The sequence below is a fragment of the Calliphora vicina genome, chromosome 5 (assembly GCF_958450345.1).
Source record: "Calliphora vicina chromosome 5, idCalVici1.1, whole genome shotgun sequence".
In the NCBI taxonomy this organism is placed as follows: domain Eukaryota; kingdom Metazoa; phylum Arthropoda; class Insecta; order Diptera; family Calliphoridae; genus Calliphora; species Calliphora vicina.
In genome coordinates this window covers 45,213,964-45,286,052 of record NC_088784.1, presented here as the reverse complement: position 1 = coordinate 45,286,052, position 72,089 = coordinate 45,213,964, and the positions used below count along the sequence as shown (strand labels likewise).

General features: G+C 31.8%; 1 protein-coding gene and 1 long non-coding RNA gene across 3 annotated transcripts; one reads left to right on the top strand and one right to left on the bottom strand.

The window, feature by feature from the left end:
* Window positions 1-15,420: 15,420 nt before the first annotated feature.
* CNBP (CCHC-type zinc finger nucleic acid binding protein) lies at window positions 15,421-16,659 on the bottom strand. The gene has a single exon (XM_065510651.1). The coding sequence runs from the start codon at window positions 16,472-16,474 to the stop codon at window positions 15,989-15,991; it is 486 nt and encodes a 161-aa protein (XP_065366723.1). The 5' UTR covers window positions 16,475-16,659; the 3' UTR covers window positions 15,421-15,988.
* Window positions 16,660-37,870: 21,211 nt separating this feature from the next.
* LOC135961100 (uncharacterized) lies at window positions 37,871-44,005 on the top strand. 2 transcript variants are annotated; one of them, XR_010576601.1, is made up of 5 exons: window positions 37,871-37,905; window positions 37,965-38,817; window positions 43,235-43,339; window positions 43,402-43,733; window positions 43,817-44,005. It is a non-coding gene; the product is annotated as an uncharacterized LOC135961100 (long non-coding RNA). The 2 variants fall into 2 exon arrangements; XR_010576600.1 differs by having other exon boundaries at window positions 43,402-44,005.
* Window positions 44,006-72,089: the final 28,084 nt, after the last annotated feature.

Sequence of the window (72,089 nt, the reverse complement as noted above, 5' to 3'; positions counted from 1 at the left end):
CGATTAAGCCATGTCCGTCTGTCTGTTGAAATCAATTTTCTGAAGACCCCATATATCTTCGGGATCCAAATCTTCAATAATTCTGTCAGACAGGATATCTAATGATAGATATTTCAAAGTCCATTGCAACGATGTAGATATAGTAAGTTGGACCTACAAAGGGTCAAAATCGGGAAAAATATTTTTTAACCCGAATTTTTTTTTCATCAAAAAATTTTTTTTGTCATATATTTTTTTTCAAAATTTAAAAACAAAAAAAAAAATTTAAAAAAAAAATTGGAAAAACTTTTAAAACAAATTTTAAAAAAAAAATTTTGAAAAACAATTTAAAAAAAAATTTAATTTTGTTTACCTAAAAATATTTAAACAAATTTATTTTAAAGTATAATTTGGTGAAGGGTATATAAGATTCGGCACAGTCGAATATAGCTCTCTTACTTGTTTTTTTATAAAATGCTTTCATATTTTTTTATTTTACTACGATAGGGTAGCTAATATGTCGATTATGGATGGCAACCGAACTTCAGTTGCGTTGCCAGAGGGCAACCACTAATTTCTGGTTGCCATTTAGCAATAGAAAATGATGCTGCCAGTTGCCATCTGTAATACCATTAAGGCAACTGACAACGCAACTGAAGTTCGGATGCCATCCATAATCGACCCATAAGCTCAATGGGTAAAGCTAGTTATCTATATTATTTATTGCGATCTTTCAACTGGGAGTTTTTCCCGAAAAATTATAAAACTTCTCAGATAATAATGATACCAAAGCCTGGTAAAGATCTGGCCGTCCCAATCTCCTATAGACTTCTTTGTCTGTTGAAGAAATGCGATAAATTATTCCAACAAAAAATCGAACCATTTTCAAATTAGAAACTTTGGTTTCCGCGAACGCCACGGTACAATTGAATAAGTTAATTGTAAGATAAGATAATCATAATCATAAGATAATCAATTGAATTAAAAAAAATATTGTTCGGCATTTTTAGATGTCTCCTGATATATAAAATGAAATTTTTGCTACCAACATGTACCCATAAATCAGTGATGTTCAAAAATAAAAATGAAGATGTATTGGTGAGAGAGCTACCCAGCAAACATAATGTCAAACATTTAAAATAAGAACAAAATAATGAAAGTTTACATTTAGAATTTTTGTCACATATAACCAATTTATTTAATGAATGTAATTTAAATTTTAAGGAAAAGAAAAAATATGCATTATACGGCCTAAATTCTATTTAATTTTGTATTTATTTTTGACTTTGTTATTATGTGTTCAATTGCAATTGAAACGCTTGTGTTTGCTATGCTTCGTCCAAAAACAACCAACAACAATGCTTAGTAAATGTCTGAAAAAAATGACGATAGTCCGTCGCATGTGTTTTCATCGAGAGCTAAACGATGAATGAACAAAAGTTTTTAAAAGAGCGTAACAAATGTGTGTATATTTTTCAAACAATTGTTGTATGGCGTGAACATTACTGCCATAAATACTGGAGTCATGTCTATGAGTTAAAAAGTAAACATGTTACTCAGTCTGATTATGTTACATACATTGGTATTCACTTAGATCAGTAATGTTCACGCCATACAACAATTGTTTGAAAAATATACACACATTTGTTACGCTCTTTTAAAAACTTTTGTTCATTCATCGTTTAGCTCTCGCAAGCTTTGCGTATTTTGTTTCTTTTGGCGTTGTTGTTGTTTTTTATACAACTAAACGTTTGTTTGGTTGTGTGTTGGTTTTTTTGACAAAAAAACAACAAAACGTATGTTTGGATGTGCAAGCTTTGCGTATTTTGTTTTTTTGTGTTTTGTTTCTTTTGGCGTTGTTGTTGTTTTTTATACAACTAAACTTTTGTTTGGTTGTGTGTTGGTTTTTTTGACAAAAAATCAACAAATCGTATGTTTGAATGTGCATGCTTTGCGTATTTTGTTTTTCTTTTGTGTTTTGTTTTGTTTCTTTTGGCGTTGTTGTTGTTTTTTATACAATTAAACGTATGTTTGGATGTGTGTTGGTTTCATTGCCTTGCGTATTTTGTTTTTTCTTTTGGTGTTCTGTTTCGTTTGGCGTTGTTGTTGTTTTTTGTGTTCTTGATAAATTTAGGATGCTGTAAGCTGAAAGTGGGCAATGTACATACATACCTATATACTAATTATAAAAAATAATAATGCATCCACAACAAAGGTGAAGGGTATATAAGATTCGGCATAGCCGAATATAGCACTCTTACTTGTTTTTGTAAACAATTTGCTGCGAAATTTGATATAAATTGCTTAAATCTTTAATTCTTTCATTTATGTAGTAAAATTAGATATTTGATTTAAAAAAACCATAAAAATTACAAATTTTTAAAGGTAGTCTTCTGCTGTATATATACACAAAAAATTCTATAGGTTACATTGCCTAAAAATATAGTATAAATTCAACTAAGCGCAAGGGTAGAATGGCATTTACAAAGTTATTTAGTAAATATGCCTAAAATTTTAGTTGATTTCCTTGTTCGAAAAATCGACAACAAATTTTGTTAAACTTGCTTATAAACTCTTCAAAATTACAAATGATAGTAAAGCTAATTTATACTTTTTGTTTTGGTAATTATCTTTGTAATAAAATATCTGTTTAGTTAAATTAACTATTTTATATAGTACTTATAACAATAAAATTTATTTTTTGTTTATCTTTATTCAATGATAAAACGGATACATTAACATTTATATCTTACTAGCTGAACCCGGTCCGCGTTGCTGGCCCTTAGAAAACATCTGTTTGATATAGCAAAGATTTTAATATACAGTGTCGGACAAAGTCGGTGATCCAACCTTCAATGTTAATACATGTAGTGGCATTTCGTCTGGTTCCAATGAATTCAAAAATTTAGTATGGAAATTTCTTATTCATGCACCTAATATGCAAGAGTAAACAAAATTGTTTATCACAGACCGAAAATCAAAAATCTGACTTTACACTGTTACCCAAAAGGCTTTTTTGAAGATTCCGTGAAAATTTCATCAAAATCGGTCCAGTAATTTTTGAGTCCATACGGAACATTTTTATCCATTTTAATGAAATACTAGCTGAACCCTGTCCGCGTTGCTGGCCCTTAAGCCTAGTACTCTGTTCATATTTGCGAAAAATCATGGTTTTTTCATGCGAAAAATTGTATATGCAGTTTGACAGCTCGCTGTTGCTTTTAATTTCGTGCGAAAGAAGTGCTGCGTATGTTATTTCGTGTGGAAAAATAAGGTTGCCAGATGTATTTCACATGTTTTCCACAATAAAAATAGAGTACAACTTTTGCGAAATTATTTCGCATATATTTCATTCCAAATATTTTATATGTAGTTTGACAGCATTTCGCACGAAATTTTGAACAGAGTACCTAGCTTTAGAAAACCTTCAATGTTAATACATGTAGTGGCATTTCGGCTGGTTCCAATGAATTCAAAAATTTAGTATGGAAATTTCTTATTCATGCACCTAGGCTTGCCAGATTTGAAATTGTCAAGAAACGTACATCGAATTTAAAAAAGAAGTACAATTGAGTAAAAAGAAGTACAATTGTTTATTTTCAAAATTTATTTAATTCAATAAAAAAAACTAACAAAAAATAGTTCACAACAGTAACAATGAAGAACATAAAAAAAGAGATCATAACTACATATTTCTATTTAATATAAAAAAATTAACTTTAAATTTAATTTAAATCAGTTTTTCTGATTTTAAATCTATTGAATTTATATGTATATTTCAGACTAGACTAAAAACAATTTATATTACGATAGTATTATTGGTTTCTTAATTTAACTGAATAACAACTCAAAAACTAATTTTCATTGTTTAATACTTCAAAATTTAAAAAGTAAAATTTTAATGGTATACTTTGATATAAGTACATACATATATACATTTTTAATTTTTGAAAATTACTGACTTTAAAATTTACTGATTTAAATAAATTATAAATATTTTTCACTTTTTTGTATTTGTTGTACAAATTCATTTTTACCTTTTTCGGTTTTTAAAAAATTGAAAAACTCAGTACAACTGTATTCAAAGATTGTTTTTATTATTAACTCGCTTTCCAAATTTTCTATTAAAAGTTTATTTAGTTCCTTCCTCCAAAAATTATACATTAAACTAAAAATTCGTTCACTGGCTGCATTAGAATGGGGAATTGAAAAAACGATGCAACAAATCTTTTCAAAATTAGGAAATGATCCACTATTTAAGAATTCTTTTCATTTTTCTTCTGCAGATTTTTCTTTTTCAATGTTTTCAGCAAATGTTTTTAATGATATATGTAATTTCGTCAAAAAGTTGATCTAAATCAATATTTTTGATTGAAAATAATGTAATTTTTTATATTGAAACGACCTTTTATATAAGTACTTATATTCGATAAAAACTCTGCTGAACGATTTTTAAAAAGACAAATCTCTTGCTGATTATTGCAACTAAAAACCCATTTTCATCCTGCTGTTGTTCACATTTGTCGTTTAATTGACATGTTTACCTCTATAAAATGATGGTGAAAGTACAAAAAAGGTAGAAAAAAAGTACAAAAAGAAGTACAGATACTAAAAAGAAGTACATTTGCGTACTTCTTTAGGGGTTATGCAGTTAAAAGTACAAAAATTAAAAAAAAGTACGCGTACTGCTGAAAACAGTACGTCTGGCAAGCCTACATGCACCTAATATGCAAGAGTAAACAAAATTGTTTATCACAGACCGAAAATCAAAAATCTGACTTTACAGTGTTACCCGCCAGGCTATTCTGAAGATTCCCTGAAAATTTCATCAAAATCGGTGGAGCCGTTTTTGAGTTCATTCGGAACATACATACATACATACATACATACATACATACATACATACATACATACATACATACATACATACATACATACATACATACATACATACATACATACATACATACATACATACATACATACATACATACATACATACATACATACATACATACATACATACATACATACATACATACATACATACATACATACATACATACATACATACATACATACATACATACATACATACATACATACATACATACATACATACATACATACATACATACATACATACATACATACATACATACATACATACATACATACATACATACATACATACATACATACATACATACATACATACATACATACATACATACATACATACATACATACATACATACATACATACATACATACATACATACATACATACATACATACATACATACATACATACATACATACATACATACATACATACATACATACATACATACATACATACATACATACATACATACATACATACATACATACATACATACATACATACATACATACATACATACATACATACATACATACATACATACATACATACATACATACATACATACATACATACATACATACATACATACATACATACATACATACATACATACATACATACATACATACATACATACATACATACATACATACATACATACATACATACATACATACATACATACATACATACATACATACATACATACATACATACATACATACATACATACATACATACATACATACATACATACATACATACATACATACATACATACATACATACATACATACATACATACATACATACATACATACATACATACATACATACATACATACATACATACATACATACATACATACATACATACATACATACATACATACATACATACATACATACATACATACATACATACATACATACATACATACATACATACATACATACATACATACATACATACATACATACATACATACATACATACATACATACATACATACATACATACATACACACATACATACAAACATCCATTTTTATATATATAGATAGATAGTGCATTAGAAGTGTAATGTAAAAATTTGATTTTTACATGCCCCTCCGCCCATAGACCGAATATCAAAAATCTTACTATGCACTGGGCTATTCTGAAGATTCCCTGAAAATTTCATCAAAATCGGTAGAGCCGTTTTTTATATATATAGATGGCATTAGCGGTATAATGTAAAAAATTGATAATGCCACGCCCCTCCGCCCACAGACCGAAAATCAAAAATCTGACCTTACAGTGTTACCAGCTAGACTATTCTGAAGATTCCCTGAAAATTTCATCAAAATCGGTCCAGCCGTTTTTGAGTTCATTCAAACATCCATTTTTATATATATGGGGCATTTCACGTCAAGTGAACCAACTTTTGAAATCGATGTCTTCCGATCGCGATGAAATTTGCATCAATGTTAGTTCTATTGGATAGTAATTCGGACACCATTTTTCAACAAGATCGGTCAAGAACTCTCTGAGTTATAGGAGGTCAAAATTTGACATTTTGGCCAAACAGGTGTTTTTTTTATCCATATAACTTATTATCTATTGTTCTTAGCAAAATGTGTCCCAAATAGTTTAGATAGCTATTTATGCAATTTTCGAAAAAAAAATTAAAAAAATTTAATAAAATATTTTTGATTTTTTTTTTTAAATCAAAAATATTTTTGACTTTTATTTTCTAAATGGGCCCTTTTTATTTTTTTTAAGAAAGCTTAGGTCTTTTCCTAAGCGACCTATATGGTCGCTTAGTGGGATGCGAGTGGGATATCTATCAAAAAAAATATTTTGTAACTCAAGATTTAAAATTTTTGAATTTTTTTGCAAAATCAAAAACTTTGTTGACTTTTTTTAAAAAAATGGACCCATTTTTTAATTTTTTTTTGCTCAGAAGAAAGCTTATGTGTTTTCCTTTAACACCCTTTTTGTCGCTTAGTGGGATGCGAGTGGGATATCTATAAAAAAAATGTTTTGTAACTCAAGACATACAATTTTTTACTTTTTTTTGAAAAATCAAAAACCTTTTTGACTTTTTTTTCCAAAATGGACTCTTTTTTTATTAATTTTTTTCTCAAAAGAAAGCTAGGTCTTTTCCTTTAAAACCTTTTTGGTCGCTTAGTGGGATGCGAGTGGGATATCTATCAAAATAAATGTTTTGTAACTCAAGACAAAGGTTTTTAAATTTGCACTATTTTAATTTTTTTCATATTTGTGTGTAAACCTTAAAAATTAAACTTACGCAGAGAAACTAGACACATTAGCCTTTCCGATGGTATGTAACATACCCAACTAAAATTTCATAGCCTAAAATTTCATAGTAGTACCCATAATATGTTAACCTCAGGAATAAAAATCACTTTTTTTCTATGGAAATGTTGAATAATTTAATTTTGTTATTTATTTGTAATAATAATTAATTTAATATATAATAATAATAATAAAAAGATGAATAATTTAGTAAAATTTAATCTTAATCACAATAGATCAATTTATATAATAACTATTTTTACACTTAATTTATGAAGTTTTTAAATTTTCAAATATCCATACTTTTATCCTTCTTATTTGTCACCTTTATTAGCTGCTTTTTTTTGTCAATCCTTTCTTGGCGTTATTAGATTCAGCTACTGATTTCGCTGCTGGCTTCTTTTTTGGCTTTGGAAAGAAATCGCATTGAGTAGATGCAGAAAACTTTTTTAATTTGAGTCTTCCATCGACAAGCGGTATGAAAGCATGGTATTGAGCAGTGCCATCGATTGTTACCGCAGCATCGAATCTGCTCTTTAGTGTTTTCAATGTTTCCTCATGATCCTCTTTGCTACTAAAAACTATTTTAGTTTCTTTACAATAATTCTTTGCCCAATGGAATAAAGCAGCTCTCATCAAGAGAGCACTGGAGGCTATACTTCGCTGCATTTCTTTTGAGGTTTGCTCCAATACCATCACATGCTCCTTTACCATGAGCAGTAGTATGAAAATGCCACTCAGCTGGCATTCCAAAATCTTTTTCATGAGCTGTAAGATTTGCTCCGTCCGAAACGTAGTATACCTTTTCTACTGTAAATTTTGATTTTAGATAATTTAGTATTATCTTCTGGTACTCATAAACTGCAACGGTGTCATGTTTTAAATCGTCGGATATGATTGCCATACTTTTGTGTTCCAGGTTTTCTTCTTTCATGTAGTAAATAACTACTGTGAATATAGTTGCTTGGTCGTTATTGAAGTGGAATGCTTGTATGGAATCCTGAAGAACATATTTTTTCCCTTCTTTTTGTTTGGGAGTGTGAGAATCCCATGCTCAGCAACCAATTGTTTAGCAATTCTTGCTTTTCGTTGAGACGTTCCAAACTCAGTCATTGTTTTTGCAGAACTCCATGTTCTTGGAGCAAGCGTGAGAAGTTCAGCTTCACTCTGTGACGTTTTGTATTTCTCTTTTATTTGTTCAAGAACTTCTACTGCATCCTTATGGTATTGGTTTCGACACTCATTCGTTGAATTTGAAAAGTTAGAATAACCATCATCATCAACAGTTCTGTCTTCATTCTCGGAATTACTTTTGTCTTCATCTGGAATAACTTCAACGCAAGGCTCATTACTATTCAAATTCGGTAATTCGTTCAACTTTCCGAGCTCTTTCCTGCATGATCCACAAATTTTCAATCGTTTTGACAGCGTAGGGAATTTTTTTAATAAGCCGTCGGAAATATTTCGCATATCTGATGATCTGTGCTTCATTTTGTTAAAGGGATTAAAACAAAAAGACGAATAAATTTCATTTTCAACCTTAGCCTTTTTAGAAGTCGTAGACATTTTGAATTTTGTAAGTATTTATGTAAATAACACACGTCTTAACTTTAACGCTGTTTCTAAAAAACTGATTTCCGTATGTCTTCAGAATGACAATAAATAGTTTTTTAAGATCATATAGGTAGTACGTTTTAATGAATGAGTCTAAAATCTTTTATTAGGGTCAAGAAGGGCTTACATACTAAAGTACCTAGTTTAACCAAATGTTACAAATAATAATAAAAATAAACCACCATATAAATAACCTACCTGTCAACTTCTACCTCTCCACCCACTTCTTAAAGTCAAATGTCATAAAATAATAAATAAACTGGTACTTCGGAGAAGGACCATAAAATAATTTCCACTTGATTCCAAAAATTTGTTTCTGGGGCACCTGATATTTTAACAATGAAAATCACGTGCGCTGAAAACTACCTCTAGGATTGACTAAAAAAGCCGCAAGATACAAAACTCAGACAAATTTTGGGGGTGGAAAATTAATAGCGGTCGGCCTCATATTGCACCCCTCCAGTGGCTATTATCGGTCAGTTGTTGTGGTTTTTATTTTTAAGGTTTTAGAAACACTTACACACAAATATGAAAAAAATCAATTTAAAAACATTTGTCTTGAGTTACAAAACATTTATTTTGATAGATATCCCACTCGCATCCCACTAAGCGACCAAAAAGGTTTTAAAGGAAAAGACCTAAGCTTTCTTTTGAGCAAAAAAAAAAAATTAAAAAATGGGTCCATTTTTTTAAAAAAATTCAAATTCAAAATTAATAAAAAAAGAGTCCATTTTGGAAAAAAAAAGTCAAAAAGGTTTTTGATTTTTCAAAAAAAAGTAAAAAATTGTATGTCTTGAGTTACAAAACATTTTTTTTATAGATATCCCACTCGCATCCCACTAAGCGACAAAAAGGGTGTTAAAGGAAAACACATAAGCTTTCTTCTGAGCAAAAAAAAAAATTAAAAAATTTTTTAAAAAAATTCAACAAAGTTTTTGATTTTGCAAAAAAATTCAAAAATTTTAAATCTTGAGTTACAAAATATTTTTTTGATAGATATCCCACTCGCATCCCACTAAGCGACCATATAGGTCGCTTAGGAAAAGACCTAAGCTTTCTTAAAAAAAATAAAAAAATAATAAAAAGGGCCCATTTTGAAAAAAAAAAGTCAAAAATATTTTTGATTTAAAAAAAAAAAATCAAAAATATTTTATTAAATTTTTTTAATTTTTTTTTCGAAAGATTGCATAAATAGCTATCTAAACTATTTGGGACACATTTTGCTAAGAACAATAGGTAATAAGTTATATGTATAAAAAAAAACACCTATTTGGCCAAAATGTCAAATTTTGACCTCCTATAACTCAGAGAGTTCTTGACCGATCTTGTTGAAAAATGGTGTCCGAATTACTATCCAATAGAACTAACATTGGTGCATTTCAATTTCATCGCGATCGGAAGACATCGATTTCAAAAGTTGGTTCACTTGACGTGAAATGCCCCATATAGATAAATCTGTGGTCATAAGCAATAACCACCTAAGTCGACTTAAGAAAGATTTGAGTTATATATGCTACATTATTCTCTTCATAGAACTGTATATATACGTGAAATCCCTACCTTCCTAACTTTCTTATTTAAAAAGTTATTAATTAGAAACATATTGGCTTAAGTCCAAAGGAAGACTATCGCATTTACAATAAGCGCCAAAATATACTTAAGAAAACATTCAATTATATTTTATTTTGTTTAAATAGCTTATAAAGACTTTAGTTGTTATTGTTATTTTTCACAAAATAAATTTTTATAAATAAGAGTGCTGTTATAAGAGCCAAACTAAGGATAAGCGATTATTGCAAATTGGCTTAATTACTTGACATGTCAATATTTAAATATGTAATAACAGCTTAACTCAACATATGCCAAGCAACAATCAAAACACTTATTTTCAACAAACGCCTAATCAGACATTAGCACTTTCAATTTAGTATTTCTGAGTTGCATTAAGCGATGATATTTGTTTTTATTAAATATTTCTCTAATAAATAAAGTTTTTGTTATAATTTTCCATTTTAGCATTGTGGGGGTAAGAATCTTTGATTCTGCATTCTACTTTTTCTAATGCAATCTTTTATTTTTTTCAGAATCGCTTTTATAACTATAAATAGCTTTTTCTCAAAAAACTGTGGTTTTTGGCGGTTATTGCTTGTGACCACAGAAATATACTATATATAATGGAGTAAAATATTACAAATAAAATGTATGTGGAAAACAACCTAATGAATGTTAATGTTACCATGTGGAAGGACTATCTCTATCTCTTGATCTGTTCCAGTACTAGTCAGGCTAGATTTTGTTTTATATACTTAACATCTAATTGTTTATAGCATCACTAATTTTTTATTGAAACATCTCATGATCTGACTAGTACTGGAACAGATCAAGAGATAGAGATGGTCATTCCAGATAGTAACATTCAGAATCGTAGGGTATGATAGTAATTATTATCTAATTAATGAAAATAATTAATAAGAAAACAGTGGTTTATAGCGATGTTGAAGATGACAAAAAAATACTTAAAAGGATACTGATTACAAAGCATTCAAACATTGTTACAAAACTTGTGTTTATATATCTTGTGGTCGCAGTGGCCAGTAAGATAAAAAATACTGGACAACATAAGTTGGGTCGCCTTTATGTGGAGACATATTCATCAGGAATTCTCTGAAGAAAATAAAATTTGTGTCATAAAGTTAATATGTACATATATACAGTAAGTGTCACTCAAAATCGTACAACATATTTTTTTTAAATATTATGAAATTATACAGGCAGTAATAGGTGATTATATAAAAAATTAAAAGTAATTTTATTAATTGGAACAAAAAATATGTATTTCAACAAAAAATTTAACAAAACCTCAATTCGTTAAAAAAAATATTGATGAAAATTAAAGAACATCACAAAATTCATATTTCACTTAAATTCGTACAATTATATTAAATTATAATTAAAACTTTAAAAATTAAAAAAATGTTAATATTAAATAATCCTAATACTTTTTAGGGTATCATTTGCTATTTTTTAATGCCTTTACGATTTTAAATGACGCGTTGATATTCTGGGCACTGACAGTCTTACCCAATTTTTTTGTTTGTGGATAAGGGCAATTAAAATTATACCCAATTTTCTGATAGGTAATAGCACACACAATATAAAAATAGCATTTTAAAATATTTCCAAAACATCAACTTTCTAAAACTAATGAATAAAATTTGACTACGATGGTGTACGACTTTAAGTGACATTCACTGTAAATACCAGAGATCGAAAATAACTCGTCCATATACAAAAAACTCAAATTGTGATTTATATTTTTGTGATAAAAATAAAAGTTATAAAATGATTTTTATTTAAATGCTTTGGTATGTCTTTTATTTGTTTTTGTTGTTTTTTAATGGTTTGATGTGAGATAAACAATTCATTTGTTCTTATTCTTAATGACTGTTACTTTCTCTTTTATTTACATACAATAACATTTTGTTAGGAATTTTTAAAAAATTATGGAAATAATATGATAAATATGAAGTAATGAAGTCTGAGTAATGGAAATGAGAATTTTTTAATTTGTTATTAATCTTTTGATAAATTTTATATATTTGAACGTTGATTTGCATCAAATGCATTTTTTCCATTTATTTTTTATGTTCGCAAATAAAAGTCACAAGCTGACCTTTAAGAAAAAAATAAATTATAAATCACTCATCCAGATTATTTGTCCTTGTTTCTTTTCTGTTTCTCTCAACCCCAAACCTAAAATGTTCTCGAATAAATCACTCTCTCAGTGATATATCACAAAAAATTACTTTTAAATGGCTGCGAATTTATTGTAATTACTTTAACAAATCTATGGAAACAGGATGAATATATTTTGCTGAAAATATACAATTATTAAAAGAAATTTTATTAAATATATGTATGTAATATGTACAAACCTTTTTTTCTTCATAAATACCCTGTAGCCAGCCTAGGACCATATGTCTCTATGTCAACACTATTTCTCTACAGACAATTGCACTAGTTAAAATGTCGACAATCTTTCCTTTAAGCGTCAGTAGAGATACGTTAGAGACAATAGTTCTAGTTCATTTTTGGTGACATTGTCGACGATCGCGTCAATAGTTTGGTTTTTTTTATAATGCTGTATAGTCAATAGGTATAGAAAGTAACTACCTAGTCAATAGTGATACAGTCTACTGGTGAATTTTCAATGACAAACTAATGTTAAATGTCAATAGAAGATTTCATTGGCTGGCGTACATATAGTAGTAGTGCTACTGACAATGTCAATAGTAAATCACTAGAAATTTACTATTGGCATTCCCTGCAGGGTATGTTTAAAATGACAATAAATTGAAAAAACATATACACAAAAATATTCGAAGAAGATACCTAACAACAATAGTAGAATTAACATAGTTTTTTGTTAAAATGTATTGTATAAATTAACTATTGGCATAGGTAATACAACTTATTTATTTAGTTTCATATAAAAATAATTTAACTATGCCAGTAAAGGTAATACCTATTACCTCGAATATTTTTTGTGTGTAGTTAAGTAATTTTTTTGATTTTCTATTTCTGATTTAGTTTTTGGATAATACAAAGCAGCAAAGTAACAAATATAATGCATATGACGAAAAATATAATTAATTTATATAAGTTAACTATCTATTAAAAATCTAAATTAATTTATGTTCTTATTTTCTTAAGTTATATTGATAACGATAAAAAATTTAATAGTTTTTTATGTAAATTTAAAAATATTAAAGCTTAAATGGCAACAATATTTTTTTGAACAATGTTTTCTTGTGATTTCGGATTTTGAAATCACAACGAAAAATATTAAAATGTGTGATTTACAGAACAGGCACAAATCACACGTGTGATTTAAAAACAATTTGTGAGTTGAAATCACATGGATTTCAGAACAGGCCTGAATATCACCCGAACCCGCTTTCTAGTTTTCTCACACACTCTCAAAAGCAATAAAGGCTTCGTAGAGCCGATCTACCACACCGCTAATATGACGCCAATTTGTCCGCAATGCACTTGGTAGAGAGCAATTGGTTTTAATTTTAGTTTTAAGATTTTAATACTTATTGTTAGGCCTAAGAAAATAAGGCAGATATAATAAATAAATTAAAAATAGTTGTTTGTTAAATTGATGTTGATAGTAGATATTTTTTCTATAATATAATTATCAGTATGAATAGATAGAACGAGATTATATCTGTTTACTTATTTCATGAATAAATATCATATTTTGACGATGTATTTTTTATTAAATTATTTACCAATTTATAGTTTAAGTAAGTAACAAAATATCAATAGCATTTAAGTCAAGCTACATTAATGTACAATTAATAATTCGTTAGGCAGGATTGCCAATTGATGTAGGAACAATTATTTAATTTTTTTTATATTGGGTTTATGACTTAAAAATGCGGGTTATTTTTTAAAAAAATTTGCAGAGTATAAATTTAATGAAAGTATTGGCCATTATTAGCCAAGATCCTTTCCCATCTATCTGGCAACGAAATAATTCAAGATCCCAGTAACAGTTTATTTTTTAATATTTTTTCTTTATATAATCAAATTTGTATGTATTGACACCGCTAAAATCACTTATTCTGTATATCAAAACTATCTGAAGTAAATAATGTCATATAAATTTAAAAAGCTATTTTAGATTCACAATGTTAACAGTACCATATTATATATCATATATGTATATAAAAGGTTTTTTGAGGCACTATTCAATGATACACATAACGATCAGATCATTTTCTAAATATATGAGAAATTTACTATTATATATATTGACTTTAAATTACTATAATTCTTAAACTAAGAGAGAGCAGGCAGAAATGTTTTATGAGAGCTATCAACGCCATAAAAGTTATTAAAAAGCAAACTGTTTCTACTTTCTGGATTTTAAATCTTCATTGCAGCTACTGTAGTTAGGCTAATTTGCGGTATTGATTTTTTGAAATAATTTGTGTATCTATTATATGTTAATTCGTGTCCAAGTATTTATGTATTACGAAATATGATAATACAAATCTGATAAATATATAAGAAATATATAAATATATATATAACACCTTTTACAATTTTTAAAAGTATCCTATTGTATCCATTGAAGAAATAACAAAGTACAAACAAGCATGATGACTGTACCTTAAACTCTAACAAACATTTTCACCCCCACATACGATGAACGATTCGTTTGCTGAAATATGTACAAGTCCATTTGTAATTTTATTTGGTTAAATTATTAGGCCAGATGGATAGCAACAGGCTATGAAATTGTAATATCAACTATAAAGCGAAAATGTCAGCTGCTCAACCATGTGTTTTCTCTGTTCGAAAAAATAGGAATACTATCCGTGACTCAGAATTAAATATGGGCAATGTATATACACACACAGTCATATTATTATATACATACACATTTATGTATGTATGTTTTTTAAACGCAAAAAGTTTTTGTGAATTATTGAGTTCCCCGCTTTTCTACTAAACGTGTAGAACAAAGCAAAACTTGTTTCCAACTCTTAAATCGATATTTACCGTATTGATCATTTACATCACAAATAAAACAAAGGAAACATATGTTCTCAAATCAGCAGCTCCAGTATTTTAATTTACAATTAAAAAACAATCACAGTGATATTTGAATTTTTGTAGTTTTTTTTATATAAATTTGAAAGTAAATAACTTAGTTCACTTCTGAGATGGTTGCTTTGTTACTCGGGATTCCATCACTTCATCTGGCAATTCATCGTATCCATTGTTTTATAATAGTTGAAACAAGTCCATCTTGTGGGTTAAGGTGAAGAGATGCTTCTTCGAGATTTGTTCACAGCGATTCTCAAACATTTAGATTTTTTTTTTAAACATTTGCTTCATTTTTATTTTTTCAGTTGATTTAATTGTTGGGATAGTATGTCCAAAATTGAAACTGTTAATTTCCAAGGGTATATGTATATTGTATGTATAATTTGAGGATGTTGGGAATATCGATATATATTCGCCAGACCACTAGTGTTGGCCCAGCTTGGAATTCAAGGATGGCATTTTTGTCTTCAGAGTTTGGGATTTTATTTTAATATTAAGTTTTTTTAATGTGTCGATTCGGTGAGTTGAAAAAGGGAGGACTTGAAGTTGTTGGCCGCATCCTAGTTACGACTCCCTTTTTCTTCGCACTCACGTCTCAAGTGACCGCTTTTGCCGCAGCCGTAGCATGTCTTAGCAGTATCCGGACAATTTTTAGAAATGTGTCCAGTGCGGTTGCACTTATAGCATGAAATGTTACTCGATCCACGGTCATTTGATGCGTCGGGACAGTTGCGCGCCCAGTGGCCAATCTTGTTACACTTAAAGCAAGTCGGGTTGTCTGGTTGTGAGCAATCCTTAGAAATGTGACCAATATCATTGCAGCGATAGCAACGCTCCGATGTTTCGGGGCAACTGCGAGCAAAATGACCAAACTGGTTACACTTGAAGCACTTCTCGCGGTAGTGACCACGTCTCATATCACGGCCACCACCACCACCTCCGCGGCCACCACCGCCACCTCCTCCACCACCACCTCCTCCAGAACTGCATTCGCGGGCGAAATGACCCGGACGGTTGCAATTGTAGCACGTGGAAGCCATGGACATTTAAATATGTGACGATGTGTCTTAACAACTATCTAGTCTTTGCAACAGTCCAATGTTTTATCTACTAAATGCAAAGCTTTCGGACTCGGTGAAATTTTTCTATCACCACTCCACGCACTTAATACAAATCGAAATGGCTGCCGACCGTTCAACCAACAGTGCCTCCTACTTGAGTTAGTAAGAACAATGCCCCAAAACAATGCTACCAAGTTAAAATTGCATTAATGCCACATATGTATATGCATCATTTTTAAAGCGTTGCCAACCATTTTTTTTAATTCAGACCTTTCTACACGAGATGTAAATGGAGACAATTTTTATAGTAACATTTTAAAATCAATCGCAAACCATTACATACAATGACCCCCTTTTACAATACAGGAATTGAAAGGGAAATAATTTTCAAAATCTCCTTTGAACTAACCGCTTTACTTCTCCAACTCCTCGTGCAAAAAATGTTCGTCTGTCTACAGTATTTTCCGCGTTGTAAAAGGGGACTTTATATAAAAGACAGAATATCAGACATGATTTTGCTCCAAAAGTTGTAATTCTGCGGAGAATTTAATATATGATAAAAATAAATAGTGCATTCTAGTTTTCACTATTTATTGCTAGTGAAGTGTGTTTATGAAAAATTGTTAATGCTTCAGATTTGGAAACTCTGTCTTTGACTCCTTTTACAATGCAGAAATTGAAGGGCTGACAGACGAAGTTTGTGGGGTTGAAGAGGTAGAGTGTGTATTACATAGGTTAAAGTTAGTTCAAAAGAGAATGAGAAAAATGTCTGCCTTTCAAATTCTCCATTGTAAAAGAGGACTTTGCAAGAAACGCCATTCTTATAAGTATTTGTCAACTATAGACATGGGGCCAACAATATGAGCATACCTTTTGCAATATTGCCAAACTATAGAATACAAAAATATATTTGTTTTGCATTCAAGTTTTTTTACATATACTGCTTGTCAATCACAGTGATATTTGAATTTTTGTAGTTTTTTTTATATAAATTTGAAAGTAAATAACATGGCGTAATGATTATAAGGTGTATGCGTTACGGCAACAAATACAACAATACAAAAACAAATAACTTTTATGTCAAAAACAGCTGACATAATGCATACAAACTACACCTTGTATATCATTACACCATGGTAAATAACCTAGTTCACTTCTGAGATGATTGCTTTGCTACTCGGTTGCTTTGTAGGCTACACGCAACTTGAAAACAGTACAGTAAATAGCGCAAAAAAAATGTTCTGCTGTTTTCTTGATTGTAAATTCAAACACATTCGCAAAGTACATAGACTAACATAGCCCTAATCAGCTGTTTAGCAATATGGCGGAGGCAAACCAAAAAAATGTACGAAAAATTAACAAAAGAAAATGTATAATAAACCACGGAAGATTTAAAAGAGGGACAAACATATAAAAAAAACAATCATATATCTCGTCTCACACACTCATCGATTTTTTACTACATTTTATTTTTTCTCTCGCTCTAAGATCTTCCTTAATGGCGGAATTGAAAAAATGGTAAAAAAAGCAAGTTCAATTTTTAAAAGTGTGAGTGTATTAGTAAAGAAGTGTATGTTTGTTAAAAGTAAGGAAAAATTTATTTAAAACTACAGTGAAAACTTATAAACTATGAATGTTGCTCTTGTATTTTACACATTCAAAAAAAATATTTTTGCAAATAAATGCAAATTTTTTGGGTTATTAATTTTTTTCTGTTAAAAAATAAAATTTCTGGAAATAATTTTCTTTTGATGTTATTATTGCGCGTCTTATTTTTTTTTATTTTCTTTGAAATGACAAACACAAATTGACAACCTAATTTAATATTTAAAGCAAAGAATAATAAGAAGTGAAACGCTGTCAAAAAAACCTAAGTCGGTTGTCAAAAAAACCTAACTATAAGAATGTATTGGTATAATTTTATTTATATGTATTGGTTTTCAAGCCACTTTCACCACACTCCTCAAACACACAGAGTTGTAAAAAAGCGACCTTACCCTAAGTCTCCACGTAGCAATATTTATTGCTGCAATTGTCAAATTTGATTGCGTCAATGAAATTTGCGAGTGTAGACGGCAAATTGCCATATGTAGCAATCCATTGCGCAATGATTGCTCTACTGATTGCCTGAGCAATTATTGCTAAGCAATAAGCTGTCAGTTCAGTTGTCATTAATCTAAAATTTTTTCTTTCTATGATTCGGTGCGATTAATTTATACATATTTAATTTATTTAAGTACCAAAAGTAAAAAATCAAAGAAATTAGTGAAAAAAATCATGCAATACAAAATATAAGCAAAATACACTAAAGTTTTTCATAGAACTTCTCGAGTTGAAAATTTTGTATTTGTGACGAACGTTTTCTCCACCTAAAGCAATCAGCAATCACTCTGCTGTTGTTCTGCCGACGTTATTGCTTGAGCTTAGCAATAAATATTGCTACGTGGAGACATGGGGTTAAGAATTATAACAAAATTTTATTACAATTAAATTTAAAAATTCAAACAATTCTCAAATTATTGAATTATTGAAATTATTATATATCTGGAAAGGATTTATAAATAGATTTTTCCGCTTTTTATTCCATAATTTCAGCAAAAATTAAGTTTATTTGAATTTTTTTTATTAATTTCCAATACGAAATTTTACAAATGTGTTTTTTTTAGTTTTTATTTCGACAATCAAAAAATTAATGTCAAAAAAATTAAAAAATATTTTGTTGGTATGTGCAAAATATACATGTTTCGGTTATTTAAATGGTTTAAATGTGTGGAGAAAAAAATAAAAATATTATGTGATGGTGAAAGTGTGTGTTAGAATTACAATTTTGTGCAATTTTCAAGAAAAATTTTTGAAGTAAAATCTCTCTCTCAAGTGTGTTGAATTCACATACTACTTGTATGTGAGAAGAGAGAGAAGTTGTAGTTGTAGAAAAAATGAGAGGCTTCCCTTCAAGGCGAATTCATACAAGGTGATGTCAGTTCTACAAAAACAACGATTGGTCTTAACAAATGTCAAAAAACCAAAATGAAAAATTAAACAAATAAGTATTTAAACTTAAGATAGTGTAGATAATTGAATTGTGAAGGCTTTACTTATTTATGTAAACAATAAATATTTTGTTAATAAGCTTGGAATATGTAGATATTAAAATATAAAAACAAGCTTTGACAGTTGTTAGAACCAAAAAGCGAAACAAAAATTATCAGCTGTTTGACAGACTCCACCTTGTATAAATTCGCCTTGCTTCCCTTCTGTTATTCTTTGATTTTAAGTTCGAAATAATTGTCAACGAAAAACTGTTGACAATTATTGCCAGGTACGAAAAAGATTCGTCTTCACATAACATAACTTGAATAACATAATTTGAATATTTGCTGCAATATATGTTAATGAAGTTATTGCCGGTCTAGACGGGGGTTAAGGATGTAAAAATATTTGCAGATACTACCGTCCCACCATAAATGACTTACAGAGTATAAAGAAAATATTTCAAACTCTTCAGAAATCAGCAAATACATTTTGTTTTAAAATTTTACATAAATTGGAATTAATTTAGAAAATAACTTTGCTAATCTATTGATAAAAACTTATGATACTGTATGAATTTTGATTTGATATTTTCAAAATATTTGAATTAAAATTTAACAACTATAAACAATTCAGTATTATTATTTTTAATTATTTACTATTATTTTTTCTTCACTTGTTTAGAGGCTAGTACTATCAAATTCTCTAGTGTTTGATGTTGCAAATAACAGCTGATTACAATCGTACATTTCAAAACCGAGTCGTAAAGTAAGGTGGGTTGATTAACAACTCGCGCGTCATTGCAATTACTTTTTTAAGTGCAATCAGGCCCATTTTAGTTTTTTGTCTTCGACAATTTTGCGTCTCACTCTGACACGTGTGTGATGTAAGGCTTCGTATAACGGTTTCCGTTTCACGTCGTTTGCACCAACCTTGAGTCTTTTAATTTGATAAACCCTGGTGGAGACCATTAAAACTCTACGTTATTGGTGGAGTACCAATTAAAAGTCATATCGTGAAGTCTTTTAAGCGTTCCAGCTTCCTATATGAAGATATAAGTAAGTAAGTAAGTAAAGCGTTTTATTGAGTCTTTTTTTTCTTTACATGGAAGAGTGAGATACAAAATCGACATTTTGATGTATAAAATCTTAAAACTATATATTTGTCTTGTTTTAATACACATTAAAAGATAAAAAGCAACTTGCTAAATAAAAATCATATGTTGTTAACATTGAACTGTTAAAATGATACGCAAACAATGCTTGCTCCCGGCATTTACTATAACTAACAGAGAAGACTGTTAAACAAAATAAATACATAAAACTAAATAACACTTAAAACTAAATAAAACAAAACCGTAAATCACATTGGCCAACAGTGAAAACCGATATCACAGATAAATTAAATGACTAACAATAATTACATGTAACATACATTGTATGTGAATATAAATTAAATAACAGAAATGGAATTCGCAGAATTCAAAAATCACGTTAATAAAACAGTTACATTGATGAACAATAAGTACATACATAATCCGAGAGTACCATTTAAGTACAAAAAAAAATAATAAATTGTCATATAAATAAATAATAAGTAAATAAAATGGGTGAAATAGTGGTGAATTCATCCTCTATGGGCACCAGGAATTGCCTTGCAATAAAAATCCGGCAGCTTGAATGGATCCATGTCAGCATCCAAAGACTCCATAACAATACCAATAGTCGATAGGTATCCAAATCTCGACCAGTCCGTGTATCTCTCCTCCTCATAAATGTCGTTCATAAGGGAGTTATCATGGTGACCAAGATTTCCAACAAATTTCCTTTGGAGGTAGAAGGCATACGCACACAAAGGTTTGACACCAGACTGGGTATATATATATGAGTTGGAGTATCGTTTGGTATGGCTTTGAAAATTTCTTCGAATACATTTTCGTAGAACTTTTCTTTCATGTATTTCCAATTCTTTTGCAACTATCGGTGAAATAGAAAACCAGATTGGAAATGCATAAATGAGAGCTGATCTGATAGCAACCTTGTACAGAAGAAGTTTCGTGTTCTGGTGAAGGTGTGAACTATTAAATAAACTGGAAAACATGCCAGTAATAAGTTTAGCTTTGGTAAGTAAAATTCTTCCGTGATTATTAAATTTCATTAACTTATCAAAGTTTACTCCAAGGTACTTAATACTGGATTTAAATGGAATTTCAACGCCATTCAAGGAGATTCTCAGAAGCTTACTTTCCGGAACCACGAATCTAGCGCATTTACCTGATGCATTTCTTATACAAATAGCCTGAGATTTTGCAGCGTTTATCTTAATGCCCCACTTTCTATAATAATTATCGATTGTGTTCAGGTGAAGAGTAGCATTACACAATGCCATTGTAGAATTAGCAAGGTACAATTATTAGAAAGTATGCTCTCAATTATACATTCCCTATAACGTCAAACAAAAGAAAATTAAAAAATATAAAAAGGAAATGCCAAAAAAAATTATTGAATTTAAATTTTTGTTACGAAAAAATTCAATTTCAACCATAAATTCATTAATAATTGAAGAAAAACTATATTTTATTAAATAAATGTGTACTAATTTCAATTAAAAATGTATAAAATATCGCGGTAACAAATTGAAAAAAGGTAAGTAATTAAACACATAGTTTGACGTTTTAGGGTTGAATAATGAAAACTCTCTCTAATAATTGTACCTGGTAACTGATTGTACCATGACACAATGCCTGTGCTGGTGATTCATGGTGAGCGTAGATTAGACAGTCATCCGCATATAAAATGGCTTTGGTGGTTCCTACACAGTGAGGAAAGTCATATAGAAATAGGTTAAATAAGTAAGGTGCCAGTACACTTCCTTTGGGGCACACCGCTGTTTACTAAATCAAAACTAGACATAGACTCGTTGATCTGCACGTTGAACCTACGGTCCGTGAAATAGCTCTCAAACATCTTTACAAGAAAAGGATCAACCTCAAGCTCAATTAGCTTATATAAAATTCCCTTATGCCAGGCCGAATCAAAGGCCCTTTCAATGTCTAGAGAAATGGCAACGGTACAAATCTTTTGCCTCAGATTATGAATGACGTCATTGTGCAGTTTTAAAAGAGCATGTTGTGTGGAGTGGTATTTTTTAAATACAAATTGGAACGGTGACACTGGGTTAACCAAGAAATCATTTTCAAGTTTATTTTTAATAATGTGCTCAAATACCTTTCCGATATTTGATAGTAACGATATGGGGCGAAAATCTGCAAGATTGTTACTGCTCTCCTTCTTCTTTATTGGAATAATTTTAGCAGATTTCCATGCTGCAGGAAAGTAATAGTTGTTGAGGCAATTGTTAAATAATATGGTCAGAAATTTCCACGATATGTCCGGGAGCTTTTTCAGAATAAAATTTGTTACCCCGTCTATACCATACGATTTTTTATTGATTACTTTTTTAACAATTTGCTTAACGTCATCAAGATTAGTAAAATGATAATTATCAGGATTTTCCAAGGAATTTGAAGTTGTGTCAAACGAATATATGTGTTGTGGCATAACTTCCATTAAAGTGGATATACGGGAATTAATATTGTCTAACGGCCGCTCAGGTGTGTTTTCGCTGTAGACTCTACTGTAGTAACTACGGAAATGTTCTGCAATGATATCATCATCGGAGATGGAAATGTTGTTGACAACAATTTCATTACAGAATGACGACTTCTTATTGCCTATTGCCTGGTAAATTTGCTTAAAGGCAGTTGGGCCTGGCCTTATTTTTTGCAGTTTGCTATTAAATATATTGCCTTGTTCTATGTTTACAAGCTCCTTTATAATTGTTTTTAAAAGTTGAATTTGCGTTGAAATCGTTTTATACTCTTGAGACATTCTATTTCCTGTGCGATGGAAAATTTTCTTTAGATCACTTTGCCACCTGTGCTTTATTTTAAAAAACTTCTTAATATTTTCGGAAATTGGAGCTTTGTTATGGCTAATCTCAATCTTTTCAGAGTTGCGGACATGTATAGATGTAAGGCAGTGACAGGAAAGTTTCCAGAGTTGAACGTCGATATCAAGGAATCTATTTCATTATTCTGAAGATTTCTATATTCAGAAGGCATGATGTCCATACAGGCAGACTTCAAATCGTGGCGAAAACGATTCCAGTTTGTATTCTTATAGGATGTAAAAAAACGTGGATTACGTAAAAGTAAGTCGCTGCGTCTGAGAATTAATTTAAGTTTGATTGGAAAATGGTCTGAGAATGAGGGTAATGTTGAAATTCTTAAATTTTGGGAACTGGAGTCCAAGAGGTGCGGGCTTACCAGGCAATGATCCAGAAAGGAAGATCCGTTTGGGTATGAGGGTTTGTCTGCGCAAATACGAACCACCTCGAGTGAATGGTCTAAAAGCCAATTATATAAGATTTTACCGTTTGCATTGTCCAATAGATCTCCCCACGAGGGATTTTTAGCATTCAGGTCTCCTCCAAGCACGAAACCGTCAAACTCACTAGCCACTTGTAGAATTTTTGATAGGCCATTACTTAAGGCAGTGACAGGAAAGTTTCCAGGAATATAAACTGAGCCAATTAAATATTTTTTGAGTATATTATTCGTATTGAATTTTATTTGAATAAAATTACAATTGAAACCTGTATCGTTAATGTTAATACGACTATAAGATATATTGTCCTTTAAAACAATTGCTACTCCAATGTGTGAGTGGTCATATACAAAATTATAGCCTTTAAGGTATATTTTTTTGTTTCGATTTAGGCGACATTCTTGTATGAAGCCGATGTCAATTTTGTTGTAATACAGGGTGTTGTAGAGATCAATTTGACGACTTGTATCCACAAGTGATCTTACATTAAAAGTAAAAAAGTTAAGAAATCTTTGGCCCATAAATACTTTTAACTTTAGAGAGTAGGCTTAAAAAAACTTTTTTTGCCTCATACTTTGACATATTTTTGTGCCCTGTAAGAAATTTATTTATCTCCTGCTCAAGCGTTAATTCCTCTGGTTCCAAAAAGAGATTAGCAAGTTTTAAAAATTCATCTACAATAGGTGATTTTTGTTTGTATGACGTTTCAGCTTGAGATGATTGCGTCCTCAACAGACTTGCAAATGTCTTACCAGGCGAAACTACACCATTTCCAATTGTATTTCAGAAGTTTCTAATTGTATTTCAGAAATTTCCAATTGAATTTCAGAAATTTCTAATTATATTTCAGAAAATTCCAATTCAATTTCAGAAATTTCCATTTATATTTCAGAAATTTCCATTTATATTTCAGAAATTTCCAATTATATTTCAGAAATTTCCAATTATATTTCAGAATTTTCTAATTATATTTCAGAATATTCCAATTATATTTCAGAACTTTCTAATTGTATTTCAGAATTTTCTAATTGTATTTCAGAATTTTCCAATTGTATTTCAGAAATTTCCATTTGTATTTCAGAATTTTTAATTTATATTTAAAATGTTTCTAATTGTATTTCAGAATTTTCCAATTGTATTTCAGAATTTTCTATTTGTATTTCAGAAATATCCATTGGTATTGCTATTAGAATTTTCTGAAATACAAATGGATATTTCTGAAATACAATTGGAAAATTCTGAAATACAATTGGAAACTTTTTAAGTATAAAATAAAAATTCTGAAATACAAATGGAAATTTCTGAAATACAATTGGAAAATTCTGAAATACAATTGGAAATTTCTGAAATATAATTAGAAATTTCTGAAATATAAATGGAAATTTCTGAAATATAATTAGAAAATTCTGAAATATAATTAGAAATTTCTGAAATATAATTGGAAATTTCTGAAATATAAATGGAAATTTCTGAAATTGAATTGGAATTTTCTGAAATATAATTAGAAATTTCTGAAATTCAATTGGAAATTTCTGAAATACAATTAGAAACTTCTGAAATACAATTGGAAATGGTGTAGAGATGTGTTGATGACTCTATTAACGTTAGTTTTTGCAGTATTCCTGACTTCCTTTGCTTTTATAATACGCTCTTTCTTGCCAGACAGATATTTTTTATATGCTGGACATCCCCTCCAGTTTGCCGGGTGGCCGGAATTGCCACAATTTACGCAGCAAGGATCTGAATCCGTAGAATCATTGCGAGGACAAGAGCCTGGTAAGTGAGAATCATTGCACTTAACGCATTTAAAATCTGAATTGCAGTTCCTAGAAATATGTCCCCAGTGTTGACATCTGTGGCATTGGATATCATGATCCTTTCTTTTAGGCTTTTCCCACACAATGGATTGATTCAGCAAATATTTAATGTTGGATATGTCTCCCAATTTTTTTCCTGGAAACAAAGTTATGAGAAATAAACCAGTTTCCATGTTGTTTTTTTTTGAAAATGATGTTGAACATTTTGATACCTTAGATACTGTACTAGGAACCTGAATGTCTAAAGCTGCTTTAATTTCTTCAACCTCTGTTTTGTAATACATACCGAACTAGGGATAATTGTTTATATTCCTTTGGCGTAAATGAGTATGAACTTATTTTCTTCTCTCTTAGAAGTGACATCATTTCCGCATGAACCGAAGCATCTGACAAGTACAACTTACTTTTGTGTTTGTTTACATTCTTTATTTTAAAAATAATTTTAGGTGACTTGGCCTCCAGTTGGTCACAAAGGTGCTTTACGTTTACATTGTAAAGAAATATTGGCGGGCAAAAAGATTTACCAGTCGGCTTTAAATTAGAAGTCCCATCCTTCGCCGCATTCTTAATGTTCTTATTATAACCAACAGAATCATCACAGTTATTCTGTATCTCCAAGTTAGCAAGACATGAAAATTTATTTTGATGATTTGGATCAAAGCTTGCAGAAACATTTCCGTTTAAACGTGAGACGTCTACAGTAGCGGTAGCATTCTTCCCATCATTGTCGCCGGGGGACTGTATACAACAGTGACCGGCGTCGTCAACATCAGTGTCCATCCTAGAATTTACACTCTATTCTCCACCAAATCACAATAGCCAGTATACTCAACTGTTTGCGAGCAAAAGCTCGCAAAAAATAAAATAAATGCAAACTGAAATAATATTTCAGCCTCCGTACAATTTGAGTGCCAAACGTACAATCCATGAAGATATAGGTCGACTAGGGACTTACTAGTGTGGGATACCCTTGCATTTTGCATGTATTGGCAGCCTTTGGCCGGACACACATCTTTAATATTTAAAAATTTCATTGAAATATACAGAAACTTGGATTATATACAGTACAAAGTTGTCGGAAATAAAAAACATCTTTCCAATGACACGTAAAATGCATAGGTTCTTTATTTATTGGTCGGCCTTTGGTCGGCCTGTACAAGAACGACAGCTGATTTTGACATTTGGACAAATTTTTCACAAAAACAAAAAGCATCTTGTTTTTGCCTTGTATTTGTTGCCGTGGCGCTGTCACCTTATTAGATTCGCCTTGCACAGTATGTAAACACAAAGGAGCAAAATAGATCAGCTTATTAGTTGCACAGACCCAAGGCAAATTTACTACAGGTGACCTTAATATGCCAGCTTACTATTTATTGCTCGATATGTTTTTTCAAAATATAAAATAGTAGAAAAGTGAATAATTGATAATATAAAAGTGAATCGAGTACTTATTGAAAGTAAATTTCACGTATTTATTTATTTTCACCCCTGTTTTTGATTTTTGCAGTCTGCTGTTGTTTAGCTGTTTGACAGCTAGCAAATAATTTTACAAAAACAAAGTACATGTTGTTTTTGTTGTAGAATTGGGTATAAATTTGCCTTGCACAGACCTTATTAATAGAACTTGGTTTAAGCCAAAGTATACCAAGTAGTCCAACTCTCAATTTTTTAAAATACGTGTAGTGTGTGAATTCAACATCCTTGTGAGAGAATTAAACACATCAAAATACTTGAAATTTTAACTACTATTTCCGGCTAAATAAAGGCCGAACCACGTTATTACACTTTTACACAATATTTTGTTAATTTTTTAAACATTTGCAGCACACATTTATTTGCAATTGCGCGTTATATTTGTTATTAGTGCAGGTTGCAGCGCCTATGGTTGTGAGATGGGGCATTTTAGTCAAGTCAACAACCTTTATTTAATTATTTTACTTCGGTGGCGTTTTAGTGTTATACCACCGAAGGAGGGCGCTGTGATAAATATTAGTTATTAGTAAACTCATAATTATCATAAACTGATGTTGTTTGGCAGCGGCTGGGAATCGAACCCAGGCCACAAATACCATATCATGCTTAATGATCAAACGTGCTAACCAATTAAGCCACAGCACCATAACACCCCCACCTTGGCTTAAGTCCTAAGGAAGACTATTGCATTTACAATAAGCGCAAAAATATACTTAAGAAAACATTCAATTATATTTTGTTTAAATAGCTTATAATGACTTTAGTAGTAATTGTATATTTTTCACGAAATAAATTTTCATAAATAAGAGTGCTGTTATAAGAGCCAAACATAAGCAATTATTGCAAATTGGCTTAATTACTTGACATGTCAATTTTGAAATATATAATAACAGCTTAACTCAACATATGCCAAGCAACAATCAAAACACTTATTTACAACAAACGCCTAATCCGACATTAACATTTTCAATTTAGTATTTCTGAGTTGCATTAAGAGTTGATATTTGTTTTTATTAAATACTAGCTGACCCGACAGACGTTGTCCTGTCCAAATTAGAAAAAAGTTCGATTTGTGAATTTGTGTAAAAATAGTTACAAAGTGAAAAACGTATTTTTGAATGATAATGTTTGATTTACATTTGATTTTAAAATAATGCACAAGAACAGGCGAAATATGGAGCCATGGGGAGCCGTGGTAGCAAAACGTCTTGTCCTTTAAGTATTGTTGCTTTGATGACGTTATATATCAGGTTTTTTATCGCAAGTCGGGTGCCATTGGAGATTGTGAGGTAATCCTGGTAATTCCAGCGAGTTGGATAGTTGACGACATCATCTTGTGAAGTAACAAAATCCACCGATTTATATGCCATCATTCGACAGCAATATCAATTTGAATCTTAAAATTCAATTCGTCTACATCAATGTTTTTCGCAGCCAATATAACACGTGAGCTCAACCAATCATGATTTTGAGCAATGTTTGGAAACACCTTTCGGATGAGTTCGCATTTTGATTAAGTGAACTGGCAGAAAACGATGGGAAATTAAATGAAGCCTTTCGAAATGTCTATCGGGATTTTTCCGTTGCCAATGTCCATCAATTCTTTGGAAAATACTTCTCCAGATTGATCGTCACAAAGTATACAGAGGCGACACGGCAAAAAAATATATTTGTCTCTTTCGCTCGAAACAATTTCAACTGGTTTGGTTTTGTGCTTATTTATATAGTTGTTTGTTTTAACGCACTATCTGTATAAAACGCAAATTTTTTTTCTCTTTCTATGGAAACAATTTCAAAAAAAGCTGATTTTAGTGTTTTTGCCGTGGAATCACTGGCAATGTTTGCCGAAAATCAAATGCCAACAGAATCATAGCTCCACCAAAACCCGCTTTGATTGTTTCGTGAATATTGCAACCTCATCCTAAATGATCAGTTTGCTTGCTGCAAAACTTTGGCCATCGCATTGTTCTTGGAAATGTTGCATGTTGGATTTTCATTTGGAAAATTTGGATTTGATGTCCTAATACGCATCTGATGCAAAATATCATCACACATGGCATCTTTGTACTTACTTCATAAATCAGTCGGTTTATCTCAATATGCTTCCCATATGTTGAGATGTACATACGTATTTGTTGAGCATTTGACGAAAGCACTGCATCTCCGAGGGAGTATTTCCAATGAGTGTCATTATCTAACAATCGCAAGCGTTGACACGCTTCGCTATACGTTACACAATTCAACATTTATACTTCTTAAATTTCGGAATGATGTTGGGTCACGAACGTTGACTAATAGCAAACGCAAATAGAAACACTCATCGCTTCTTGGATGGACTGTGTAAATGAGACCTAATGCGTCGTATAAAAATGAGGGAAACCTGTAACTGGATTTCCTTGTTTCCGCCGTTGAAATTTCTTTGTCGAATGATTCCAAGTAATATCTTGGCATTTCGGGGTATAGCAACGTTCGGGCAAATTCGTCATTTCGGCACATTTCTAAACATCTGGTCAATATTGTAGATGCCTTTCAATCAACTCGTAATACATTTTCCTCAGTAAAGTACACTTTTTGGCCATTTTCCAGATGTACGACTAAATGAACAACAGTTGGATGTCTTTCATGAATGACAAATGAAAAATGCGCCAAATTGCTTCGATACTGCTAACATAGCGGCCCATTTGAAGTTGATTGACTTCATCGTTAGAATTATCCGCACTACTCAGCCAAGTCACTGCGTTTGGTTACATATTTGCAGATGTATTTGATAAGTGTTCCGATAAGTCGAAAAAAGTGGCCGTAAAAGTAGGCATGGTCAATTGATCTTTCCGTAAAAACCTAAGTTGGACTATGACGAACATTTGACAAACAAAATTTCCAAATCGGACCAGCCGTTCTCAACTGATGCAATTACCAACGAGCGACATTTGATTTCTATTTATATAGATATGGCATTAGCGGTATAATGTAAAAATTGGATTTTTACACGCCACTCCACTCCACCCACAGACCGAATATTAAAAATCCGACAGTGTTACCCGCTGGGCTATTCTGAAGATTGCCTGAAAATTTCATCAAAATCGGTCCAGCGGTTTTTTATATATTGTTACGAAATTGTACTTGAATTCAAATATAACGATTTTAACGGCTGATTTAAAGTTGTATAATGCTTTCAAATAGCAGTGCCCCAACTTTAACATATCTGCGGGCATTATTAACATTGAATAAAAGCTTTCAGTTGACCATTGATCGTAAGTATGGCAACGCTGTTTGCTGCGACCATATATTCGAATTCGAATATTCAGTTAAAGAACATTGTAGAAAGTTCACCACAGATGGCGTATGTATTTGAAAGCTCTAGACAGTTAAAGAGCAATCTAGAGTGCTGACGGCAGTGTTATAAATAGTGGCAGAGGTTGCAGTCGTTAGTCAGTTTATCAGAGACGCTTTTCGAACAAACATCAACTGAGTGCTGTGTTTTTCAAGTGAATTCGTGTACATTATAAAGTGTGTCTGTATTTCTGCGAATTTATAAACGTGTATAAAAAAAATTGAGTGACTATTTAATTCTGTTGTTGTACATTTTAAATAAATAAAGAGCTTTTATTTGCAATCAAAAGTATCCGGTTTATTTAAAGGAAATAAACCAGCGTTTTAAAAAGGTTAAAACGTAACAATATATATGGCATTAGCCCACAGACCGAAAATAAAAAATCTGACTTTAGAGTGTTAGAGGCTATTCTGAATATTCCCTGAAAATTTCATTAAAATCGGTGCAGCCGTTTTTGAGTTCATTCGGAACATACATCCATTTTTATATATATAGATGAAAAATGTTTGTATGAGAAAATTCGAAAATCTTCTTTACGAAAGCACCGAATGGTATTCAGAAAATTTTCTTTCCAATGATACCAGTTTGGAGCTAATCGGTTGGATGGTCTCAGAGTCTATAACGGACATAGGTAGAAACATTTTTTGTATTTTATATATATAGATTTCTCTAATAAATAAAACATTTGGTATAATTTTTCATTTTAGCATTGTGGGGGTAATAATCTTTGATTCTGCATTATATTTTTTCTAATGCACTCTTTTATTATTTTCATAAACGCTATTATAAATATAAATCGCTTTTTCTCAAAAACATGTTTTTTTAATTAGGCGGTTATTGCTTGTGATGTGATATTTGGATCGCGAGCCATTTTAATGGATCACGCAAAATTAAGTTATTCTGCGATTTGGATCGCGATCCATCAATACTACATGTTACACGTTCAATAAATATCGCGATACTGGATCGCGGTCAATATATATTGGACGTGTAGCAGTGCCCTGAAGAAATCACAGTGCGGTTGTTCTGCCGATGTTTTTGCTTGTGATTAGCAATAAAAATTGCTACGTGGAGATTTAGGGTTCAGTCCTGATGTTTGAAACGCGCAAACATATTGGGCCAACACCCAAGTTAATGTATACCAATCTGATCAGGATCACTTTCAGATCGGAATTTCAAAGATAATTTCACAAAATTTGGGAGAGTGATTCCAATCGAAGCTCGTCTGCTACCCCAGCTGAGCCCTTATGGATTCCGTACTGCACCACGTATTCAACTGCACTATCTTGACAACGTTGATGAGCTTTGCTATATGGTAAATGGTTATCTCAACGAAATCCACAATTCTTTCACTGCCTGGACGAAGGAGGTAATCTCAACTTAGGCATCATGGTCGACAGCCAACCACCCGAAAATATTGGATGTCACTTTTGATAGCCATTTTACTTACTCAGCACTCACATATAAACTGCAAAAAAGGAACAAGGTACTCAAGGCACTAGCCGGCAGCACTTGGGGTATGGCCAGAGAAACCTTGTTAGATACCTATAAGACGATTGGTCGGTCAGTGATCAACTATGTTACTCCAGTGTGGTCGCCTTCGTTGAGTGACAGACCGTCACAGCACAAAGTATACAGAGATGTCAAATTTGACGTTTCACAAATTCAAAATCAGATGATAGGGCAGTTCTCTTAAAAATGGATAGCAAATATTTTGTACTACAATATCAGTGATGTGTTGATGCTATACACAACGCGAATATGGTAGACAAAGTAATGTAATCAAAACAAAACGATGAAAAGGGCAGTTTATAAAGAAAGAGACTAATAGAAAACGAGATTATTTTCTGTCTCGTGACGCCTCTGTATAATTTGTGGTCACAGACTGCCTTCAAATACCTCTGAACACGAGGAAACTAATGCTATGTTCACACTTTGGCTTTTAAACGCGTTTAAGCAAAATTTTGATTAAGTTAATCAAAGCCGTTCACATTACATTTGAGATGATTAAGTTGACACTAAATTAATTAATTTGACAAATAAAAAACAACAACCAAATTTATATTTCTTTAAGGCATTAAATTATTTAAAATTTTTTAATTAAGAAATTGTGAACATTTATGGATTATTTAAAGTTTTTTAAGGAAAAAAAACTTCTGTCAAAATTTATTTACCGATACTTCACTGAAAGGTGGCCGATGCTACATCATAGTCGGTTTGAAGTATGTTCAGGTGATTCTATGTGATTAATATAGTGATTAAGTTTTAATCATGTCAATTTGAAGTGATTAACAAGCTTTACAAGACATTAGTTTGATGTGACCGTGGTACCAACCAGCATCATCGCATTGCGGAGAAGTGCCTGGGTTCTCTTTGAGAACTTTCAAAAACACCCCTACCAGTTGCTGATTCACTAAACCCCAATTTGATTGGGATATGGATCTATCATTGGCACCCCAATTGATAATCTCGCTAAAGGACTTACAGTGGCTCACAGCTTATTTCGTGTATATGACTTTTTATAAAAGATTTCGTTATATTTTTATAATTATCTTACATATCGCACTCGTTCACAATACTTAATTAACTCAAAATTTTTAAAAATTCACTTTTTGTAAGAAATCAACTAACAACATCAATATCTATCTACTGTAAAAGTATTCCGATTACTCTTTCATCTCGAAAATCACATTTGAGATCATTTTCGTGATAATTAGTGACTACCTTGTATCAACAAAAAGGTATTATTTTGAGTTAATTCAAAAATTTAAATAGAAATACATTGTATATTTTCAAAAAAATTATTTTGAATTGAGCCTTTATTCAAGTTAAAAATAATCAAATTGTATTATTTAAATTTGGTAGTATTTTAAGTTGATACTGTTTTGTTGATAAAATAATACAAAAAAATATCGAGAAGTTCCAGAAAAATGGTATTAACTTAAAAAATAGATTTATTTTGCAATAATTGCAAAAAATTTAAAGAAAAACAATGTAAATATATTTTCAAATGGAATTTGCTTACTATGATGTATGTAACGGATTTTCAAATTCTCTTAAAATGTAATCACAATTTTAAAATTTTGAGTTAATACAGTATTGTTGAACGAGTGCGATATTAAAAAAAGTAACACCGACAAATATTTGAAAATATAGTATTATTTATTGCATTTACAAAAAAACTTAAAAACATTTATTAAACATAAGATTTGTCGACTGTGATTGAAATTGGACGTGTTTTATTTTTACTCCGAGTTAATTCGTTATTCTAATGTTTTTATCGGGAAATAAATATAAATTACACCTGTTTTTTATTAACGCGAAAGGACGCTTTTATTTTAATAATATTATTAAATAAAAACAAGTAAGAGAGCTATATTCGGCTGTGCCGAATCTTATATACCCTTCATCAAATTATACTTCAAAATAAAAATTTTAAATATTTTTAGGTAAACAAAATTTTTTTTCAGTTTTTTTTTCTTTTTTTATCAAAAAAAATGTTTCCAATTGTTTTTTTAAATTTAAAAAAAAAATATTTTAAATTTTTTTTTAATATATAATAATTAAAACAAGTAACAGAGCTATATTCGGCTGTGCCGAATCTTATATACCCTTCACCAAAGTATACTTTAATATAAATACTAAATACAAGACCTACAGTGATGAAGATCTGTGTATTGAAAAAAACAACAAAAAACAAGTGTATTTATAAATATATACGACTTTACACATGCAAAACATTTCATATACCAACAACATGAAGAAAATCATGAAACCGGACAATCATATGTATTTACACTTTGACTGCTCAGTGAAAACTAAAGGCCCAACTATAATATGCATAAGCTAGCTTAAGTTAATGTCAAAACCGAACGAAAAGACTGTCAAATGCTTAAGAAAATCCGAAGAAACTTTTAGATGACCATAATGTACTTACGTGCATTCAAAACAATTTAGCTCCATTTGCACATTTATGTGCAACATGCAATTACAAAAATACGTATTTCTTATTATTTTATCAAAATAAATTAATTTTCTTCATCCTTTTCATTTATTTCTCTATTTTCTTTGTATAAAATAAACAAACAGCTGATTCCGTACGGAATGTGCGACCAGCTTCGCACTTTGCTTAAGCAAATAAAATTTGACGAAACTCTCTTAAGTACATTATAGTTTGTCACATACATTTTATATGTATTCGCACAGTTGCTTAAGCTGACTTAAGCTAGTTTATGCATATTATAGTTGGGCCTTAATAAACAAAATAAACAAAACAAGACTTGCACAATTGTATGTTGAAAAAAAATATCAACAACAAAAATAAAAAAATAAACCAAACGAGTTGAAACTCACCGAATATGATATCGCTTTCTTATCGTAATGGTGTCACAGTGCGGGAAAAAACGTGCCACGCATATGATACCTACCAATTCTATCCATTTAGTATATTATTATATCTAAATTTATGTCTAAAAAGTGTCCAGATTAGAGTTGTGTAGCTCATGAATGACCTAGTTCAATTGAACGATTCACTCAACTGAGCGAAGTGAATCATTCATAATACTGAGCGATTTCAGCTCAGCACTGAGCGTTTTCAACTGAGTGGTTTCGTTTTATGCTCATGTTTCTTTCAGTACTCATGAAAGAGCTGCACAAGCACATTCCCAGCGGGAAAAAGATGCAGTAAAGAGGCCTTCCTAAAGGCCTTCTTTTGCAGACACAAGGACTTCTAGCCGCATTGCAAAATCATTTAAATTTTACACGGCGTGTCATTGCGAGCCAAGGCCTTGCACACTCGCTGCTGTTAGAGGGCTGAGAGAAGGCCTACTTAGGAAGGGCTACTAGAAGGCCTACTTTGAAAGGGCTTCTAGAAGGCCTAATTGGGAAGAGCTATTAGAAGGTCTACTTTGGAAGGGCTATTAGAAGGTCTACTTTGGAAGGGCTATTTGTAGGGCTGCTATATGGTCTTATGCCTGTACAAAAACCTGTTATTACTGCTCTAATGAAAGGCCTGTAGAGGAATGACATATGGAATGCCTAGAAAGATAGGACTACTGCAAAGTCTTATGGAAGAGCTACATGAGAAGGCCTAAAAGAGAAAAAAAGCATTCGAAATTAGGCATCAAAGGACGGCCTATGAAAAGTCATGCATTTTAAAGTTTTATAGAACGTCTACCATGGAAGACCTATTTAAAGTCTTATTAGAAGATCTAAAATAAGAATAAGAATTAAAATGAAGTTGTTTGTTTAATTTTTTGAAACATGATAATTTCTGATTACATACTTAAAAAGCAACAAAAATAAATAAGAAGCGACATCAAGCAATTTATTGTTGTAAATTTTGTAAAGAGAGTTAATCAAAGAGATGCAGAGTATTTTATTTTTTGATGTAGACTATTTTTATTTAACCACTTTGTTACGAGTCCCGAAAAGGCACCATAACGAATTAGTTGCCGACCAGCTCACACGCATGTATCTTACTCACGGTGCGAGAACCTCCCTTCGTTATGGCCCAAAGAACTGTCACAATAAATTATCAATCATTCTGTCTAAATATTAACATCAAATGGAACACCTATGAAGTGGAGTTAGATGTTTACTCCATTTTGCCCTTTCCCTTCCATAATCTCCCATACCTTCATATTTACGGGGATCCCTTTTTTTCCTCAAACCACACCACTTACCTTTAATAAACCACTCTGCTAACTAAGATTATTCCTGCATTTTAAGTGAATAACTTAATCATAACATGTTTCTTTTATTATATCGATTTGCTTAACGAATAAAAGGTGAACTAATATTATTAACTCTATTTAAAAAAAATAACTATAAATCGAACTTTAATATATATTTATATAACAAAACAAATGCTTAACAATAATTCTTAAACTAATTAATTCCTGCCTCAACAAATACCGAAACTAGAACAATTAAATTTTCAAAAATCACAACAAAACAAATCCCTTTATATATTAGTTTCCTCATCAACTTATGCCCCAGCAATTTGTTAGGGGATTTACTTTTAAACCTAACCTAATATCAGCCTAAGAGAGCTCACTTAAACGATTTTTTTTCTGGCTTATTTATGCCTGATTTAAAATTTTTCTACCGGATTTGATGAGAACACTAAAACTGGGATAATAACTAAATTTTATGGAATAAAAAAAAAGTCAGGTATTCATCGAAGAGCTAGGGTGCCTAATGACTAATTATAACAACAAACAAAAACACTAAAACTAACAAACTTAAACTAAAGACGTTAATCGGGATTTTTAAAATGTATTTAAAAATGATCTGAGATAGATTAATATTGTTTTCTTAACTCTAATCACTTCCCTGTTTATAATGGGTTTTCCTTTGGTGATGTAATACCTCATATAATTAGAATTTGTTGTGCTGTTGTTGCGTTTTGTAACTTCTCCCAAAAAAAATGTTGTAGTCCCCTTTTTTATTCTGGCCCTGCTCCAGTTATGGGGGACTAAGAGTTTTAATTATCTGGTTGAATAGTGCAGGGATTTCCTCAATTTCCTGTTGCAGAATCTAACCTGCTATAAGTAATAAAATTAATCAGCACTCATCTATCAAATAGGCAAAGACAATTTATCTTACCTTTACTTATTTGGCAAGTTTATTTTCAATTCACAGTTTATTTGAAATTCACTATTTAGATGTTTTCCTTTTTTCTTATTGTTTAATTTAAATTTCTATTCTTTTTTTTTTTCAAATATTTAATTTATTAAAAAAAATTGTAGGTATACACAGGGACTGTTGGTTATCTTCTATCTCTTTAAGATGGCCGAGCAAAAACTTATATTTATACCCTATATGTTCCAAGAATTTATATTCCAATTGGGCCTATTATATTTATGCTCCTTTAAATCATATATTCATCGTATTCTCACATCGCTTACCCAACCATCCTTTTCTAATTTTCCCACAATTTGTTTATAAACATTGAATAGCCTTATTCGAATTTAACGAACTATCAACATTTATATTCATTCATAAAATTCTACCTACACATTTCTCTCACACTGTGTCTGAGTACTTTCATTATATCACATCTGGTAACCCCTTTTTACTACTACAGATGTTTGCGGCGAATTCATTACATGTGAGAACTTGATACAAGGTGCATTTAATAAGGTGCCATCGGCAGCACAGCTGATTATAGAAATAGCACGCACAAATGTCAAACTACATATATAAAAAATATTCGCCCGTACGTCCGTATGTCAAACTCTATATATAAAAAATAAGTGAATTCGCTTGTATTTATTTCAATTCGCCACTGCTGTCACCTTGTTAAATACGCCTTGACTTGATACAAAACATTAATTAATGACAACAAAGAAGCAGACAGAACATAAGCTGAGGGTAAGTATTTATTAAAATATATTATAATTAATAGTTATTAAATTTTCTTTTCTTTTCAGGAATGCTGGTAAAACTGTATCGTTTCAACCTAATTGGATTATCTTTACTAATTTGTTTCTTTTCTTCTTTTTTTTCAGGTATTTGAGTTTGGGAAAGGTTGTGGCTTAACTCCACCACATGACTTTTAGACCATTCCCAGGTTGGTGTTTCCACTGCGAGCTGACCACTCGCATACTCTCCTGGTGGAACCCTTATCAAATAGGCCACTGAGCCAATAAATATCTGTAGATAGAAACTAACATCAAACCAAAACAAAAAAAATACTAACATTAGAATTAACCCAAAAATTTTCCTCATAATAGGGTACGGCCACGATCAAGGCAGTCAGAACTGCTGGCCAACTGGGATAGTACCCCCCACGCAAAATTTTTCTTTAATCCCCATAGGCGTAATGTCAAGTGGATTTTGCTAAAGGGCACTGCAACAAAACTCCGGGCTTAGCAAGCCAACGTAGATAAGAACGGTGTGCAAGTGCCATACGAAATGCTCAGTCAACGTGGGGAACTCCCACACCCTGAGTCTCATCAGCCGGGCCTACATTTATAAATTTTCATACAAATAAATCTAATGTTCGCTGTAGACATACTAATTGATTGTTATTTTCATTATTTTATTTTCAGATTCGGTATTGATTGGCTGGTTTTAATAATAATTATGGTTTACTTTCAATAGGTATATGCTGAACAACAGATTCTATTTGTTTTAGGGAAGTCTTTGAGGTTATAAAATTTACAATCATGAAGTTACTTGGTGTTTTGTTTTTCCATTTATAGATTTCAATTGCATTGTGCCTTTCTTGAAGCCCAAACAAATTAATACTGGTCTTTATTGCACGAAGTTCTCAACTCTATGGTAAGTAAATATACATATGAACATACATACATGAACGTGAAACATAATTTTAGAAACTATATATAAAAATTTGGACACATTGTTACATTTATTAGGACGAAACGAAAACACTTATAAAAAAAAAAAGAATTGTATAAATAATCGAAATAAATTGTTTCCTAAGTCCTATTATTGCACGTTGTTTATCACAGATTTTATCACAGCTTCTAAAACTATATTATTGCACATTTAAACTTTAATATCTTTTACGTGAAATACCCCTATCGGTTTTCCACTCATAGATTCCAATTCATACATATTATTACCAACAGGTTTTAATATTCGGCATTTTATAAACTTTTTGCAAAACTTAGCATTTATATTTTTCTTAAAGTCACTCAATACAGTGTTCCGTCTATAAACTTCTTGGCCTGGTAGGAATTTTACAATTCTAGCTCTTTGGTTATATCTTCTAGCAGATTTCTCATAGGCTTCATGCATGTTTTTCTTAATGTTTTCTCGGATAATTTCAAGTTTTTCATTCCTATCAAAATTCACAATTTCATGATCGTTCAGTGACGAAAGTTTTCGTGCTAATTTGTAGTCCGCACCACTCGAGAACATGTGAAATCCAAATAGCGAAAAGAATGGGGACACGCCAGTAGCAGAATGAATGGATGTTCTTAAGGCACATTCAATTTCGGATAAATATAGATCCCAATCTCTATGATCATCATCAAGATATTGCCTAATTGCTGCCAATACGGATTGATTCACCCTTTCTGAGGCATTAGATTGAGGTGAATAAAAGGCTGTTCTTATATGATTAATTTTATATGTTTCTATCATATTTTTAAATGATTTTGCTACAAACTGGGCCCCATTATCACTATGGATAACTTCTGGAACTCCGAATTTATGAAAAATCTCGGTTACCAGAAACTGTATAACGTTACTTGTGGTTGCTTCTTTCATAGCTTTTAAAAAAATAAATTTTGAAAAATGATCTACTACAATAAATATAAAACAATTTCCATTTTTCGACCTAGGATACTTTCCGAGAAAATCTATGTAAAGTTTTTGGAATGGTCTTTCTGTTACAACTTCCTCACCAATTCCTGGCATTAAATTGCGATTTGAAGGCTTAGTTTCCTTACAAATTTGACATTTTGAAACATAAGTTTTTATCTGACTAGTCATCTTTGGCCAGTAGAAATACCTTTTCACTCTTTCTAAAGTTTTCGCGATACCTCCATGAGCTACGTTATTTGGTGCATGAGCTTTTTCTACAATAGGTATTGTTATGTTCTCCGGAATCCACAATTTCCATTGGTATTCATCACCAAGTTCCTGATTGTATTTAGTTCTCTTGAAAACCATGCCATCAATGACCTTGAGATCAGGCAATTTTTCCTTATTCTCTGTAATTTCAGTAATAAGATTTTGGTATGCTTCACTTTCGAATTCCGTAGTCTCAAAATCTAGCATTTCATCCTTACTTATCTCATTAACTACCATTTCACGCGGTGCCCTAGACAACATGTCAGCTACAACGTTATCCGATCCCTTTCGGTGTTTTATATCGAAGTCATAAGCCTGTAATTGTAAAGACCATCTTGCCAATCGTCCACTTAGGTCTTTTAATGTCATAAGCCATTTTAAGCTGGCGTGATCTGTTATGACAGTAAATGGCATCATTTCCACGTATGGTCTGAATTTTCGAATAGCTAACACTGCGGCCAAACACTCTTTCTCTGTAACGCTGTAATTCTTTTGACAAGAATTCAGCTTCTGAGAGTAAAACGCAATTGGATGCTCTTCCTCTTTTTCGTTTAGCTGAAATAATACAGCACCTACACCATAATCAGATGCGTCGCATTGGACGAAAAATCTTTTTGAAAAGTTTGGATGCCTTAGAACCGGAGCTGAAGTCAAAGCTCTTTTTAGTTTTTCAAAAGCATCTGCCGCCTCTGGAGTCATAACAAATTTTTTTGATTTTCTTAATGTGTCAGTCAAAGGGGCTGAAATAGTAGCAAAGTCGCGTATAAAACGCCTATACCACCCAGCGGTACCTAGAAAACTTCTGACCTCTCTTGTGGTCTTGGGTAATTTTATGTTTCTGATCGCTTCTACCTTTCCTGGGTCAGTTTTTAACATACCGCCACCTACAATGAAACCTAGATACTTCAGTTCTTGAAAACAAAATTGAGATTTATTTAGCCCAATAGTGAGATTCGCTTCTTTGAGACACTTCGCAACTTCAGATAATAATCTCAAATGTTCCTCAAACGTACTCGATATAACCAAAAGATCATCTAAATATATGAATACGTTGTCCTTTAAACTTTGGGGTATCACCTTGTCCATTAACCTGCAAAGTCGCTGAGCAGCATTACATAAACCGAATGGCATTACTCTGAATTGATATAATGGACGCCCAGCTACGGTAAATGCTGTATATTGTTTACTTTGCTCATCGAGTTTAATTTGCCAGAAGGCATACTTGAGATCCACGCTGCTTATAAAATAGGTTTCATCTATCCTACTCAGAATTCCATCTATATTTTGTAATGGGTAGGCATCCTTTATTGTGAGTTTATTTAACTTTCTAGCGTCTAAACATAAACGATTCTTTCCGGGCTTTCTCACTACTGTCGTTCTATTACTCCACGGACTATCGCTCAATTCAATAACATTAAGTTTTAACATATTATCGATTTCAGCATACGTGATCTCTTGGACAGCTGGAGATATTGGATAGTAGCGATCCTTAACTGGAACAGCATCATCCACTAATTTTATACTATGCTCTTCCATTGATGTCAGTCCCAGTCCCTTTTCCTCAAAAGTATTAAAAAGATTTACTACTTTATCTAACTTCTCTTGCTGTTCAGCTGTCAGATCATGTGGTTTCATCCTATATTCCATACTAGAATCACTAAAATCTTTTTGTAATTTACTAATATCTAGCTCATCTATTCCTACAATCTCAGGAGCCAATCCAAATGCTCTCCAAAAATCTATTCCTAAGTACAAGCTTTGTTCCAATTCTGGACAAAGATACAATAACATTTCGTGTTGTTGCTCTTTGTACATTATGAATATTTTTACTTTTCCTATTATACTATGTTGTTGACCGCTGGCAGTTTTCACATTGGTCAACAAAGGGTATACTTGAATGTTATTTTCCTCTACAAACTCTCGACAACCTTTTCCTAAAATACTAACTGAGGCCCCTGAATCTAACAATCCTTTTCGCAATGCACCTTTTATGCTTACTTCTACAAAAACTCTGGGATCATTCATATTTCTATTTGCCCGTTTTACAGAATCTACTACAAATCTCCTGGTTCGTTTACGCTCCTTAAATTTCCGGCGAAGTTTCAATATTCGTTCAGAAACCATTTTCGGTCCAAAAATTCTAGCCCTAACTCTGTCATAATTTTGATGTCTAATTTCTAAAGGGAGATAATGTCGTTTTTGAGGTATATATTTACTATCATTCGCATTAATTATATTCTGTGCTACTATGTTGCCTTCTAGTTTGTATTCATTTAGGTTCTTTGTGCTGCAGGGTTCTCCCTGTGACGAAGGTCCCCTGATGTTCCCACGCCGCTCTTCATGTTTTTTTGCTGACAAAATGGGCATTTTGGCGTTGTAACATTAGGTTTTCCGCATTTATAACAAAATAGAGCTCGTTGCTCAACTGGACATTCCATAAATACATGACCAGAAACTTTACAATTCCAGCAAATTACTGGTTGCTTTTGTTGTTGTTGTTGTCCAAATTGCAATGCATCTACGTCAATTATTTCAGGAAGAGTTATGACATCATTATCTTCAGCATCATCATAATATATTTCATTTACTTGCCTAGACATTCGTGTAGTTGGCATAGGATTTCTAAATTCTTTTCTAGGGAAATTTCTTTCCGCTTCGTTGCACTCAATGCGTAACTGCTCTACTGAAGAAACTGATATAGGGTAAACTATTCTTGCAACATTTAGATTAAGGTTTCTTTTAAAAATTTTGATCATATCATATTCTGGTATAGGCTGTGTCAATTTTGACCTCAGCTTATTCATCACATGAAAATAATCATCGATCGATTCAGAATTTTCCTGTTTTCTTTCGACTAAATCTCTCATAACTTCAAAATTAGACCTTGGTTTTTGATATTGTGATAACAAGGCTAAGCGAAGAACTGGCCATTCTGTCATACCATGCATTCCTATGAAAGACCAATACCAATCCTTTACCGAATCTGAAACTAGTAAATGAAAATCTCGAACAACTTCTCTCTCGGGGATATTATAATGTGCCCTCAAATGTTCCAATCTAAATATAAAATCATCAATAGTGATAGATTTGTTATCAAAAACAATACCTAATTTATCAATCCTAATTTGTCTAAAATCAAATATCTCTTGATTTCCAGGTCCAGCATTATTCTCCTTTCTCGACGGACAATTTGCAGGATGATTAGCAGGGAATTGGAAATTAAAACCAGGAAGATTGGGTGTACGAGTTGAATAACGATCAGGTATGTACATATTTGTGTTTTCTGCATTGAAGTTTGCATTCAAATTACTATTGTTATTGTAGGCATCAACATTATGAACATTTCCTACATTGCGAATGCGGTTGTTGTTGTTGGGAAAATTATTGGGAGTACTTCCCGTTTGATTTGAGGCAACCACACGGGACAGATTCTCTACAGCCTTGGCTAAATCACCGATGTTCTTTTTAATATCTACCATCTCGTCCTGCACCATTTTGCGGACTTTATCTTCTAGAGATCTTTGTACCATCATGGCTTCATCTACCACCAAGTTTCTGACACCTGGTGCTAACCCCTCATCATTGCCTTCACAACTAACTACCGGATTTGACACTACTGCTTCCCCCGGGGCTCCTGCTATTATCGTCCCAGAAAGGTCAGTAATCTGGGACACAACATTGCTCCCATTGGAATTTGGATTACCTGATATATTCATTCTGTACGTTCTTCTTTGTTTAGGTTCTGTATGGATTGTGGATCTATTCAAATCAAAATCTGGATTTCTATTTCGTTTTCTATTTTTTTGTATTGCGATTGATGTACTTGCTTCTATTTCACTTTGCCTATTGTATTTTCTAGTTTGATTTCTAGTATTAACATTCATACCTTTAACATCTAATCATACACAAAATTTACTAGACTATTCACTAACGCTAAAAAATATAAACAAATATTGTATAGGATTTTGAAAAATAACGATATGTATGTATACGAAAAACTAACAAACAAAATTCAAACAATTTTGCAAAAGCAATAATTTAAAAAATAATTTTCTAACGATTTTAAACAAAAAAAAAACTTTAAACAAAATAAACTATACGTTATAATAAAAAAATTGTATACCTAATCCTATATAATAATAATTTCCAATTATTTGGAGAATAAATTATATTTCATAAATTTCTACAAAATTCAATATTTTCTTTTTCTTTCAGAATTTTAAATTGTGAGTGGTTATTGTTGGCAGTGGTGTGTATATATAATTTATATGCTCTTCTCTTAGGTGTTCCCAATCAAAATTACTAAAAATAAACTATGAACGTTAAAGTTTGTACATTGACAAGTCTTAATGAATAGACTTTCAAAGGATCACAATGAAATTATTCTGATACTTCTACTTCAGGATATTTATCCTGAGGAGCTATCAGATTCAGTTCATTGTGATGACAAACTAAAACAAAAAAAATAACTTTTGTTAAAAAAAAAACATTTAGTGGTAATTTGTACGAATAAAGTTGACTTTAATCTGCAACTATTATGAACTTTATTTACCACTCTGAAAATTAGTCAATTACCTATATACCGTAGAAACTAATCTCATCATTCAAGTACAACAAACTTTTGGATTTTACATTTCACCAAAATGGCTACTTAAATGTTTGAGATAATTTTCTATCGGGATTTTTGGTAATATTTCACTGGCTATTGTCATTTCAAAACTATTGGTCTATTGCTATGTGTTTTGATGTCACTACACACTATTCTTTCTACATAAACATTTTGCTTTACCTTGGGCGCCATTCTGTTACGAGTCCCGAAAAGGCACCATAACGAATTAGTTGCCGACCAGCTCACACGCATGTATCTTACTCACGGTGCGAGAACCTCCCTTCGTTATGGCCCAAAGAACTGTCACAATAAATTATCAATCATTCTGTCTAAATATTAACATCAAATGGAACACCTATGAAGTGGAGTTAGATGTTTACTCCATTTTGCCCTTTCCCTTCCATAATCTCCCATACCTTCATATTTACGGGGATCCCTTTTTTTCCTCAAACCACACCACTTACCTTTAATAAACCACTCTGCTAACTAAGATTATTCCTGCATTTTAAGTGAATAACTTAATCATAACATGTTTCTTTTATTATATCGATTTGCTTAACGAATAAAAGGTGAACTAATATTATTAACTCTATTTAAAAAAAATAACTATAAATCGAACTTTAATATATATTTATATAACAAAACAAATGCTTAACAATAATTCTTAAACTAATTAATTCCTGCCTCAACAAATACCGAAACTAGAACAATTAAATTTTCAAAAATCACAACAAAACAAATCCCTTTATATATTAGTTTCCTCATCAACTTATGCCCCAGCAATTTGTTAGGGGATTTACTTTTAAACCTAACCTAATATCAGCCTAAGAGAGCTCACTTAAACGATTTTTTTCTGGCTTATTTATGCCTGATTTAAAATTTTTCTACCGGATTTGATGAGAACACTAAAACTGGGATAATAACTAAATTTTATGGAATAAAAAAAAAGTCAGGTATTCATCGAAGAGCTAGGGTGCCTAATGACTAATTATAACAACAAACAAAAACACTAAAACTAACAAACTTAAACTAAAGACGTTAATCGGGATTTTTAAAAATGTATTTAAAAATGATCTGAGATAGATTAATATTGTTTTCTTAACTCTAATCACTTCCCTGTTTATAATGGGTTTTCCTTTGGTGATGTAATACCTCATATAATTAGAATTTGTCGTGCTGTTGTTGCGTTTTGTAACTTCTCCCAAAAAAAATGTTGTAGTCCCCTTTTTTATTCTGGCCCTGCTCCAGTTATGGGGGACTAAGAGTTTTAATTGTCTGGTTGAATAGTGCAGGGATTTCCTCAATTTCCTGTTGCAGAATCTAACCTGCTATAAGTAATAAAATTAATCAGCACTCATCTATCAAATAGGCAAAGACAATTTATCTTACCTTTACTTATTTGGCAAGTTTATTTTCAATTCACAGTTTATTTGAAATTCACTATTTAGATGTTTTCCTTTTTTCTTATTGTTTAATTTAAATTTCTATTCTTTTTTTTTTTCAAATATTTAATTTATTAAAAAAAATTGTAGGTATACACAGGGACTGTTGGTTATCTTCTATCTCTTTAAGATGGCCGAGCAAAAACTTATATTTATACCCTATATGTTCCAAGAATTTATATTCCAATTGGGCCTATTATATTTATGCTCCTTTAAATCATATATTCATCGTATTCTCACATCGCTTACCCAACCATCCTTTTCTAATTTTCCCACAATTTGTTTATAAACATTGAATAGCCTTATTCGAATTTAACGAACTATCAACATTTATATTCATTCATAAAATTCTACCTACACATTTCTCTCACACTGTGTCTGAGTACTTTCATTATATCACATCTGGTAACCCCTTTTTACTACTACAGATGTTTGCGGCGAATTCATTACATGTGAGAACTTGATACAAGGTGCATTTAATAAGGTGCCATCGGCAGCACAGCTGATTATAGAAATAGCACGCACAAATGTCAAACTACATATATAAAAAATATTCGCCCGTACGTCCGTATGTCAAACTCTATATATAAAAAATAAGTGAATTCGCTTGTATTTATTTCAATTCGCCACTGCTGTCACCTTGTTAAATACGCCTTGACTTGATACAAAACATTAATTAATGACAACAAAGAAGCAGACAGAACATAAGCTGAGGGTAAGTATTTATTAAAATATATTATAATTAATAGTTATTAAATTTTCTTTTCTTTTCAGGAATGCTGGTAAAACTGTATCGTTTCAACCTAATTGGATTATCTTTACTAATTTGTTTCTTTTCTTCTTTTTTTTCAGGTATTTGAGTTTGGGAAAGGTTGTGGCTTAACTCCACCACATGACTTTTAGACCATTCCCAGGTTGGTGTTTCCACTGCGAGCTGACCACTCGCATACTCTCCTGGTGGAACCCTTATCAAATAGGCCACTGAGCCAATAAATATCTGTAGATAGAAACTAACATCAAACCAAAACAAAAAAAATACTAACATTAGAATTAACCCAAAAATTTTCCTCATAATAGGGTACGGCCACGATCAAGGCAGTCAGAACTGCTGGCCAACTGGGATAGTACCCCCCACGCAAAATTTTTCTTTAATCCCCATAGGCGTAATGTCAAGTGGATTTTGCTAAAGGGCACTGCAACAACTTGTTATTAGAAGGGGATTCATAGGCCTTCTTGAACACCTTCTAAGAGCAGGCAGTGTGGAATTAGTATCGGATCTTTTAGAATGTGTAAGTATGCCTTTTAGAATGCCTACAAACTGAAGTCCTATAATTTTTTCCCGCTGGGTTCATTTGTCATCTTCAATGTTTCACATGTTTCACTTTACTCGTCAATTCTGTAAAATTCTTTCGCTCACTGACATTGAAAAGTGAGTGAGTATTGTGTCCTACAAAAATAAAACGATCATTCGAATGTACCCAGCGGGAAAAAGATGCAGTAAAGAGGCCTTCCTAAATGCCTCATTTTGCAGACACAAGGACTTGCAAAATCATTTAAATTTTACACGGCGTGTCATTGCGAGCCAAGGCCTTGCACACTCGCTGCTGTTAGAGGGCTGAGAGAAGGCCTACTTAGGAAGGGCTACTAGAAGGCCTACTTTGAAAGGGCTTCTAGAAGGCCTAATTGGGAAGAGCTATTAGAAGGTCTACTTTGGAAGGGCTATTAGAAGGGCTATTTGTAGGGCTGCTATATGGTCTTATGCCTGTACAAAAACCTGTTATTACTGCTCTAATGAAAGGCCTGTAGAGGAATGACATATGGAATGCCTAGAAAGATAGGACTACTGCAAAGTCTTATGGAAGAGCTACATGAGAAGGCCTAAAAGAGAAAAAAAGCATTCGAAATTAGACATCAAAGGACGGCCTATGAAAAGTCATGCATTTTAAAGTTTTATAGAACGTCTACCATGGAAGACCTATTTAAAGTCTTATTAGAAGATCTAAAATAAGAATAAGAATTAAAATGAAGTTGTTTGTTTAATTTTTTGAAACATGATAATTTCTGATTACATACTTAAAAAGCAACAAAAATAAATAAGAAGCGACATCAAGCAATTTATTGTTGTAAATTTTGTAAAGAGAGTTAATCAAAGAGATGCAGAGTATTTTATTTTTTGATGTAGACTATTTTTATTTAACCACTTGTTATTAGAAGGGGATTCATAGGCCTTCTTGAACACCTTCTAAGAGCAGGCAGTGTGGAATTAGTATCGGATCTTTTAGAATGTGTAAGTATGCCTTTTAGAATGCCTACAAACTGAAGTCCTATAATTTTTTCCCGCTGGGTTCATTTGTCATCTTCAATGTTTCACATGTTTCACTTTACTCGTCAATTCTGTAAAATTCTTTCGCTCACTGACATTGAAAAGTGAGTGAGTATTGTGTCCTACAAAAATAAAACGATCATTCGAATGTACCCAGCGGGAAAAAGATGCAGTAAAGAGGCCTTCCTAAATGCCTCATTTTGCAGACACAAGGACTTGCAAAATCATTTTGCCGCATTGCAAAATCATTTAAATTTTACACGGCGTGTCATTGCGAGCCAAGGCCTTGCATACTCGCTGCTGTTAGAGGGCTGAGAGAAGGCCTACTTATGATGGGCTGTTGGCAGCCAACAAGCTCACTTGTTATTAGAAGGGGATTCATAGGGCTTCTTGAACACCTTCTAAGAGCAGGCAGGGTGGAATGAGTATCGGATCTTTTAGAATGTGTAAGTATGCCTTTTAGAAGGCCTACAAATTGAAGTCCTATCATTTTTTCCCGCTGGGTAGGTTTCTTATGTATGTATATGATCGTATGCTGCCGCGAATATATTTTTGCTTTGATATGATACAACGTTTGTATGAATTGTTTCAAGAATTACCAGAGTTATTCAAATTGTTTTTGTTTTCATGAAGTAATTTTTATATGTGTGCTGTTGAATGAGTGTGAATTTATTTATGGTATGGTGATCAGCGTTGCCGCTTTGGTCCAATTGGACCAAAATTGGTAGTTTGAAGTTAACAAATTGAATTTTGGTAGTTTGGTTGGTTTGTTCCGATATTTGTCGTATTTTGGTAGGCTACGATATTTCTGAATACATAAGTATTTTTAAGAACAAAATAATTAAAATAATAACGAAAAAACTACTTATGTTAAGCCAAAATAATAAAACTACATATTTGCAAAATATGAAGATATCATTTTCTTAAATATTTAGTTTAGTCTAGTAAATGTGTATTTATTTAGTAGTGTTAAGTTCAAAAAATGCCAAAGGGCTCTCAAAACTTTTATTTTCTAATAGTATGTGTTAAACACTGCTTCAATATTTCTGTTTCATCTGACACTTTAAATGTCCAATTATGGAAATTAGGACACGTAATTTATTTCTATATGAAACTTATTTGTGTTGAATTTTTTCGGGATACCAACACTTTTAGGAGTTTTATGCTCGTTTAAGTAATTTTCGGAAGAGGGCCTTATATGAAAGCTATGATCAATTATGAATTCAATTTTTTGGTGTAATTTATTTGTAAAAATGTTATTTAATATCTATATAAATCAAGCATTTATGACGGATAATGTCTTAGTTCTGGAGGACATTTATATGGGGGCTATGTGAAATACATGGACAACCAGCCAGACAGACGTACGGAAGGACATCGCTAAATCGACTCAAAAATAAAATCTCGATAACTGAAAGATTTTTATATATTTATGATTGTAGTGTTATTTACTTTCTTCCTCTGGGTAATTTTATAGCAGCAATATATAATTATATAGTTAACTATTAATTTTGAAACGAATCCATATAGCATTTCTCAAATATTTTAAATTTGGTAGGTTTTGGTAGGCTTTGGTAGTTTTTAATTAGAAATTTGGTAGGAAAAATTTTTTATGAGTGGCAACGCTGATGGTGATGTAGAATGAAATAAAGAAAGAGTATTGCTACAGTTTGTAAGTATATTTCATAAAATAATAATGAAAAAGGGAAATACATAATTGTTATTGTTAAAATAATAATTGTAATTGAAAGTATGTAATTAGTAAAAAAAAGACTATTTCAAAAATACATTAGTGGGATTATATCTACAAAAAAACATAATTAAAAAAATACAAAGTACTAATATTCTTAATTAAATTAGCAATATTATTTCAATCACTTTTTTTTATCTTAAGCTAGGTACTCTGTTCAAAATTTCGTGCGAAATGCTGGCAGCTGACAAATGTTCTGTTGATGTAGCAGTATAGTAAAAAAGTGCATAAGATATAAAGCTAGGTACTCTGTTCATATTTGCGAAAAATCATGGTTTTTTCATGCGAAAAATTTTATATGCTGTTTGACAGCTAGCTGTTGCTTTTAATTTCGTGCGAAAGAAGTGCTGCGTATGTTATTTCGTGTGGAAAAATAAGGTTGCCAGATGTATTTCACATGTTTTCCACAATAAAAACAGAATACAACTTTTGCGAAATTATTTCGCATATATTTCATTCCAAATATTTTATATGTAGTTTGACAGCATTTCGCACTAAATTTTTAACAGAGTACCTAGCTTATACCAGAAAATAACAATATTTTATTTATGCCTGAAAGTATAGCTATATCTATATCAGCTTCAGATACGAAATCCACCAAACTGACTACAAAAAAAATTAACACATTAAGCGGCGCTATACCCAAGATTAGTCAACCATTAAATAATGATAATAAATCCCAAATACAGGTTGGAATGGACCGCTATATTACAGTATTAAAACGGGCACGAAGTCCCAAGTCTTCGAAAGCGGCACCCTTGGCTAAATTATATAAGGATAGTGCACTTGATAGACTAAACAATGAAAATCGTTTTTCTATTCTGGAATGTGAAACAGATGAACCAGTAAATAAAATCCACTCTACAAAACCGCCCCCCATTTACTTGAGAGAAAATAATTCGAATTCACTGGTTCAGAGCCTGATCTCATGAATAGGAGAGAACTCTTTTTACGTTATCCCAATTAAGAAAGGCACGATTCATGAAACTAAAATACAGGTCAATAGTTTTGCGGAGGTAACCAAACAGCAAACTGCAGGGGTTGTCCTGTCTACTCAATTATTAAAAAATCACAAAGCCAGAAACCAAAGATTTTCCCTGCTCAGCCATTAAATAACATCAATTTGAACTACCCCTCGTTACAACAGACATATGACAACAAAGTAACATATGCAAATGTACTTAGAAACAACCAAACTCAGACTCAAGCCCGTCAACTCCAAAACGAAAATATGAACCCAGAGGTAAGAGAGCAAACGCCAATTTTTAATTTTACCCGACTAGAATCTACAATAGAAACTCTTGTGCAATTTTAATTAAAACCCGTATTAAATACCATTCAATGTGTGATATTTCTGAAGATTTTCTTCAAGCTACGACAATCTGTATGGATGATTGCTACAGAAACCTATTAATTTCGTCGATATATTCACCTCCAAAGTTTTCAATTGCTGAAAACAAATACGAACATTTTTATGAATCACTAGGACCCCGATTCCTGGTAGCTGGCGATTATAATGCTAAGCATACTCACTGGGATCAAGGCATGTAACCCCAAAAGGTCGCGCTTTGTTTAATACAATTTCTAAATTGAATTTGAATGTGCTGTCGAGTGGAGAACCAACATACTGGTCTACTGACCCAAGCAAAATAACCGATGTCATTGATTTTGCAGTTACAAAAAATTTACCAATGTAACTAATCCAGGTTAAATTTTCATTAGAATTATCCTCGGATCACTCACCCACCTTCGTTACTCTATTGAATCCCAGAGAAATATTATTCCCGACTGGTCACTCTGCAATACCAAGCACGAAAATAAACTGGTTGAAATATAGAAAATATATTAGCACACACAGTACAGAAAATATATCGCTAAGAACACCAGAAGATATCGATATCTCTCTCAAAAATCTTGAACAAAACTTAAAACTTGCTGAGGTTTCTTTAGTTACAATAATACCTAAGTCGGGAAAAGATCACACTAAAGTGGAATCATATAGACCCATTAGCCTATTGTCAAATATATCAAAGCTATTCGAAAAACTCTTAATGAACAAGTTAAAGCCGTGAGTGAATCATTTTGATTATATTCCAACTCATCAATTCGGATTTCGAGAAAAACATAACACCATAGGACAAACTCACAGGCTGGTAGATATCGTATTTAAGACATTTAAAGAAAAAAAATATTGTTCTGCGCTCTTCATCGACGTTTCGCAAGCCTTCGACAAAGTATGGCATAAAGGATTATCGATAAAAATAAAACAATATTTACCAGTGAACACACACAAGCTTCTAGAAAGTTATTTAAGTCGTCGAAAGTTCGTTCTTAAAGAGGGAGACTTCATAAGTTCACCACAGCCTATTGAAGCAGGTGTACCCCAAGGAAGTATACAGGGTCCCTTCCTATATTTGATATTGCGATATGCCAACTAACAGTCGAACCCACATATCAACATTTGCTGATGACACAGCTATTCTAGCCATTCATGAAAACCCCCAAGAAGCATCTGTACTTTTACAAGTCCATATACCCGACATAGTAAGGTGGTTAAAACAATTGAGAATAAAAGTAAAAGTATATTTCATATAAACACACAACTAAACTTGTGTTTTCTTTTTATGTTATTATATACATACATACATATCTACATGATTTCATGAAACACTAACATCTCGGCCATTTGTGGACCGATTTTCTCGATTTTAAATAGCAACCGAGCCGGAAGAATTCTGGAGATTTTAATGTATCTATCATGTTTGTAAGACGGACATGGCTATATCGACTCCGCTATCTATAACGATCCAGAATATATATACTTTATGGGGTCGCAAATGAAAAATGTAGAAATTACAAACGGAATGACAAACTTATATATACCCTTGCCACTCATGGTGAAGGGTATAACAAGTGGAGTCATATTTGAAAAAGTTATAAGTTCACCCTAACCCACTTGCACGAACATTAATAAGAAGTAATGGCTACATCCGACTAAGAAGAAGGAATCCAACAAACCTGCGCAGATGATAGGATCTATAAATTAAACATCATTTTTCGTCCAACTGTGGTGGGACGTAAATAAAAATAAATATTAAGATTTGAAGAAATTATTGATAGTTCACATTATTTTGTGAAGATACAATAAATAAAAATACGAAAAAAAAATTAATTTATTAAAAATATTTAACATAAAAACGAAATTTTAATAAAACTAATCTGACAGCTTATTTCGGGTACATACTAAATTACTAAATTAATTTATTACAAACAATAAATTAATACTATTTTATTCATATTTTGAAGAAAACTAATATTTTTTGGGATATCCCTTTTGTTTTAAAACTGATTTAAGTCAAGATTGCTTAGAGTTAACCAGTTTTTGTTTATGTTCCGTTGTTATCTTCTGCCATTCATGTAAGTCCTGCTTATTATTTATCTGATGCTTTCTAATATTTCTCTCCAGAACACTCCACAAATTCTCAAAAACATTGATATCTGGTGGTCAAGGTGAAGTTTTAACGATGTGGGGAAAGTTACAAATAAGCCATTTTCGATCACTCAGCGGAAGTAGGAGCGCTCTTGAGACCAGAAATATGGGCTTTCGCCCAGGAGAGGGAAGCTTATTGCTCCTTTGTGAGTTCCTCGACTTTGTTAAGAGCCGAGATACTCAATGAAGATGTAGGCGGAACGCCTCGTGGAAGCAGCCCTTCTGGCAGGGTTTTTATGCCTGAGACTAGTTTCGGAGTCGGAATTGGCCTTCACAGAACCTGATCGCACAGTTGGCATATGGAAAGCTACTGAGAAGTTCAGAAGCACCCGAGACAGGGGGTTTAACCGGTTTGGGCTTTAGCAGCTTTGGAGGTACTTTGGGAGGAATCCAGAGGTACCCTGCAGCTTAGGTCACTACCACCTATAGCTTTATGTTTTAAACAGTCAGCCAACCAGGGTGTACCAGATTTACCTCCTGCGACACCAGTAGCATGCGGACTAGTCTGGCCTGGTGTAATCACCTGACTATCCTGGCTTCCAGTAACATTCTGCTCTCCACAGTCCGTTACCATCGCTGTGAGAGTAGGGTCCCCGGAGATTATGAAGACCCCGACAGGGTACATGGGGCATGGCTTACGACCGTCCATTGTGTTCAATGTGTTTCAAGTTTGGGTTGCATTTTATATCTGCTGCCAGGTGTTGAATAACTGGGGAATAAAAGACGCTGACTACCAGACAGACTGGCCTACCTAAACAAAAGCGTAAGACGGAAAGTTTTTTTGCGCTTAGCTTTAACGCTGAAATGCCATACCTAAACAACAGCGGCAACGCTACGTCAAACAATAAAAACAGGGTTATCAAAAAAATAAATATAACAACCCTGATTAGACAATAACCATATTTCTGATAATATAAAATATATAAATATAAAAGAAAATAATATATGTATACTATTTTAAATATTTACACATACCTCCATTTTCTAATAACAAATATACATATATTTTTTTGCTTATTTGTTTTTCCTTTTGTATGTATGTGTTTACATTTATTGTGTTTTGCAACTAACTTCATTATTAAACGCGCTGTCAAAATTGGATTTTCCAATTGCAAAGCGTTGCCATAGCGTAGCCGCCGCGTTATTTTGTATGGGCATGAGAATTTTTGACAACTAAAAAACGCTTGCCGCCCGTGTTTAGGTATGCCAGAGACGCTGGTGGATTCGGACGGACATTAAATGAGCTCTTGCGGACCAGCCGGACCATATCCAACAAAACCACCCCTATCAAAAGGAGAAATGACGACATCAGACAGAGTTGGTGGGTAGTTTTTAGTATCATCCTCACCGTATGCCCTTCTGGAATTGGAGACCCTACCAGAGACAGCCAACACATGTCATCGCATTTAACCCATCGTAGAGGAACTTATTTGTTAGAAATTTTATATTAACACAAATCAAGTATTATTTATACATAAGATAGTTCAATTAATTATTTAATCAAAATCCTTTTCACAACGTGTTGACCACACCCAGCGCCTTGTATGTGTATATAGAGCTGCCACCCTGTTCTCATTTCGTATTCGTCAAGCTAACACGTCGTATAACATCTTCTCCTGCAAATTAGTGAACTGAAGAAGATTAATATTGAGAGCAATAATAGTCGGCTAAGCGTTCTCGCGGTCTGACTTGACGTCGCGGCCTCTGTAGTTCACTATTCTGTTGCCTGGCACTTTCTTTACTTAAAGTTTGCGAATCCTTGCGTCCAAGATTTGATGTTGAAAAGTTTCCCGATGGCAAAAGTCCCGATGGTTCAGTTGAAATATTCTCCTTAGGACCCGATGACATCAGTGACATATTAATTTCAGCATCAGAGTTTTTCTCCGGTATTTGGATCGAAGATGAAGGTCTTATATTTGTTCGATTTCATCTATAATGGGTACCGTTAACATCAACAGTATATGAACGATGTTTTACCCGTATCCGAACTGCACTGTAACACCTTGCCCAATTTCGAGATCTGATAGTTCGCTCGCTGATTGATCATAGTAGTATTTCGACTTTCTGCTGTTATGGTCCATCTTATCTGGGATGTTGGAAACGATTGCTGGTTTGAAACTTTCAACATAAGTCTCTGAACGGGGCTGCCCGTCCTTATTTAGTGTGTTACGCCAATGTAATAAGAACCGTCCTTATTTAGTGTGTTACGCCAATGTAATAAGAACCACCACATATTCGCATTTTCCTTTTCGGACTCCATAATTATCCTCTTCGATGTTTTTATTGCAGATTCTGTATTCTCGATGCTTGTCGATGATGTTACATGTTGAAATTCATATTTCGAAGCAAAATTTCTCATATCCTTGTTCACAAAATGTGTACCGTTATCGGAAATCACTCTTTCAGGCACCCCATATCTAGCAAATTGTTCCATCATATTATTTATAACTGAATGTGGTGTTAAATCAGGCAGCTTGCAACATTCATTTCACAAAAAAAACATCCATAGAGATTATATGCTAGGTGCACGTGGGATTTCAAAGTAGCATAATGCTTTCAAATAACAGTGCTGTAATAGCAAACTGTAACATATCTGTGGGCATTATTAAATAAAAGCTTTCAGTTGATTTGATCGTAAGTTGGCAACGCTGTATTCGATTTCGAATATTCAGTTAAAGAATATTGTAGAAAGTACACCACAGATGGCGTATGTATTAGAAACCTCTAGACAGTTAAAGATAAATCTAGAGTGCAGATGGCAGTGTTATAAATAGTAGCAGAGGTTGCAGTCGTTAGTCAGTTTATCAGAGACGCTTTTCGAATAAACATCAACTGAGTGCCTTAAAGTGTGCTATATTTTTCAAGTGAATTCGTGTACATTATAAAGTGTGTCTGTATTTCTGCGAATTTATAAACGTGTATAAAAAAACATTGAGTGACTATTTAATTCTGTTGTTGTACATTTTAAATAAATAAAGAGTTGTTACAATTTTCAAACTACTAAACGGCTGTTATTTGCAATCAAAAGTATCTGGTTTATTTAAAGGAAATAAACCAACGTTTTGAAAAGGATAAAACGTAACAATATTTTTTTTTTTTTTTAAATGCAGATTTCAAATTAAACATAAATTTCATCAAATTTATTTAAAAATAGTGTTTAAAAACAGTTTAATAAAAAAAAAAAAAAGTGTGGATGTATTGATAAGAAAAACCATTAACTGTATGGGTAAACCCCAATAAGCACAAAAGCCCCAAAAATTCAAGCACTTGAACATTTTATTGGAAGTTGACTTGAATGCAAATGTAATTATGTTGTAAACTTGAAAAATATTAAATTTTTTTAAACAATAAACATGTGGCTTGAATTTATGTTTCCTTTTTACTGGAGAATGCTATTGAAATAAAGTGTAATACAACTGTAATTTTCAATTGCTTGACTATAATTCATGGCTTGAATTACACTTGCTTTCAACTTGAATTCCAGTAAAAATGCTTATTGAGACGTGTTGGATTTTCAAAAACCAACCAGTTTTCGTTTTGGTGTAAATGTACTAATTTTACATTGAAGTTAATGTATAATATATTGTAATTTCTAATAATTCTACCTTATTGGTTATATCAAGTGTTTAACCGAATCTATTTATAGAGTCATTTTTATAGCCATGAACACAAAATTTTTTCGTCCGGCACTGGCTGGACTAATTAAATAATAATATTAGATATAAGATTTGAACCACTTATTGTTAGTTCATTAAATAATGAAGATACAATAAATAAATGATGAAAAAAAAAAAAAATTTTTATAGCGATAGCTAATTTCCCTCCACCAGGAAACAAAGTTAAATTACAGAAATTTCTGGGCATGGTGAATTATTTAAGTCGATTTGTACCAAATTTGTCTACAAGAAATGTTGAACTTCGAAAACTTCTTCTTGAAAACGTTCCATTGGTATGGTCTGAGCAAGCGTTGGCTGAATTTTATGAATTGAAGGATGCAATAATCAATATAGAAGGTTTACAACATTATAAAGTCGGAGAAGCTGTTGAAAATCATTGTGATGCGACATCCACGGGACTAGGTGCTGCATTTTTTCAAAACAAGAAGCCCGTGGCATTTGCGTTACGCCAGTTGACTAAGGCAGGACAAAATTATGCAATGATTGAGAAAGAGGTATTGGTCATCGTTTTTGCTTGTGTTAGATTCGATCAGCTGATCGTTGGAAATCCCTCGGTTACTATTAAAACGGACCACAAATCATAAATTAACATTTTTAGGAATCCCCTTCTCAAGGCGCCTAAAAGGTTGCAGTTAATAGGTATGTTCGCGTACTTTCCAGTAAAAAATATCCAGTAACTTTATTTTAGAGAGTAAAAATAAATACTCCAGTAAAAAATATCATGTTGTCTAGCTACGAACTGTCACTTTTAACACTCTCTTGCTCTCTCTTTACAAGTTTTTAAAAGTAAACGAACGGAATCCCGTTACTTCCAGTGATAATTTGTACAAATTATCAAGTACGCGAACACAACTATTGTTGATGATACTGTAACGCTATACATTTGATATAATGTTTATTAGTAGAAAGGAGAATATAGTTGCAGATAGTTTGTAAAGGGCCGCAATGAAATTTGATGACGATGAGTTTAGAAAACAGATGAAGAGAAACAATTTTTTTCCATTATGAGCGTGAGTAAACATAAGCTAATTAAGATTTTGGAACTATCTGACGACTGTGTGGAGCAAATACTCATTTCGATGACTCATTTGGAATTTTAAAGTCATATATTGTTGGAGGTTGGCCATCGTATATAAAGGATATTGATAATGCTCTTAAATTTTTTTTGAATTTAAACATGAATTAACTCTTCAGGACGGTTTGATTTTTCTCTTGAAACAGGTCGTAATACCAAGGAGTCTCCGCAAACTAATTACTGATAAATCTCACGCTAGCCACTGGGGTATTTAAAATTGTATTAAATTAAAATATTGTTACGAAATTGTAATTGAATTCAAATATAACGATTTTAAGGGCTGATTTAAAAGTAGCATAATGCTTTCAAATAACAGTGCTGTAATAGCAAACTGTAACAAATCTGTGGGCATTATTAAATAAAAGCTTTCAGTTGATCATTGATCGTAAGTTGGCAACGCTGTATATTCGAATATTCAGTTAAAGAACATTGTAGAAAGTACACCACAGATGGCGTATGTATTAGTAAGATCTAGAATATTCGAACTTTGACAGTTAAAAAGCAATCTAGAGTGCAGATGGCAGTGTTATAAATAGTGGCACAGGTTGCAATCGTGAGTTTAGTTTATCAGAGACGCTTTTCGAATAAACATCAACTGAGTGCCTGTGTGCTGTATTTCTGCGAATTTATAAACGTGTATAAAAAAACATTGAGTGACTATTTAATTCTGTTGTTGTACATTTTAAATAAATAAAGAGTTGTTACAATTTTCAAACTACTAAACGGCTTTTATTTGCAATCAAAAGTATCCGGTTTATTTAAAGGAAATAAACCAAACGTTTTGAAAAGGTTAAAACGTAACAATTGGTGTCAGAAGTGGGATTGCAAAATAATTAGCTTGAAGTTTGAGGAACTAAAAGTTGAACAACTCAAGAAAGAATTGAGTAAGTTGGAGCTACCAACAGCAGGTAACAAAGCAGAATTTCAGAAGAGGCTTATAGATGAATTCAAGTGGCGTGATATTGATATCGGAGCTTACGAATTCGAGTATAAGGAAGAAATGGAAGTTTCTACACGTGCAACAACGAGCAACATGGATTTAAGCACAATGTTCGCGGCTATGATGGAAAAATGGAAACAGCCAACGAGAAACTTCTGTCTGAAGTTAAAGAAGTTCAAGAAACATCTAGAGTCAACAATGAGAAACTTTTTGCCGACAACGAGAAACTTCGTGCTGAGGATAAAGCTGAAGTCAAAGAAACTATCAAACACTTAGCTGAAATGGAACCGAAACTTCAAGAATCCTCTCGAACTACAGATGAGAAAATTCAGGAAATGTCTGAGGTTATTAACAGCAAAGTGGATGTTATTGACAAAAAGGTATCAGATTTAGAAAATGGTGTTGATCAAAAACTGCATGACCTAGAAATAAAAAGTAATAATCTTCAATGCCAAGATGGACCGGTGCGAGTTATTTCAGAAGCATCTAGCAGAATAAGGGAACGCTAACGTCATTCGCCAACATAAAAACGAACTCGAGTATTTTCTAAAAAGTCATGAAGTGATATTTGTGAAGATTATCTTCAAGCTACGACAATCTGTTTGGATGATTGCTACAGAAACCTATTAATTTCGTCGATATATTCACCTCCAAGGTTTTCGATTACTGAAAACAAATATGAACATTTTTACGAATCACTAGGACCCCGATTCCTGGCAGCTGGCGATTATAATGCTAAGCATACTCACTGGGGATCAAGACTTGTAACCCCGAAAGGTCGCGCTTTGTTTAATACAATTTCTAAATTGAATTTGAATGTGCTGTCGAGCGGAGAACCAACATAATGGCCTACTGACCCAAGCAAAATACCCGATTTCATTGATTTTGCAGTTACATAAAATTTACCAATGGAACTAATGCAGGTCAAATCTTCATTAGAATTATCCTCGGATCACTCACCCACCTTCGTTACTTTATTGAACCCCCTAGAAATAGTATCCCCGACTGGTCACTCTGCAATATCAAGCACGAAAATAAATTGGTTGAAATATAGAAAATATATTAGCACACACAGTACAGAAAATATATCGCTAAGAACACCAGAATATATCGATATCTCACTCAAAAATTTTGAACAAAACTTAAAACTTGCTGTTGAACACACTACTCAAATAATCCAACAAATAAGATACAATAGACTCTATTCTGCAGACATTGAATAGTTATTAGCTGAAAAAAGAAGAGTTCGCCGAGAGTGGCAACTCTACAGATCCCCTCAACTTAAAACGGAGCTTAGAAAATGTCGCAAACACCTCAGTATGCTTCTTCACAAACGCAAAACTGACTCAATTAATAAATATCTGGAGAACTTAGATGCCACCCAGTACATAAAATTACTCTCTATGGCGAGCTACAAAAAAATTAAAAGACCTGTTATGAGCAGACCTCCTCTACGTAATTCTAGTGGAGGCTGGGCGAGAAACGATACTGAAAAAGGAAACCTATTTGTTAGTCATCTAAAGAATGTATTTTCCCCAAACAAGTCAAACGATTTAAACTCCAAAAAATCACCTGGTATTGATAAAATCAGTAACTAGATGCTCCTCGAGCTACCCCAAATTGCATTAAGAATAATCCTATTTATTTTTAATGCTATATTACGCCTTGAATATTATCCACCAGAATGGAAGGTTTCTTTAGTTACAATGATACCTAAGCCGGGAAAAGATCACAGTAAAGTAGAATCATATAGACCTATGTAGCATATTGTCAAATATATCAAAGCTATTCGAAAAACTGTTAATGCACAAGTTAAAGCCGATAGTGAATCATTTTGATTGTATTCCAACTCATCAATTCGGATTTCGAGAAAAACATAACACGATAGAACAAACTCACAGGTTGGTAGAAATCATATCCAAGACATTTAAAGAAAAAAAATATTGTTCTGCACTCTTCATCGACGTTTCGCAAACCTTCGACAAACTATGGCATGAAGGATTACACTGCGGAACAGAGATTTTGGTGCCCGAGATTTGAACTACGTTTTGTACAAGTTGATGAACCCTCATTGCTATGTTATACTTGTTTTTTTCCAGTCAGCTCGCGTTTTCGAAATATCGCGGTTTTTATATTTTCATTGAGTACCCTATTTTTTTGTGTTTTTCTCAAAATTTTGGGTAATGCAGCTAAGAATGTGAATTTTTTTTAGCATGAGACTGGTCTACGTAAACATATGCTTTTTTTAAGTATAATGATTCTAATGGATGTTTTGGCATATTTGTCTGATCTTTCAGGAAAGTTGAAATTTGACTATTTTAGCTTTATTCTTAATAATATTGTGCATTATGAAAATTTTAAATAAAAATTTAGCACTGTACATTCAAGGCATTATAGCGAACATAGTTTTTAATTCAAATGAAAAATTAGTTAAAAATTTAATGAAATACTTAGATAATATCCCGAAATTTTACATGCTAAAACACAATTTTTTTTATAAATAAATTTTTAGGTAGTCATTAGTCTTATTTCTTAACACACATTTAAATCTAACTATAGTATATGTAATTGATTTTCGCTGATCTTTTAACATATATTCGCCACAAATGAAACAAAACATATTAGGATTTTTAACACAGCATCTCATCTTACTAGCCATAATGAAATAATATAACAAGAGAAATTATATTTATCAAAAAAAAAAAACACAGGAGTAAAACATTCAAGTTACGAACATTTGTATAATTTTTTTAATACGAAATAAATATGAAAAATATTGTAAAACTTTGAGTTATTTGCAAAATAGTTTAGTATATTTTTAGCGAATTTTCAATATTTTTATATAAATTAGTTTATTGATATTTTTTTATTGTATATAGTGAACAAATTTTGAACCCTTTTACCATAGGTCAAACTTATAAGGATAAAACTGAAAAAACTTAATTTTCAACATCCTTGCGATATCACCAATATATCCTGAAACTTAGATAAACAAAATTGATGTCAAAGAAAAGATAATTTTGTGTAGAATACCAGTACAAAAATGCGTTTTTAATTTTAGTCTGCATTTATGAAATAATCAAACAAAAAGAGAAAAAAATACAGAATAACCAAAAAAAATAAAACCGCGATATCTTAAAAACAAGAGCTCCTCAAAAAAAACTAAATATAGTTTTGACTATGAAATGTCCCATACATGATTTATCAAAAACATTTTCCGCGGCACCAAACCAAAATGTCAATTTTGTTCCTCTGTGTTATCGATAAAAATAAAACAATATTTACCAGTGAACACACACAAGCTTCTAGAAAGTTATTTAAGTCATCGAAAGTTCGTTCTTAAAGAGGGAGACTTAATAAGTTCACCACAGCCTATTGAAGCAGGCGTACCCCAAGGAAGTATACTGGGTCCCTTCCTATATTTGCTATATACTTGTAATATGCCTACAAACAGTCGAACCCACATATCTACTTTTGCTGATGACACAGCTATACTAGCCATTCATGAAAACCCACAAGAAGCATCTGTACTTTTACAAGACCATATACTCGACATAGAAAGATGGTTAAACCAATGGAGAATAAAAGTAAACGAGCAAAAATGTATACATCTTACATTCACATTGCGTAGAGAATCGTGCCCTCCAATCCTAATAAATAATCAAATAATACGACGTGTTACTTGGAAAAAGCATATAGATACGAAATTGACTCAAATGAAGTTAAAATTACTACAAATTTATTGGCTAATTGGTAAAAACTCGAGATTGAGTTTAGATTGCAAACTTTTGCTGTACAGCTCAATAATAAAACCCATATGGTGCTATGGAATTCAATTATGGGGCACGGTCTCAGCTTCTAATATTGAAAAAATTCAAAGATACCAAAATAAAATATTACGAATGATAACAGCAGCGCCTTGGTATGTGAGAAATATTAACATTCATAAGGACATAGGTGTCTCCCTGGTGAAAAATTAAATAAAACAAGTAAGAGAGCTATATTCGGCTGTGCCGAATCTTATATACCCTTCACCAAATTATACTTAACAATATTTTTTTTTAAATATTTTTATTTAAACAAAATCTAAATTTTTTTTTAATGTTTTAAAATTTTTTTTTTACAAATTGTTTTTTATTTTTTTTTAAAAAAAAGTTTTTTCAAAATTTTTTTTTTTAAAAAAGAATTTATGACAAAAAAAATTTTTTGATGAAAAAAAAATTCGGGTTAAAAAATATTTTATTTTCGATTTTGACCCAACTTACTTTGGTCTTATATACGTCGTTGCAAAGGTCTTTGAAATATCTTTCATTAGTAATCCAGATATACACCCATGATCATAAAAATAGGTACTCCAATTTTATAAATATCATAGCTGTAAATTGTGAATATTTTTATTCAAAATATTTCCAAAAACTTAATTATTTTTGAATTTAAGTTATATTTGAAAAAATAAATTTATATTGAAATCATTCTATATTATTCAAAATAGGATACTAATTAATATATATCTATTTAGAATATAAAGCAATAAATATTATTTGATTTCAATAGAATACGATATTAAATATATTATACTGAAAAGTTTTGAATAAACATTCATAAAATTATACTAATATTATTTGTATTTTAGTAACAATTAGTAGTATTTTATGAATAGATTTTAAAATATTTTAATCAATATGAAAACATGTAATTATTTTCAAATTATATTTTTATAGTAAAAATTAAATATTAATTTAGTTTATTCAACTAGTTATAAATGAAATATTGTTATATTTATTCGAAAATTTGTTGATAGATTTTATTCAAAGCAATTTTCTTTGAATAATTTTATTTCTCCAAAAAAAAGAAAAATATTTAAATATTCAACAAAAAAATTTAGAATACTTTTATTCATAGAAATTTTCTTTGAATAATTTTATTTGTGAAAATAAAGTCAAATATTTTAACAACAAATTTTTTAACAGTTTTATAAAAAAAAAATTTTGTGTGTGAAAATGAGCTCGGACGATGAAGATTTTTCATCCGATGATTATGAAACAGATCCTTCGTTTTCTATGAAAAATCAAAAACAATGCACAAAAATAATTCATTTTGAACAACTAGTTACTTTAAAAACAGTTTTAAAAAATAATTCATGAATTTTGTTCTTCACAATTTAAATTAATAACAAACCTCCAATTGAAACCTAAATCTGTGTTCATATTCTAGTGATAATCAATGATTAAGTAGTAGTTTTTAAAAATAGAATATTAGATATCAGAGAATTAGGGTCTGAAAAAAATTTGTAATTCCTTTTGAAAATAACTTTTTCAACTCAGAATGCAATCAGAAGACATTTTACATCAGTATTATTGTGAAATATTCTTTAACATTTATTAGAATTATTTCTATTCAGTAATTTTTGGAAAAATAAATTTATTTGTTTCAAATTTGTGAGAAATAAAAATATTTCTAAAGTTTTATTAGAATTATTTCTATTCAATCATTTTTTGTTTGAATAATTTTAGTTTTTTGTATTTTGTTTGAATAAATATTCCAAAGAAATTAGTTGATTTTTTTGTATCCAAATGAAATAAATTTAAATTTTATTCAACTTTGTTTTATTTGAATATATAAAATTTTACTATTTTCTAAAAAAATATATATATAATTTACACAGAAAAAAGTTTCAACATAAATATTATGATTCGAATTCATTGATTTCAATTCATAACATTTATAAATAATTTCTTAAATAGTATGATTTTTTTAATATTTTATGTTTTGAAATAAAATCTACACAGAAAAAAAAATTCATAATTGGAATGAATTTTGTAATAAATATTATTAATCGAAATTGACTTTTTTTTCCCAAACTTATTTCATTCAAAATAAGAACATGTTCATAAATATTATAAAATTTTACATGACGGATATTTTTGCTTTTTTTACTTAATTTTTTTAATAAATTGCATTATAATTGTATTATATAATGAATTAGTGCAAGAATATTTGCATAATAGCCATATATTGGCCAATATTTTAAGATAAAAATGAGAATATCTGAAACTGAAAATTATCATTAAACATAATAAAACATTCATAAATATAAAAGCATTTCATCCTCTTAAATCAATTTAATCATTTTCGCTCTTTTTATATCATTTTGTAGCTGAAAATCATAAAAAAACTAAAAATTTTCCATGAAAAATTTCAAACATTTTTGAACAACATAAAAATGAAATTGAAATTATATTTTTCAAGCAAATAAGAATATTTATTCCTGTATGTTGATCCTTAACTTTCAAATAACGTAATATGGGGCCACACGTATATAATATGCCGATGTTTTTATCACCTCGTATTTATCACCTGGCCTGCAAAATGCTCCTAGGAAATTTTTTTTATATGAAAGACAAATTATGTATAAAGTAATCCTTTGTGATAACTTCGATGGAGAATATTTTGATAAGTGAATATATGGCAAATATGCCTCTCATGTAATGCAGAAAAAAATATATTCTAAAAATTATACACGTCGCCGGACAGAATTGATTTTCATTGGCTAAAACATAAATAGCCATAATATGTAAACATAAATATTTAATTTAAATTTGGAAAAAAGTTAATTTTTTATATTTGATCAGATATGTATAAATGATCATAGCTAAGTTATTATCGATAATGAACTGAATTTTTCTTTCTAAATTGATTGGATTGTAGTCTTTGAAAACGGTATACTACATGGCATGTGTTATAAAATTTTTGTTAAAGTACTATATTTACATCAAATTTTAATTTTAGAGGAACCTAACCTTCAAAAGGATCAAAAAATACATCGCCCAGATAAAGTTAAAAGTATTCTCTTTAACCCTATATATGATTTTATAAACGCCCTAACCCGCGCGTAAAACATTAACATATTTATTAACAATTTTTATTCAAATAACGTCCATTTTCTCTATATTAGTTATGGCATTTTTTTAATGTATGGAAGGTTCAAACAATTAAATTGTTTACTGGTTCAACATTTTTAGTTAATTTTTGTCATAATATCCCTGCCAATTTTTTTGAACTGATTTTACTAATTTTCAACAGCAAACATTTCAGATCATTAGAGTAAATATATAATTTTCATTAGAGTAAATATATATGGCTAAATGAAAATAAAAAAGGCTACAAAAATGGCTAAAGGCTAAATTAATATTTTTGTGGCTAAACAAGATTGAAAAGGGCTAAATTTAGCCCAAAAAGGGCTAAATTGGCAACACTGAATAGGTGCAAAGAAAGTTTATAAAATGTTGTGAAATCTAAAATTGAAATTATTATCGTTTAATAAAAAGTGGTAAGAATATTTATGACTTATAATAAACTAGCTGACCCGACAGACGTTGTCCTGTCCAAATTAGAAAAAGTTCGATTTGTGAATTTGTGTAAAAATAGTTAAACGAGAAAAAAAACGTATTTTTGAATGATAATGGTTGATTTACATTTGATTTTAAAATATGTATGTACATATGTACAACGAATCTTATGGTGTTATATTTACATTTTCATTGAAATATCGATATTCAGGTAACCAATTAAAATAAAGAAATACTTTTTTCGATTGCTTTGCTGTGATATCATAATTTCGTTCATTGCAATGCTCTATGATAGGTACACGACATTTTTTTGTTGTTGTCTGGCACGCAAACAAATAATGCTGATGGTGTTCCAACACAAGAACAGGTGACATATGGAGCCGTGGTAGCAAAAGGTCCTTTAAGTATTGTTGCTTCGATGACGTTATGCATCAGGTTTTTTATCTCAAGTCTGGTGCCATTGGAGATTGTGAGGCGGTAATCCTGGTAATTCCAGCGAGTTGGATAGTTGACGACATCATCTTGGGAAGTAACAAAATCCACCGATTTATATGCCATCATTCGACAGCAATATCACTTTGAATCTTAAAATTCAATTCGTCGACATCAATGTTTTTCGCTGCCAATATAGCACGTGAGCTCAACCAATCATGATTTTGTGCAATGTTTGGAAACACCTTTCGGATGAAGCCGTTCGAAATGTCAATCGGGATTTTTCCGTTGCCAATGTCCAGCAATTCTTTGGAAAATACTTCTCCAAATTGATCGTTCTGCAGCTCGACACATGTTCACAGACAATTTGAGTTTCTTGATGTGTTTCCACAAAATGGACGACTTCAAACATGCATTAAGTTCATCGGTTTGCATTGACCGTGGAATCACTGGCAATGTTTGCCGAAAATCAAATGCCAACAGAATCATTGCACCACAAAACCCACTTTGATTGTTTCGTGAATATTGCAACGTCATCCTAAACGATCAGTTTGCTTGCTGCAAAACTTTGACCATCGCATTGTTCTTGGAAATATTGCATGTTGGATTTTCATTGATTTGAATATTCAATGGCAACTTGAGTGCTGAATGTGCAGTTCGACCGCCTTTCAACAACGTAGGTGCAATTCCTGATGAGAATCAAAAAGTTTTTCCAGTTCAACCGGGAGCGTACAAAAAAATCCTTCCAGTTCCATCTTTCACAACTTTCATAAGAACGTCGTGCGCATATTTTTGTTGACGATTCAACAGTGGAATGTTTGTTCGAACTGATTCCCATAAGGCATCGCAATCACATTGTTTTTCGCGTCGCATACTTGATTAAATGCGTCGTGCTTCGGACGATTGGGAGCTGTCATGCATAACTCAGATAGAGTAAGTTCGGGTAATGTGGTATACCTATTTTTTATTTGACTATAATTTTTAGAATCTTAATTCGATTGGAACAGTTTCAGCTGGTGTTTTACTACAAGTTTTAGGTTTACATCCATGAAAGTAAAAAAGTCTTTTAAGTTCAAGTTTCAGAGAAATTTGGGAAAAAGAGAAAACACCCATAAACAAGCCATTGAAAAAGTGGCGGGTAATGTGGTACACCATGTTCTTTTAATATTGTATACCAAACCGCATAACCGACATAGTATTTTAATTTGTAAATGAGTTGCGTTTTATTTAAATCATCTTTAATGGATGCGGTTAAAGTTGGCGGCTGACCAAGCTTACCAGAAGCTCCTCAATACATTCTTCGCTTCGTAGGAGACATTAATGACTGATGCGAAACAAATTTTCATTTGTTGTTTCTAATAGCTCAGATAGCGTTAGCCCATTTTCATACTTCACATTTCTTTGGCATATTATTTGCTTGAAATTCTTTAGCTATACCACATTAGCCGACCACGTGGTTTATTGAAATTATTATAAAATTAAACATATACACTAAATATACTATATTGTTACATATGTTCTTCAATAGCAAAATATTCCCATTTGACTTTAAAATTAAATTAATAATGTTTAAAATACGTGATTGTAGAAAAAATAAATTTTTAACAGATCACAAAAAAAAGTCTACCATAAAGGTAGGATCACACGATTGCCGCAATGAACCAATTTAATACAAATTTTATTGTGCTGAATTGGGGCCCAATAAAGAAATTGTCCCAATCAAATTCTCTGCAGTCACATGATTGCTTCATTTTATATAAATTTGATTGTCGTAAATTGGCGCAAAGCGATTTAGTGGCAATAATTGTCGCATTTCAGTCACACGATTGTTCTAGTTTACGGCAACTCAGAGAAACAGCTGTTGTGCTAGATGTTAAATTTTGTTTTGTTTACATAAATGTAAAACCAATCTATTTTTGAAAAAAATATTTGTTAAATAAAAAAATAAAATTGCGTCGGCCTTAATTATCATATAAAAAAATTAATAAAGAAATGTTAAAAGATGTATGTGGGTCAGAGAGTGGCTCACAAAAACAATATTTCATTTACAAAAATTAATATTGGCGCTAATTGTCTTCTTTGATTGCCGCACTAGAACACAATAAATATTGGTGTATTTTTAATTTTTATTGGTGCATGTTGCCTATCAAGCATTCACATGATTGCCGTACCAGGGTTGCATTTGATTGGGCCAAATAAGCACAATATTGTTGTGGTTTGACATATGAGCCAATAAGTTGTGAAATCACACGATTGACGTATAAAATAGACCAATAATTGGTGCATTGCGGCAATCGTGTGATCCTACCTTAAGATAATGCTGATTTTTTACAACTGACTATTAACATGACCTGCAAAAATGAAGTACACTCACCCAATGTGAATTTTCTGAGATCATAAAACTCTTAAGCTTGTTACCGCTACTCCTATGCTCTTAGTTTTAGAGAAAAGCAGCTATACCACATTACCCGAAATTACTCTAATACCTTTTTGGACATCATCAATCACATGTCCTCAATTAATATCAAAGCCTTGTTGAAAAATTTCCTCGCCCAGTTGCAAATTTGGATTTGATGTTCTAATACGCATCTGATGCAAAATATCTTCACACATGGCATCTGCTTCCCATATGTTGAGATGTACATACGTATTTGATGAGCATTTGACGAAAGCACTGAATCTTCGAGGGAGTATTTCCAATGAGTGTCATTATCTAACAATCGCAAGCGTTGACACGCTTCGCTATACGTTACACAATTCAACATTTATAGTTCGTAAATCTCAGAATGATGTTGGGTCACGAACGTAGACTAATAGCAAACGCAAATAGAAACACTCATCGTTTCTTGGATGGACTGTGTAAATGAGACCTAATGCGTCGTATAAAAATAAATGGGGGAAACCTGGAACTGGATTTCCTGGATTTCGCGAAATTTCTTCGTTACTGCTAACATAGCGGCCCATTTGAAGTTGATTGACTTCATCGTTAGAATTATCCGCACTAACTCAGCCAAATCACTGCGTTTGGTTACATATTTGCAGATGTATTTGATAAGTGTTCCGATAAGTCGAAAAAAGTGGCCGTAAAAGTAGAAAAGTAAGGTCAATTGTTCTTTCCGTAAAAACCTAAGTTGGACTATGACGAACATTTGACAAAAAAAATTTCCAAATCGGTCCAGCCGTTCTCAATTAATGCAATTACCAACGAACGACATTTGATTTTTATTTATATAGATATGGCATTAGCGGTATAATGTAAAAATTGGTTTTTTACACGCCCCTCCACCCACAGACCGAATATTAAAAATCCGACAGTGTTACCCGCTGGGATATTCTGAAGATTCCCTGAATTTTTCATCAAAATCGGTCCAGCGGTTTTTTATATATATATGGCATTAGCGGTATAATGTAAAAATTTGATTTTGCCACACCCCTCCACCAACAGACCGAAAATAAAAAATCTGACTTAAGAGTGTTACCCGCTAGGCTATTCTGAATATTCCCTGAAAATTTCATTAAAATCGGTCCAGCCGTTTTTGAGTTCATTCGGAACATACATCCATTTTTATATATATAGATGAAAAATGTTTGTATGAGAAAATTCGAAAATCTTCTTTACGAAAGCACCGAATGGACCTAATGTAGTAATTTAGGTGTCTTAAACCATATTCAGAAAATTTCCTTTCCAATGATACCAGTTTGGATCTAATCGGTTGGATGGTCTCAGAGTCTATAACGGACATAGGTAGAAAAATTTTTTGTATTTTATATAGATAGATTATTCAATAATAAGTGTATATTTTTTAAAGAAAATGGGTTGAAATAAGCATTGCAACTCTGATGAACGAACCATAGCCAAAAACTTAAGAAAAGAAGGAAAATCGTTAAGAGAAATCGCAAGAAGCCTGGGACGTTCCGTGAACTTTGTTCAAAACGCTTTAAAATGGAAACAAACAATAGAAAGCCGCGGTAGACCACACAAAACATGTCCAACTACTGATCGCCACATTGTCTTAATTTCAAAGAAGGACCCGTTTAAGTCCTCAAAAACAATTGCCGCCGAAATTGGCAATATAATCAGCGCTCCAACCGTTCGACGACGCCTTCAAGAAGCCAATTTACCCGGCCAAATAGCACGAAAAGTTCCCCTCATGCGTAAGAAAAATACTACTGCTAGGTTAAATTTTGCCAATGAACATTTGAACTGGTGTGGAAGTGAAGGTGAAAAAAATGGCGAAATATTCTTTGGAGTGACGAAACAAAAATAAACTTATTTGGAAATGACTATTGTGAAGAAGAAAATCTTCTGAAGATTTTCCCCTACATACATACTTATGTATATGTAAATAAAAAATAAATTTGTGTAAATAAATAAAAAGAATTATAAATATAATAAAACAAAAAAAAAAAAAAAATCAAAGTAAAATTTGTTAAGGTGATGTTTTTTTTTGGTGGTGAATTACATTCACCAGTATTTGAGTTACGATGGATCACATCCATTGAAAGATGGTGAATTACATTCCCCTCAATAACCCTAATAATAAACACTACTGGTGAATTACATTTGTCAGTAGTTCAAGCTTCTTTATTTACAGGAGAGACAAGGAAGAGCGAGAGTATACGGGAATGGAAAACTAGGAGCGAACAAGAGAGAAAATGAATGGAGAACTTTTGGGATGGAAGCGATGGAGAAAACAAATAGGGAGAAATGGAATAATGGAAACTAAAAGCTATGTACATATGAGTGAGAGAAAAGATGAGAGCAAGTTGGATGCAGCATGAGTAGCGGCGAATTGTGATAAGAGAGGCCGAGTAAAAGGAAATAAGAAAAGGAGAGAGAATGCGACAAAGCGACAAAGAAATGAATATAAAAGAGCTGGATCGCAGCGTATAACTCTCTTCTGGTGTGTAACAACGAGGTGGTA

What these genes read in the sequence shown, in the direction of transcription:
- CNBP (XM_065510651.1), bottom strand. Translation starts at nt 16,474, where the DNA reads ATGTCCATGGCTTCCACGTGCTACAATTGCAACCGTCCGGGTCATTTC.